The sequence below is a fragment of the Pyrus communis genome, chromosome 5 (genome assembly GCF_963583255.1).
Source record: "Pyrus communis chromosome 5, drPyrComm1.1, whole genome shotgun sequence".
Lineage (NCBI taxonomy): Eukaryota > Viridiplantae > Streptophyta > Magnoliopsida > Rosales > Rosaceae > Pyrus > Pyrus communis.
The window spans coordinates 20,355,265-20,424,432 of record NC_084807.1 but is presented as its reverse complement, the minus strand read 5'-3'; the positions used below and the strand labels follow the sequence as shown (position 1 = coordinate 20,424,432).

At 37.5% G+C, this 69,168-nt stretch overlaps 8 protein-coding genes, 1 non-coding gene and 1 pseudogene across 13 annotated transcripts; 8 read left to right on the top strand and 2 right to left on the bottom strand.

Moving 5' to 3' along the window:
* The first annotated feature begins 2,687 nt into the window (after window positions 1–2,687).
* On the top strand, window positions 2,688–5,960 carry LOC137734726 (uncharacterized). The gene is made up of 11 exons (XM_068473995.1): window positions 2,688–3,045; window positions 3,157–3,237; window positions 3,373–3,468; window positions 3,583–3,666; window positions 3,814–3,883; window positions 4,063–4,145; window positions 4,406–4,485; window positions 4,767–4,865; window positions 4,980–5,088; window positions 5,401–5,490; window positions 5,626–5,960. The coding sequence occupies exons 1-11, from the start codon at window positions 2,824–2,826 to the stop codon at window positions 5,662–5,664; spliced, it is 1,053 nt and encodes a 350-aa protein (XP_068330096.1). The 5' UTR covers window positions 2,688–2,823; the 3' UTR covers window positions 5,665–5,960.
* On the bottom strand, window positions 5,624–6,952 carry LOC137734379 (uncharacterized). Its single transcript, XM_068473657.1, has one exon. The coding sequence runs from the start codon at window positions 6,950–6,952 to the stop codon at window positions 5,978–5,980; it is 975 nt and encodes a 324-aa protein (XP_068329758.1). The 3' UTR covers window positions 5,624–5,977.
* Window positions 6,953–15,435: 8,483 nt separating this feature from the next.
* LOC137733434 (uncharacterized calcium-binding protein At1g02270-like) lies at window positions 15,436–19,099 on the top strand. 2 transcript variants are annotated; one of them, XM_068472584.1, is made up of 11 exons: window positions 15,436–15,629; window positions 15,758–15,952; window positions 16,168–16,272; window positions 16,423–16,528; window positions 17,044–17,264; window positions 17,375–17,451; window positions 17,700–17,808; window positions 17,925–18,050; window positions 18,306–18,410; window positions 18,486–18,593; window positions 18,722–19,099. In XM_068472584.1, exons 1-11 carry the CDS (start codon window positions 15,627–15,629, stop codon window positions 18,947–18,949), a joined length of 1,383 nt encoding a protein of 460 aa, XP_068328685.1. In that variant the 5' UTR covers window positions 15,436–15,626; the 3' UTR covers window positions 18,950–19,099. The 2 variants fall into 2 exon arrangements, with proteins under 2 accessions (XP_068328685.1, XP_068328684.1); XM_068472583.1 differs by having other exon boundaries at window positions 15,437–15,629; window positions 18,300–18,410.
* Window positions 19,100–24,813: 5,714 nt separating this feature from the next.
* On the top strand, window positions 24,814–33,865 carry LOC137733437 (uncharacterized; annotated as a pseudogene).
* Window positions 32,704–34,050, top strand: LOC137734378 (uncharacterized calcium-binding protein At1g02270-like). Its single transcript, XM_068473655.1, has 6 exons — window positions 32,704–32,723; window positions 32,972–33,080; window positions 33,197–33,322; window positions 33,572–33,682; window positions 33,758–33,865; window positions 33,997–34,050. Exons 1-6 carry the CDS (start codon window positions 32,704–32,706, stop codon window positions 34,048–34,050), a joined length of 528 nt encoding a protein of 175 aa, XP_068329756.1.
* Window positions 34,051–36,396: 2,346 nt separating this feature from the next.
* On the top strand, window positions 36,397–44,073 carry LOC137733436 (NAC domain-containing protein 5-like). The gene is made up of 6 exons (XM_068472586.1): window positions 36,397–36,676; window positions 37,175–37,446; window positions 42,469–42,631; window positions 42,754–43,073; window positions 43,166–43,390; window positions 43,485–44,073. Exons 1-6 carry the CDS (start codon window positions 36,481–36,483, stop codon window positions 43,773–43,775), a joined length of 1,467 nt encoding a protein of 488 aa, XP_068328687.1. The 5' UTR covers window positions 36,397–36,480; the 3' UTR covers window positions 43,776–44,073.
* Window positions 44,074–47,362: 3,289 nt separating this feature from the next.
* LOC137733435 (NAC domain-containing protein 71-like) lies at window positions 47,363–50,600 on the top strand. 3 transcript variants are annotated; one of them, XR_011068478.1, is made up of 9 exons: window positions 47,363–47,589; window positions 47,876–48,150; window positions 48,336–48,464; window positions 48,559–48,789; window positions 48,889–49,059; window positions 49,149–49,278; window positions 49,916–50,000; window positions 50,249–50,357; window positions 50,475–50,600. XR_011068478.1 is itself a non-coding variant. In XM_068472585.1 (6 exons), the coding sequence occupies exons 1-6, from the start codon at window positions 47,397–47,399 to the stop codon at window positions 49,218–49,220; spliced, it is 1,071 nt and encodes a 356-aa protein (XP_068328686.1). In that variant the 5' UTR covers window positions 47,363–47,396; the 3' UTR covers window positions 49,221–49,769. The 3 variants fall into 3 exon arrangements, 1 of the variants encoding a protein (XP_068328686.1); XR_011068477.1 differs by lacking the exons at window positions 49,916–50,000; window positions 50,249–50,357; window positions 50,475–50,600 and adding an exon at window positions 49,406–49,769; XM_068472585.1 differs by lacking the exons at window positions 49,916–50,000; window positions 50,249–50,357; window positions 50,475–50,600 and having other exon boundaries at window positions 49,149–49,769.
* A 331-nt stretch (window positions 50,601–50,931) lies between these two features.
* Window positions 50,932–58,936, top strand: LOC137734377 (uncharacterized). Its single transcript, XM_068473654.1, has 11 exons — window positions 50,932–51,247; window positions 51,577–51,845; window positions 52,161–52,307; window positions 52,412–52,696; window positions 52,849–53,247; window positions 53,342–53,622; window positions 56,389–56,633; window positions 56,922–57,196; window positions 57,382–57,510; window positions 57,605–57,835; window positions 57,935–58,936. Exons 1-11 carry the CDS (start codon window positions 51,049–51,051, stop codon window positions 58,139–58,141), a joined length of 2,667 nt encoding a protein of 888 aa, XP_068329755.1. The 5' UTR covers window positions 50,932–51,048; the 3' UTR covers window positions 58,142–58,936.
* On the bottom strand, window positions 54,060–54,145 carry TRNAM-CAU (transfer RNA methionine (anticodon CAU)). Its single transcript is given in 2 exon segments — window positions 54,060–54,095; window positions 54,108–54,145. It is a non-coding gene; the product is annotated as a tRNA-Met (tRNA).
* On the top strand, window positions 58,193–65,747 carry LOC137733433 (NAC domain-containing protein 53-like). 2 transcript variants are annotated; one of them, XM_068472581.1, is made up of 7 exons: window positions 58,193–58,306; window positions 59,037–61,943; window positions 62,377–62,984; window positions 63,281–63,610; window positions 63,721–63,930; window positions 64,022–64,926; window positions 65,072–65,747. In XM_068472581.1, the coding sequence occupies exons 2-6, from the start codon at window positions 61,745–61,747 to the stop codon at window positions 64,211–64,213; spliced, it is 1,539 nt and encodes a 512-aa protein (XP_068328682.1). In that variant the 5' UTR covers window positions 58,193–58,306; window positions 59,037–61,744; the 3' UTR covers window positions 64,214–64,926; window positions 65,072–65,747. The 2 variants fall into 2 exon arrangements, with proteins under 2 accessions (XP_068328682.1, XP_068328683.1); XM_068472582.1 differs by lacking the exon at window positions 58,193–58,306 and having other exon boundaries at window positions 61,803–61,983.
* Window positions 65,748–69,168: the final 3,421 nt, after the last annotated feature.

Sequence of the window (69,168 nt, the reverse complement as noted above, 5' to 3'; positions counted from 1 at the left end):
GTCATTGGCATCAATGCCAACACCTGCTAGTAGTTGACCTGTAACCATGTTGTATATTTCTTAAATAAATTGAAATCATGCTTTCAAATTTTAATCATTCAAGGTTGAGAAAAAGAAAAAAATGTATTTACCTTTAAAAGCTCCTTTAAGATGGCAGTCATCAACTCCAATCATTGGCCTGCACCCAGCTTTAAATCCCTTTTTGCAAGCATCAAGGCAAACATAAAGTCTCTGAAAGAATGGAGGATTTGCATGCACTTTCATTGTACTTCGAACATTGGTTTGTATAACTTCTTCACAATATTCCCAAACCTTACCATATTGCTCTGCAATTGACTCTCTTATCATTTCTAAGGCTTCGTGTCTTGGCTTGAAACACTGATCTAAGGATACCTCCAATTCCATCTCCCTCTTAATTACGGTTTGCAAAATTTTTGCATTTATTCGTGGATCATCTCTAAACCTATCGATGTATCTTTCAACCATGAGTTTGAAAGTGAAATGTTTATTTCTCCATACTCGACTACATGTATGCTTGTCAACAAGTACTTTGATTTGCCAAGTGGTGTCATTTTGCATCTGACTAGCATGCAATCTCCAAAGGTAAGGTTTTGCACACAAAGTTGTAGCTCTTCTTCGATCATTCTTTTTTAAACCAATGTCATAACCACCAAGAATTGAGTATCACTTCACTGTTTTTTTTTAAATTTCACGATTTGCAAACCTCATTCTAATCTTCAAACTAGGGGTTTTCATATCTGTGCTTGCATTAAACTCAAGATCCCTCTCACTAGATTGTTCTTCATCATCTGAATTTACAGGGCTATGTAATTCCTCTGTTGGCAGCTCTTTTTCTATTGGGAAATTCTCAGTAGCTACGCTTTTTGGCAAAATTGTTTCGTCTACACGATCCCTCGTAATAGTTCCTGATAATGGCAAGTCCACCTATTTATCAAATAACAAATTATCATCTTCTATAGTAGCATCATTCTCACTGTCATAGAGCTCGTAATCAAAATCATCACTATCGATTCCATGCTCGTAATGAAAACCATTAGTGCACTCCCCACTCTCTTGTACAAAAGTTTCATATGGACCATGACCTTCCTCACCAACAATTACATTATCATTCACACCAATCCACTCCTCATTGTTCACTTCATCAGGTTGTGAATAAGTTACTTGAGAGAATAATTCTACTGGTACTTGAGAGAACACATCATCTGGTATCTCATCGAATACATTGGAATAATTTGATGTTTGATTTTGAGGCGGTTCTGTAGCTATATGTGGTGTATCAACATCATGCTCTACATAAATTCCTTGATCTAGGTATAAGCTTCACCATGTCCGTTATGTCAACGTCAGAAACTAGTGGATGCAAGCCATGTTCGGGCTCCTCTCCAAGTTTAGTATAATGATATTTCTTCACATTTGTATATCCAACCTCTTCCATCATGTACTTCAGTTCAATCGTTGACAACAAATCGGGATCCACATTGTCAAAGTACACTGTCTTACTACCAAAATATGTATGCTTGGGCAACATCATCAATTGCCCTCCACATATAAACTTCAGAGTTAACCTATCAGTACCTATAATTAAAATAAAATTGCATACTTTATCAATAAAATGGCAGTGCAATATATGACAATAAAGTTGCATACTTTAATCAATCAAATGCAAATTTCAAAGGTAACTGACAAGCGATGGAATGTGAAATCCAAAAAAGCAATAAGATTTGTTCTACTACTATTAAACAACTAATTGGCTTTTTGCCTTCTAGTTTGCTCTGTTTGTTTCCTTTTTGTTGCCTTCTTCCCTTTCAAAACCTACACATAAACCCCTATATATACCACTAAGAAGGAAACCGACTGGAAAAAGAAAAAATCTTCAAGCATAATAAGGAGGAGACAAACTGGAAAAAGAAGCAGAAACCGACTGAAAAAAAAAAAAAAAAAAGGAAAAGCCTTTGAAGCATAATAAGGAGGAGACCGACTGGAAAAAAAGAAAAAACTTTCATGGTGGATACGATTAATAACAAACCATTTTCAAAATAGAACAATCGCCTAAAGTTATCAAGATTGTAGCAATACCTGAGTATGTTGGTGCGACGTCTCTCTCAATTCTTCGTTTAGCCATCAATGTGGCTTTTCAAACACAAACCAAACCTCTGATTTCAATAAAAAAAAGTTTTGTTCATGCTTTAGAATTGGGAATGTCGTGAAGGTTTTAGCTAATAAGCTAGTGGCATGCTACTAACTATGAAATGACCATCTTATCCTCACATGTGAGACTCACGTGCATACTACTAACAGAGGAATAACAGAAGTTTTAATTTTGGGTATAAATCCTAACAGACTTAGACTGCAGGGGTTTAAATCTGAATTTTTTTACTATAGGGACTATCTTCTGAATACCTTATGACCACGGGGACCATTTATCTGATTAGGCTTTTTTTTTTTAAGAAAACTAATGAAAAGAACTTGAAAATTTTGAGTTCTAATGATAATGACAAAATAAAGGTTAAAGTAAATAGTACCATGATTAATTTTTAAGTGTAAAAAAATGATTTTTCGTTAAAGTGAACAGTATCATAAGTTTTTCGTTAAAACTCTCATTATTTTTTTTTTTTTTTTTTTTTTTTTTTTTTTGTTAAAAGGTTAAAAACAGAAGAGCGAAATACGGTGCGGATAGGAGCACGCTGTAACTGGATAAACCCTAGTGGCTATCGTAGTGGCCGAACAAAAACCCTAGCGCGAGATTGAAGAAGGTAACCTGACATCTGAGCTACCAGCGGTATCGATTCGGCAACTGCGAAAATGGGAGGCGATAACAATAAAAGGAAGCGAAGCGAAAGCGAAGGAGGAGGAGAAGAACCGCCGCCGGAGAAGAAGATGGAGATTCTGCCGTCGATGATAAAGAACAAGGAGAAAAGGTCGGCGGTGCACGCCAAGCTCAAGCAGCAGAAGAAGCTCGAAAAGCGCAAGAAGGCCAAAGCCCGCGACGCCGCCGAGAAGCGCGCTCTCGAGCTCGGCGAGGAGGTAATTTTAAGAATTTATGAATTATGAATTGAGAAATTGGGATTTTTATTGTTGATTGATGTTTAATTTTGGATTAAATAGCTAATTGGTGTTGTTCATTGCACTCTGTAGCCGCCGGCGAAGAAGATTCCCAAGACGATTGAGAACACCAGGGAAGTCGATGAGACTATTTGTAAGCCTGACGACGAAGAGGTTCGTTTTTGCACCTTTCGATTGTGTTTTATTGGCTTACAATGTAGCAAATGTGAATGAGTTTTGTTTTTTATGCGTGGGAAATCGAATGATGGTTTGCTTGCTTTCGGCTTTGTTTTATGTGTTCAATTGCAGCTGTTTGCTGGAAATGATGCCGATGAATTCAGTTCGATTTTAAAGCGCGAAATGAATCCAAAGATATTAATCACCACTTGCCGTTTCCATTCTTCTGTACCTATTTTTCCATAGTCCCCGCTTTTTACAGCATTCCGAATTTGATGCGGTTAGGGAATTCTTTGTTTTGGTTATTGTTGATTTACGGTTTTTTGTGTTTTGGGTCTGCAGAGGGGGCCTGAGTTTATAAAGGAACTACTTTCAGTGATCCCGAATGCAACCTACTACAAAAGAGGAACATATGACTTGAAAAAGGTGCTTTCTTTTAGAATCCCTCCCTTCCCCCCCCCCCCCCCCCAAAAAAAAAAAAAAAACTTTTTCCTTCCCCCCCTTCCATTTTTAATATGTTGATCATTAAATTCAAACAATTTATATATGTATGTTTTTTAACTTTGGTTGCAGATTGTAGAGTACGCAAATAAGAAGGACTTCACTTCTCTAATTGTTGTTCACACCAATCGCAGAGAACCAGGTTGGTTCTGTTTCTATTTGAAGGGTTCTCTAGAATTGTTGTGTTACTAGTGCTCCCTCTGGCTTTGTTTCTGATGACAAAAACTTTTAGATTGTTAGTAAAGTCTCTGAAGTGTTATCTTCCACTTCGTGTCCTTTTGTTAATATATCTAACTGTCAGCTACTGTTATAATCTTGTAGATGCTCTCCTAATAATTGGCTTACCTGCCGGGCCTACTGCCCATTTTAAGCTCTCAAAGCTTGTTTTACGCAAGGATATCAAGGTAAGTCGCATTCTGTTTTTCACATCAAGACAACACTAGCCTTTGGTTCTAGTCTTGCTTTACACATACTGCACTGAAGGGTTTTTAACTTTTCTTTTCTTAAAGTTGAGTGCAACGATAAATCCTACAATTTAGGCTTCTTAGATTTCTTTAACTACATATTAGATGGTTGATTTATGGAAGAGTTTTGTTTTTTGTGTGTGTGCATGACTGCACGTGTATATTATTTTTCTTATTGTGTTTATTTGATATACCTGCAGAATCATGGAAATCCAACCAGTCATGAGCCCGAGCTTGTGCTGAACAACTTTACAACACGCCTTGGTCATCGAATTGGAAGGTTGTGTTCTTTACCTTGTTTAAATGTTCTCCAAACAAAACTATTTTATTTTTATTGTTGTTTGAAAAGGAACAATGTTCTTCAAAATTATTTGTGATGCATTTTGTACTTTTGGATTTGGGCACACATCCTTGTACCTGGTACCAAAATGAGTGGACCCTAGTTTTTGTATTCTTCCGCCTGTACAATTTGCTTTAATAGCCTTTTGATATCTTTACAAGTTTGATATGAATCAACCTCTCAGTTTCTAATGGTTTTCATTGTCAACCTGCTTTCTTCAGATTAATTCAGTCACTTTTCCCACAAGAACCAAACTTTCGTGGTCGGCGAGTTGTAACTTTTCACAACCAGCGAGATTTTATATTCTTCCGGCATCATCGGTGTGCTTCTTTGGCATTTTTAAGTTGTAGCAATATGAAAATCTTTTACTTATTTTTTTTCTTTCTTGTAAAGCTTCCATTACTAATGAATACATTTCATTTCCATGTTTTCAGGTATATCTTTGAAGAAAAAGAGACTAAACAGATCGAGTCCAAAGGTAAAAAGACCAAGGATGCAAATGGTGAGAGCGGACCGAAAGGGAAAGTAATTGCTCGCCTACAGGTCGGTGTCTCTCAGTTCAACTTTTCTTCTTTCATATTCTTTTTATACATTATGCTTTGTTTGGCTTAGGCCTTACTTCACTACTTGAAGTATGTTTCATGCTTTGTTGTGGTCCATTACTGTGACCAGTGTGGTTCACAAAGAAATAAAAAGAATTAGTGACGCATGGCCCTCCATACAATGCAATCCATTAGGATAAAATTATGGGTTTTAATAAGGTCCCATCTTTATATACTCAGAAGCAATTGAATACGTATCTTGTCAAGAACATTTGTAGTTAATCATAACACTGTTTCCATCTTAAACTCACAGGAGTGTGGCCCTCGTTTCACCCTTAAACTAATTAGTCTGCAGCATGGGACCTTCGATACTAAAGGCGGGGAATATGAGTGGGTTCACAAGGTACTCAATTTGACATTTACTAATCAATTCATTTTGTATATTGGCGTCATCTCTTTTTGTTCTTAATAAAATATTCCGTCATGTTTCGTACTCACTGTTTGCTGCATTTTTTCTTCTTACCCATTTGTTTTATAGCCGGAAATGGACACAAGCAGAAGGAGATTTTTCTTGTGATTTGCTTTGGAATATTGCTCAAGTTTATCATTGCTGGAACACAACCGTTACAGTTGAAGAGTCGCTACTGCACGGCAAGAAGTACAGCAGCCCAGACATTGTTCTAGTTTTTTATCATTGCTGGAAGACAAGCGTTTACAGTTCAAGAGTCGCTACTGCACGGCAAGAAGTACATCGGTCCGGACCGTTGTTTTAGCTTTAAGACCAATTTTGTGATGTTCGATTCCGATGACTTGTGAATTCTGTATTGAATTTTGGAAAAAAGATTATCATGCTTTGTGCATGTTTCCTGAAAATATGTGTTTACATCCCATCATTTTCGCATTTCTACTTTGCTTGCGTTGCAAACAACTGCTGTCTTACTTTTATACACAGAATGTAGCTGTGTGATATGAATGCATGCTTCTCTAATTACATAAAGGCAAATCAAAACAAAGATGCCTCCGAAAGCAGCAACTCGCAACTCCAATCGCTCCGGCGGGGAGTTTGCGGTTAGATAAACACAATCTACGAATATCAAGATCCAGCTCGAACTCTCGAGTATTGAAGTAATCCATATGGACCTTCCGGTTTTCGCTCCTGCAACCCGGCATATAATCCTCGAACATAGGGTTCCCACGACCGAAAAAGTGGTCAGCGACCATCCCCGGTAGGATATCAACGTTCCTCCGACAATCAAAACCTCTTTACGACACACACATGATGAACACTCGCCTGAAAAAGTTGATGACACTAGAGCGTCAAGACCAGTATAGTAGGGTAAGATGACTGAATCCAAGTACATGCTGGCATGCAAAATTCCGGAGATTGTTGATGTCTCAAAAAACACGTACTTGAAGTCTGACTGGGCTCCATTGTCGAAGGTCAGCGCAGATATCAGAACGAGAATGAGGATTGCCGGGCCGGTGCATGAGACAGGAAAGGCGGAGTTGATCCGGTGGCCGTAGGCTAGGGCCAAGATGATCACTGGAAGGGCAACCGGACCGGACGGGAGCAAATATCTTTTTGACTGAATACTTTTTTGGCCCTTTCCTGATACGTGCATTACCATAAAGACTAGGGTTGCCAAGTATGAAGCTGCTGCAAAGAACAGAAGCAGAAAATCCACAGCCAGCGAATAGTTTCCGGCATAAGAACTGGTACAGTAGTAGTGGTAAGGGCAGTTGATTGGATCCAACGTTTCTTCCACCTGCCATTTTGTGCATTTGAAGAATGTTGATCGGATTTCTTCCTCAGTCCATTCGGGTTGCCATGTTGCATACTCGGGACGCAAGAGGTTCCAATTCATTGTGTTGTTAACCTTTTGAACCGTGATTCTTCCTGCAGGTCATAAAACATGTTTTATATATATCGAGGACATGAAATGTTGGTGTTTGCTCTAAGAAATGAAACCTTTGGCTTATTAGTTAGTTCAAATGTTTCTGCAGAAGGTGAAATGGATTAAGAAAGATCAACCAACTATTCTTGTATTTCCTCATCCACAAATAACTATTGGGTTTATTATGAATTTCATGGGAACCACATTTTATTAAGAAAAAGGGATATATTTGCTATTAGTTTGACAACTTGTAAAGCTTTCTCTTACGCCCTTTTGCTTGAGGAATTTGAACCCCAACTGCTTACTATTGTAAGTATGTTTTTGTGTACATTTTGAGGTGATTTGAACTAATAATCCGCCTTAATCCTAACATTTTCCCGCACCATCTTCGTGTTGAAGAATGTAAAATCTCACGTCAAAACCTTGACAAAATAGTATACAAAATATAAGTGTGTACTTCCACTAATAATAATGTGTTTGGGCAGTTTGGTGAATCAAATACTGCGGTCTAATTATGAACCGTTTTGAGTAGCTGACAATTTTTTGAAAGATTCTTGTGGATGTCTCATTAACTCCATAATTTATGTGGAGTAGACTTTGTTCTAGTAAGAATTATTAATTGATGAGGTGTGGGGAGAAGATATTTTTCTGTGTGTCGGGAACACGATTCTCCATTCCAATCCAATCATGTGTACCAAACGAGCTCATAGACACTAAAACAATTACTGGATTCAAAGCTTGTGTTAAAATAAATCGAAGCATTTTGTGATAAAACCTCACACCTGCGTACGGGGTCCTTAAAGGCAAGTGTGGGATTTAGAGGTAAATTTTTTATTTAGAACTAGAGTCGAGTAAGAAGGAACTGTCATGAGGAGTGAATTGAGTTACAAGGTGAGGTGGGAGTGTGACTGGATGAGGGAACTTGATTTCAAAGGGATGGCTATTTGAGTTTGGTAGGTGATTGCTAGTTTGCAACTGATGGAATGGCGATGGATTTTTGAGCAAAAAGAAAAAGTATTAAGTGAGTATTATTTTTGTTCTTTAATTTTGTTCTAAGCAAAGAGGTGTTTAAAAACATGAAGGTGGAATTTGAATCCCAGCCGAGTCTATAAAATAAGATAGAGAAAACGAGGGTGAGTAATGGTTAAGATGCTGACGAATGCGGCTCTGAAATAGTTGAAGAAGCTATGGTATTATATGAGCGATGAAATGTTGCAAATTTTGGATTATACTTATAGAGTCTCATTCTAAATACCATTTGATCTTAATTCAACGATATAGGAAAAAATACAAAAAATAAAAGTTAAATGATCACCTACCTTAGATTAAGATGGAACGATGCTACGATAAGTAGGGCTGGAAAAAAATCCCAAAAATCCCAAACCAAACCGAAAAAATTCCGATCCCAAACCAAAAAAATCCCAAACCAAAATTCCCGAAAATTTCGGTATGTCATCCCAAACCAAACCGAAATTTTCGGTATGGGATTCGGGATTACATCTCCATTTTTTCGGTATTCCCATACCGAATAGAAATAAATATTATATATATATATTATTTTTTAATTATAAGAGAATTATTTTTTAATTAATGGTATTGGTAGCCACTAGTGTGATTAATCTTTGTCTCAACTAAATAACTAATGTTTGTTTGTTCAATTTGTTTGTTTCTATATTCCAGTTGTCTCAACTAATGTGATTAATCTTTGGATATTAGTTTCCTGCATACCTAGCCACTAGTGTGATTAATCTTTGGATATTAGTTTCCTGCATACCTAGCCACTAGTGTGATTAATATGTGGATATTAGTTTCCTGCATACCTAGGCAAATCAAGGAAACAAAGGAGCAAAGACCATTATGCATGCATGAACATATCAGTATACATATATTGTATATATATACACGGACAAGGTGGGTACAGGGCATGCAATTAGTTGAGCTCAAATTTTTTTCTTTTGTTTTCGAGTACACAATATAGTTGTTCTTTCAGACATGGGCGCCGCCAAAATTTTCATTTAATTACAACTATGTGGAGGAGGAATCAAAGTTGGAATGTGGGGTGAGATGGCATTAGCCCAAAAACTTTGTGCACAAATGGGTAGTGGGTAGATTGAAACTTAATTTTAGCCCAAAAAAATAATATGTCAAATTTTAGCCCAAAAACATAATATGTCAAATTTTAGCCCAAAAACATAATATGTCAAATTTTAGTCCAAAAGCCCAAAAACATTTCGGGATTCCCGATTTGTCCCGAAATCCCGAAATTATTTCGGGATTCCCGAAAATTGGGATTCCCGAAAATTTGGTTTGGGATTGGTATTGAATTTGGGATTCCCAAAAATTTCGGTTTGGGAATCGGGACAAGGGTTTCGGTATGGGATCCCATACCGAACCACCCCTAACGATAAGTGACCACAGTTTCTCAGACAAAGGCCACCGGCCACAATAAATTATTGATGACATTTGAATTATTCTTTTTTATTCCATTTTTTTTTTTTTTTTGTTGGATTTTTAGTCTTTGTTAAAAGTAAACGTATTTCCTTATATTGGATTTTGTTTTTCAACACAATAAATAAGGTATTCCTTAGAGCAACTTTACCCCTACTAAATTGCTCAAGCGATTACTGCTAAGGCTATTGAGCAAGGTAATTATTGTGTTTAGCGAACCGTAACTGTTCAAGTGCATCTCCACCCTTAAACTGAATAGTCTCCTATTGGTTTAGAATATTTTTTTTATAAAATAATAAAAGATTATTGTATTCCTAAATTTCAGATAGGATTTTTTAACGATTTTCTTAATTTTAATAACATACAAAATTGGATAAATACCGAATTACAACCCAAAGTGAATAGAAAATAATGGGCTCCGATTTTACAACAAATTCCCTACAAATCACCTAATGAATTTGTGGTGCTAGAGACCATCTCCACTTCGTCCCTCTTCTCTTGCACACCTCATCCGCATTACATCTGTTTTTTCCAATCTCCAAAAATATTTGGAATTTGAAGATATTTGTTCTATAGGTTTGTTCATAATTTCACGATCTTTCTCCCCTCCTTTCTTCTCTAAGCATCTCTCTTTCTTGCCCAAGTAGCTCTTTTGTCTCTCAGTAGCGACAGCTTTTGCCTCAATTATGGCCACATACCATGCCAAGTTCACTTCACCTTGCTGAGCTTAAGTTCTTCCATATATTTTGTATAATCACAATCTCCCTTTTTTCCTTGCAGCCTTCTTACCTTGAGGCCTAAGCCAATGACGGGTCGGTTCTGGCACTTCTTTACTGGACGATTCCTACACTTCAAATGTGTCACCTTCCTGAATAGGCGAGTCTTCTCCTGGTGTAAAGTGTGGAGGGGTGTCGTTCTTAACAACTTTTGGACCGATTGACATACTTTTGTATTTGAGACAATCTTTGACAACATTCCTACATTCTTAGTGGTTGAATGATTTGTTCTTGCTAGGGATGGCAATGGTTCGGTTTGGGGAACGAAAATCATATATCCATCCCCATAATCACGAAAATTAACCACATCCATAATCACAAATTAACCATCAATGGTTATCCATAACCATACCCACCAAGTATCGGATCCCCATAGGTTAACAGTTATATCCATCTTCGTCAATACAAAAAATATATTCGTTTAATTGACGCATTATAATTTAGTAGATATTAAACATTTGATATAGAAAATGATTCAATGAATGGATCTTGTGGAGTATAAAAATTAAAAGATTGAATTTAAAATATTGATGATGTTGGTTAATCTTTGATATCTCTCATAAGCACCATTGAATTCTCATTGATTTTAATTCAAAACTTTTGAACTTTTCTACAAAATCAACTCACACAATACAACTTTTGTATTCTCAAGGTAACAGGTTCAATGAATAATGAACACGCACACACGCACATATATACAATATTATACTACTATATTATATATTATTCGGGTTGAATTCGGGTACTGATATGGATTGGTACCTCTATAACCACCCAAACCAAATAATATTCACGGTTTTTCTCCATATCCAAAATATACTCGAACTTTCCCCATATCTCCCCGTTATCGGGTTCAACTGTTAGAATTGACATCCCTAGTTCTTGTTGGCCATATTGTACCAAGCTTGTGCTTGAAGTGCCTATAAAAATGGGAGAAAATAAGTTGTATTCAAACTAATTAATGTCAATTTGGGTGTAATACAAATAAATAAATAAAACATTGTCAACTAATCCGTTGAATTTTTGCCACTTTGAAGATTATAACTAGCTTTAACAAGGGTGTTTCTTCAACTAGTAAACGATTGGTTGAGTATTTTCCACCAACTTTGAAGAGCTTGATTTGTTTTTCTAGCGCCAAACTTCTCAGAAAACAAGGTACGAACAATCTTCCAAAGTGCTCGCAACTTCTGCTCATGCCGCATAATCGGGTCATGTGTAGCTCAAACTCAACATTCACACAACATAACATATTCAATGATCGACCAATTCAAACTTGCATCATTAGTCATTTTTTTTTTGCAAACAAAAGCATATGAAAACTTTGAGAGAAAGACTAGTTGAAAGTATTTGAAAATATCGAAATATGGTGTAAGGATGAATAGAATGTTTAGGTATTTATAGGAAACAAGTGTAAATTTTTTTTAATATATATTTTTAATAATTTAATTAGTATGGACAGTTGGATTACAAAAAAATTGTAATCCAACAGCCTAGATTGTGACATGTATGCCAATAGTAACAACTGAAAATTTTCAGAATTTTTTAGGCCAAAAAATCTGGACCATTGATCGGAAAATCCAACAATCCAAAAGTTTACACATCATCTAGACGTTGGGGTTGTGTCACATCCCGGGCCGGGCCCCCACCACATCCTGGGCTCGACTTCATCGTAGCACTATATTGTCCGCTTTGGGCCCCTACCACACCCTCACGGTTTTATTTCTAGGAACTCACACGAGAACTTCCCAGTGGGTCACCCATCCTGGGATTGCTCTCGCGTGAACTCGCTTAACTTCAGAGTTCCGATGGAACTCGAAGCCAATTAGCTCTCAAAAGGCCTCGTGCTAGGTAGAGATGGGAATATACATATAAGGCTTACATGATCCACTACCTTGGGCGATGTAGGATGTCACAATCCACCCCCCTTAGGGGGCCCGACGTCCTCGTCGGCACATTTCCGACCAGGGATTGGCTCTAATACCAAATTGTCACAAATTGTCACATCCCGGCCCAGGCCCCCACCACATCCCGGGCTCGAATCCACCATAGCACGATATTGTCCACTTTAGGCCTCGACCACGCCCTCACGGTTTTGTTTCTGAGAACTCACACGAGAACTTCCCAATGGGTCACCCATCCTGGAATGCTCTCGCGTGCTACTCGCTTAATTTCGTAGTTCCGATGGAACTAGAAGCCAGTGAGCTCCCAAAAGGCCTCATGCTAGGTAGAGATGGGAATATACATATAAGGCTTGCATGATCCACTCCCCTAGGCAATGTGGGATGTCACAGGTTGGATTTCAAATTTTTTTACCATTGGAAATCCAATGTCCTAAAAATATAGCTGTTGGAAATCCAACGGCTCAAGAAGAGCCACGTCGCTTCAAAATGGCTAAGTGTGCCTACCCGGGGGCCCTAGCCCTTATTTCTTGTCGAATGGCTGAGTGCGCCTACCCGCAGGCCCCAACCTTTATTTTTTGGGGTGGAGGTGCTCTTAGAGCATCTCTAATGCGAAAAATTCTAAGATCAGAATACCAGACCACCTCATTTCTACAAAAGACACAGAAAAAATCTTCTCCTTACCCCATCTCCCTGCATTTTTTAAAATAATTTTCTTGTTGGAATTTTCACATGAAATTGATATTTGTGAGTACAAATAAAGTATAAAGAAAGATCTTCGATGGATTTTTAACTTATTGATGATAAGCTTTAACCAATGAATGACATTATTAGGAAAATTAGTAAACTATATAAAAGTTTGATCATAACTCTTATAAAAAAAAGAAGTATGATCATAACCATATCATAAAGCAGCAAGTCCGTGTGCGGTGTGCAATCATATTTACTTACTGTAAATATGATGAAAGTGATATATAGACGTTGTCTTGAAGAATTGAACCTGACTTTATAGTTGAAAATATCGATTTACTCGAACCGCCCATTGAAATTTGAAATTATTGTTTTAAAGCCAAAATATCGGCCTACAAAAGTATTGAAGTTCCTCTAGAGAAGTAGTAAGCAAGGTTGCCTAAACTTTAAAAACCAGTTAGTTGGGAGCTTGACAGAGGTCTAGTGCCTAGACGTCTAGAAGGATTTAGGTGATTTTTTTTAGTTTCAGTTAAATTTATTATATAACATAAATAAATGTCTACTTAAATTTTAACAAATACATAATTGTATGGAATTCATAAATTGTAAAATAGAGTGATATATAGATATAAAGTATTAAACATATAAAACATAGAGAATAAGCATATAATGAGTGTTCATCTAAGTATTCAAAAAGTCACTTACAATTTTTCGAAAATATAAAATATAAAATAAAAATTATCTATTTTCTGTAATCACGACCTAAGCAGTCTAAGTATTTTTTTATAATTGACGAACTGTTACCTTTCCCACATCCATCGCAGCTTTATTATATTGTTTTCGCAATACTATTTTCTCACGAAATTGTTCCATATAATACTGTTATCTTGTGGATAAATTAGTTTACAATAACATTATTGTAAATACAGAAATAGTCAAACATACCACTATTTATTAGTTTTGACCCTATATTTCAAAATAATATTTTTTGTAATGTAATGCACTTTGGGACACCTGGCTTAGGGTTACGGAGTGTATAAAGCATAATAATCCAAGTGGTTTAACAAAACCCTAAAATATAAAACGTCCCCTCCCAGGAAAAATGAAAAATAAAAGAAAAATAAAAATAAAAGGGTTATCAATGACGGACCGACAAATGGACGGACGTCACCGACACGGTTTCTTGTCATGTTCTTGCGCGTGTAGGTACCCATGAGTCATGTTTAAGGTGCAACTAGAAGTGGTCAGTACAGATAAGGATTCTCACCTGAGCTATGGGTAAAGATTCTTTGAGCAAGTATATTGGACCGTTGAAATTTTATTCAAGGTTATAATTATTATAATTTTAAAAGAGTTCTTCATTTGTAATCGTTGGATAAAATTTTAATGGTCTGATGAACTTGCTCAAGAGAATCTTTGAGGATCCTGATCCGTCCAGTACGTACACATGCCTCGGCTTTCGGTACAAGATTTTTGTGACAAATCATTATTTCTCTTTTTCCTTTCGGCCCCATGTTTGGGTTCATTTCATGTGACATAGTACTATTTTGGTTTTATTTAATAAATTCTTACTCATCAAGGTTGAAAGAAAGTTGAAATTAAATTGTGCGGTTAATAGCAGATTTAGGAAATTTTATTTTAAAGGTAAGATATGCCACTTGACTCCTTGTTTTTGTTTTTAAGGTATTAATGTCTTGCTTTCATGACAATCATGTTTAAAGTGAGCATAAAAAAAACATTTGACAGGGTGAGCCATATTGATACACAGGGCATAACGTGGATAAATTAGGGCCTAACGTGAATTCGCTAGTGTGTCAAAGAGTAGTGCTGGGGCTTTTTTTTGTTTTTGTTTTTTACCAAAAGGATACATGGTAGCTTCGTAACGGCAGTTTACTGTTTCAGGATTCGAAAATACTCACAGGGGCATTTCAACCTTCTCTTGATCACCATCGTGTGATTCACCAGCGATAGGAATCAAACTCAAGACATACCGTATGAAATACAGGCCTGGAATTCGTCACCAACTATTGGACTACTCAGTGGTGGTTGCAGTGCTAGGTTTCAAGCCACAAAATTGGGATGCTAATTTTAGTTGGTGATGCAAGTGAAACATATAATGTATAGGGGGTTGAAGTCAAATTGCACTGAGACGATTAACTCTAATACTCAAATCATTACAAGATGATATAAACTAAAAAAAAATTAATTTCCGCACACCCCTTAAAATATCTAACAGAAAAATACAATTATTCATACATAAAAAAGAACATGAATATGTGCAAAAATCATTTTCTAAGTCAAATTGCTATCGAATTTGGTTTTCACGGTCACAGTTGCATCTAAAATTCTGACAATCTGTGCCACTTTATGCTAGTTGGAGTAGGAGTAGGACACTTGCAAATTGCAATTGGCAAATGGTAGATTTGATTGTTTAAAGTGACAAGATTGAGGAAGGCATTCATAATTATAAGATTGCAATTCCAGCACGAAGTCTAGCTGGAAAGCCTCAATATTCTTAGTTAAGATAGAAGCAGAACCTTCGGTGTGGCCCCCACCACACAAGCATCCAATTCCTTTCACTTCTATCTTCCAACGCGGACGACAAAATTGAAGTTCCAACCTTTATTTTTCACCCCCACATTTTGCTATAAGTAGCGCAGTTCATCAAAAAATCCAACTACATTGCTCTTCAATCTCCACAACTTTTAATAACTTGAAAGTTATTGCAAAATTGGAAGCAAACCCATCACTCGTTTCATCTTGTTAATCAGAACCACTCCAAATTTAGCAACTTTTGTACCAGAAACAGTTACAGTGGCAAGGATTTTTAACATGGTATCTCTCTTCTATTTCTCTCTCTAGATTCCTTCTGTTTTTCTTCCGTGGATTTGGTTTCTGAGAAAATGGGTACTCAGCAAATCGTTTATTGGATAATGGATACTGAAAATTTTGAGACGTTGCAGGGTTTAGGTGCGGGTTCTAATGTGGCAAACATTAATCGCAGAGAAAGTGAGAGCCTTTCAAGGAGCTACAGCGGCAGCTGCATTTCGTTGCCGTCGATAGCAGAGCCAAAGCCAGAGACTTTGGCAGAGCCTTGCTTAGTCTCGTGCACGACTTTCAATATTTTGGCTCCAATCTACAAAAGACTCGATCAACAGGTCCTATTCTATCCCATTTGCGTTTGTCTGTGATTTGATAATTATTTCGTTTTTGAAGTCACTTTGTTTGATAACTATTTCGTTTTTAGAGTCACTCTGTTTGATAACTATTTCGTTTTTAGAGCCGTTTGTACCCTCAAAACGAAGTGGTAATCAAACGGACTTAGTTTATCTGAGTTTGTTTTCTCAGTTTCTTTGTGGTGTGTGTGAAACAGAATCAAAGCCTTAGAGAGAGCGACTACAGGGCGTTTTGGGTGGCCAGGAACCAGAGGATTTTGGATTGGTTGCTCTGTGAATCATCTGCCATTATTTGTCTGCAGGTGATATTTGATTACACTTTTTCTTTTTTGGACCTCAAACGAAATACCCCTTGTTGCATATGAGAACAAAGTGCACTTGTATGAGGTTTTAAGGATCATAGCCCTTTCCAACTATATGTGCTGACACTAACCCATTTTTTGCAATATTAGGAGTTCTGGGTTGGAAATGAAGAATTTGTGAATATGTACCTGGACTGGCTTGGTGATGCAGGCTATACTACCTTTAAGCTCGCCCGAACCAACAACCGGGGAGATGGTATGTTGCTATCTTGAATCTATTCCTTAATGTTGATTTTAATACATTAGACTTATCTGGCATCATTCGAGTTTAGTTAAATCTCATTATTGCATTGCTCCATGGGTAAAATGCGCGGTTTTTTTAACTCACATTCATATGTTAATTCCAAGTTCGCAACTGCAATATAGGTCAGATGCTGAACAACTTGAAAGTTCTGACAAAAAATGTACATTATTCTGCACACATTGGTTCATGTTTCCTGCATTGGAGTGCTTTGTCACAACACTTTGCGGTTGAATTGGCCTTTCTTTGTTATCTTTTCCCAGTACAATTTAGCAGTCTAAGTTATTGGAGAGTTCTTCCACTGGTTCTTCATATATCAGCTAGCATTTCCAAAGGAGTTGTGTCTTAGAATGGTCCTCAAGTTTGAAATCAACTCATTTCTTGTTTTGAGAGTGTTGTCATGATTAAAATGACCTTTTTAAGTCTATTCCATGCTCTATGGCTTGACTTATTGTATTTTCTCTTTACAGGTTTGCTGACTGCTGTGAGGAGGGACTGCTTTAGTGTGCGAAACTACCGAGAGTTGCATTTTAATGATTTTGGAGACCGTGTTGCTCAGCTATTACATGTTCAGTTAGCTGCCCCGTTTTCACAAAACCAGAGAGGAAACGTTCAACAAGAAATGCTAATTGTGAATACTCATTTGTTGTTTCCTCATGATTCCAGTCTCTCTATAGTACGATTGCATCAGGTATTCAAAGTTTCCAAACAAGTTATCAACTTATGGCATATAATTGTCAACTTAGTTTAACAAGCTGCACTAGCAATCACTCTAACCCGTTTCTTGAAAATTTTTAATAGGTTTACAAAATTTTGCAATTTGTGGAGTCATATCAGAATGAAAAGAAGCTAAACCCGATGCCTATCGTACTCTGTGGGTGAGTCTCCTGCCTTGTCTTTCTTAGTTAATGTTCCATGTCAAAGTATCTCATTTCTAATACTCTGAAGAAAATCTTTAAAATATACATCCTTTTGAAGGTGCTAGCTATCCTAACTGGTAAATCCTTTTGAAGGCCTCCTTCACAAACAATGGAAATTTAATAAATTATAGGCTTTCTCTGGTTGTATTCTTTTGTGTAGGATGGTAGTTCTTATATTTGTATTTTTTTGGTTATTCTCGATGCAGTGACTGGAATGGAAGTAAACAAGGCCATGTGTACAAATTCCTTAGATCACAGGGTTTTGAATCAACATATGACACTGCTCATCAATATACCGATGCGGATGCTCACAAGGTTGGTGTTTTCTGGATTTAAATTCAGAAATCGGCGATTTACTGGCTGCCACAGGGCCCATCTAGACAATGCTCATCATCTGTTTTAACGGAATATTTGTATTTTATATCCGACAGTGGGTTAGCCACCGCAATCATAGGGGAAACATCTGCGGTGTTGACTTCATTTGGCTTCGTAATCCCAATAAGTCACGAAAACCACTAAAGACTAGTTGGTGCGAAGCTGTTTTTGGAATATTACGGGTAAGCAATTGAGTTTCCATATTCTATATTACTGTCATTAATACTCATCCGTTCACATTTTCTCTACGTACTATCTAATTCCTTGCCAGAGAGGGCAAGAATCGTAGTTCATCAGATTTATTGTGCACAGAAAGCTTTGTTCAAAACTTTTGAAAAGATGCTTCGATCCTTTATATTATAGGGCATGCAAGCTCTAGACAGTTTCTACATGCAATCCTAGTAACTTCCTTTTTCCTTTTGGGTTTTCAGCGCCAGCTTCAAAAAGCTTCGATGGCTGAAAATGATGCATTTGCCTTTCTGAAGGGTGATGGTCATGGTGATTTTATTACGTCCTCAGCTTTCTGTGAAGCACTACAACAGGTTGGTTCTATTAGCTATTAAGCTGTATAAAGTTCAAATGGAAAGATCAGACTTGCTCATATAGGTATTTTGCAGGTTAATTTAATTGGTCATCCTACGGGACTAGGTTTCCAGGAGACAAGGGATCTCTGGATCCAGGCAGATGCCGATGCAAATGGTGTTCTTGATTATGAAGAATTTAAGGTACATTACATCCATAATAATTTCGTTTATTTTCCTTTTGAAATTACATTAGCATTGCCGTCATGTAATAGTCCTTCCAAAGTACCTACAAGATTAAAATCCCGAGTCTAAAACCCTTGGCATTGCAGAATAGAATTTGGAGTTCGACAGCATCAGAGGATAAAGAAAGTCTCAACGGTAGTAGAGAGGAGTCAAAACGAGGCACGCAGGACGCCCTTGGATTCAACGTGAAGAATGCAGTTCTATACCCCCATGAGGCGGAGAAGGGAATATGGCCCGAAGATTATACTCTCTCTGATCATGCTCCACTCTCGGTTGTACTTTCACCAGAAAGGATGTCGTGTTGTAAGTCATAAACCTCACTTAACAACGCACGCGGAAAGGATATGCAGAATCTGTAGGAAATGTGTATAGCCAACAGAGGAAAGGTCCCTTCTGTGGTAGGAGTGTTTGAGAAAAAGAAAGAAAAGAGCAATATAAGGTTGGAGAGTTTTTTCTGGTTGAAATTCTTCATTCTTTTAAAGGAAACTAATGAAAATGACTTAAAAACTTTGAGTTTTAATGATAAAAGATAAAATAAAGGGTAAAGTGAATAGTACCAGGATTGATTTTTTAATATAAAAATATGGTTTTTTTTTAAAGTGAACAGTACCATGAAATTTTCGTTAAGACTCCCTTTTAACTGTTTCTCACTAGCCTTGACCAAATTAATCTTTATCTTTTGGGGAAGGAGGGAGGAGGATCATGTGTGTGGGTCTCCAGCAGCTGTAATGTGGAATTCTTTTTACTACACATGCTAAATTAGTAATTTGGGATGCTTTCTGCACATCCGTTTGTATCTCGTCCCTTTGTTTTTTGTGAAGAAACCAGACGAGAATCAAGGACCAAAATTAATGGGCGTGCAAAAAGTCAAAACGGGTTTGCAGAAATAAATTTCTCATGAAATCTAGGTACTGAATTGACAAGCAAGACATAGCAAATCTTAGCTGCCATGAGATACTATAGACAAAGCCCTCATAATAGCTCATACGCTCGTACCAATGTGTAGCTTTATGCATTGCTCATACACAAAGCTATTTGCATGATTTCCAGGTGTGTGTTGAGCACAACGCTCGTCCAAGAGTAATTGAAAATCACTTTATCTGAGCGTTAAGCCTGACAACATGTATGTCTCTTTATATATTTCTTTTCCCATCTGTGGCCAGAGCAAGGTTTAAAGTTGATGTTTGGACATACCTTTCCTAAAGCTTCGTGCTAGAAAATTGTCAAGCCTGCCAACTGGCTTGATAGGTCAGAATGTGCTTTAAGTTATGCGCTCCTCTCTTCTTGTCGGTAGATAAGGCTAGGAGTGGTTGTTGAAGGTAGTCGTCTTTCATTCTCGTGGTTGTACTCTATCATCTAAATTTTTTAAGCTGGCTTTAGGGCAGGTTTGATATTGTTGTACTTTGAAAAAAAATTTCTTCTGTTGTGCTGTGACAATAAACTTATTTTTGTTGCTTCACGTTTTCAGCTTTTTTTTTCACCCAAAATTATGAAAATAAGCTGTTTTTAAGTGTTTACCAAACACCTTTTTGAGCTGAACTTTTTTTTATACCCACTTTTTATAAAATCAACTCAGTACCAAACTAGTCCTTAAGGCCCTATGTCTTGATTTTCTCATCCTTTGGTGGGCTTATCCAAATCTTATATGTTAAGCTCAAAACAACTTATATATTATTTTAATGAGTTTGAAAAATCTATACGTTAACAATGGTCTGCTCATTTAGAGATTTTATTGAACAAAATTTTGATCATGTGATTTATCAATCAATATTTACCTAGTTGTAAGTTGTAGCATTGGAAATGAGAGATGAAGTCACAAAGTAATCATGAGCTACAGCCCCACAGCTACAAGGTTTATGCTTTTATAGATTCGTTCTGCCACTTAATGGAACATTGTTCGAACAAGTACTTGATCAAGGTGAAACTGAAGTAATCAGAATCTCTACCCAAGAAGTGGAAACATTTGCTCCAAGTTCAAACAAGTACTTGATCAACAAGGAAACCTTTACTACAAGGGACAAGTGATGAGAGGAAACGGTGGACCCACACAATCACATCAAAGGGTAGCCTCGTCACTCGTGATTATTTTCATTAAGGAGTGATTCATTTTATGTCTTTAGATTAGACAAAATTGATTTCAAGTATTTCTCTAATAGTATAATAACATGTGATATTCTGTTACGTATTTTGCATAGGCCTAACATTTGTGTTGTATTTTTCGTTATCATGTCGTTTTTTTGTCATACTCAATATCTTAACGGGTCGTATCGTGTAATACTTGTTAAGATAAATGGGTAATATGATCCGACCCGATATCGACCCGTTAATATTATCAGGTAATATGACCCGACTCGCTATCGTTAAAGGAAATATGTTTTAAATCCATAAATAATAATAAAAAAACATAATTTGATCCAAAAAAAAATAGAAAAAGATAAACATAATACTACATTAGTATATGCATACCACATTATCACATAAATATTACTTCAAAGCATTAAAAAAATAAAAAAAATTTAACTTTCAAGTATTAGATACCCCAAAATAAGAGCCAAATGAAAAAACATTAGTACATTACTACAAAATACCAAATGTTCAAGGATATGCAAAATGAAGGGAGTTGCATTTCATGAGGTTTATATGGTTTTAAAAATCCGAACGACGATTTACCCTTCCCAAAGCATAGACGATGTGATAACGAGCGTTTGCATATTTCTTCACACTTTTTACACTTGTAAATTAATTATTATAATTTTTTAATATGTTTGGTACTTTTAAATTACTTCATTTTTTTTATTTTAATGTATTTTTTTTATTTTTTAAATCTCACTCTATGCCTATAGTATACTCTAAAAATATATAAATAAATAATTAAAATTTAATTTTTTTTTAAATTTATATAGAATAAACATATTTAATATACAATATATGCATATACACTATGGCTATTATATTTTATAGCAAGTTTATTTAGTAGTTTAAAAAATTAAAATCATCAAAATATCTATTTTTTTAACATGTCAAAACGGGTTACATGCGTGTCACTCCCGTGTAAACCTGTTAAGGACCCGCTATTAACAGGTTCTTATAGTGTAACCCTCTAATGACCTAATTAGTTATCGTGTTAATCCGAAACCCTATACTTTCGTATCATTTACGTATCGTGTTAATGAGTCATGTAAGAAATTAGCAGATCTAATTTTGAACACATTGAAAATTCTCTCATTTACTACGGTCCTGAAATAACTTCTTGAGACTTGCAATTTGTTTTGGGATCTATAAACTGAATCAAGCTAAACTATTAGAAAGATTATTTTTAGTAAGAGTAACCACGCTAAAGTGAATTAAGTAATTAGTGAGATAAATATATTGAGATGAATCTCATGTTACAACCAAAGAATTTCCAACAAATTGTACCTAAAAAAATATTCTCTAAAGTTTGCCAACTGGCTTGAGAAGTCAAAATGTGCTTTAAGTTATGCGCTCCTCTCTTCTTGTCGGTAGATACGACTAGGAGCGGTTGTTGAAGGCAGTCGTCTTTCATTCTCGTGGTTGTACTCTATCATCTGAATTTTTTAAGCTGGCTTTAGGGCTGGGTTAATATTGTTGTGCTTTGGAAAAAAAACTTTTTCTGCTGTGCTATGAGAATAAGCTCATTTTTGTTGCTTCACGTTTTCAGCTTTATTTTTCACCCAAAACTATGAAAATAAGATGTTTTTAAGTGTTTACCAAACACCTTTTTGAGCTCAGCTTTTTTTTATACCCACTTTTTATAAAATCAACTCAGTACCAAACCAATACTTAAGACCCTATGTCTTGATTTTCTTGTCATTTGGTGGGCTTATCCAAATCTTATATGTTAAGCTCAAAACAACTTATATATTATTTTAATAAATTTGAAAAATCTATACGTTAACAATGGTCTGCTCATTTAGAGATTGTGTTGAATAAAATTTTGATCATGTGATTTATCAATCAATATTTACCTAGTTGTAAGTTGTAGTATTGGAAATGAGAGATAAAGTCACAAAGTAATCATGAGCTACAGCCCCATAGCTACAAGATCTATGCTTTTATAGATTTGTTCTGCCACTTGATGGAACATTGCTCGAACAAGTACTTGATCAAGATGAAACTAAAGTAATCAGAATCTCTACCCAAGAAGTGGAAACATTTGCTCCAAATTCAAACAAGTACTTGATCAACAAGGAAACCTTTATTACAAGGGACAAGTGATGAGAGGAAACGGTGGACCCACACAATCACATCGAAGGGTAGCCTCGTCCCTCGTGATTATTTTCATTAAGGAGTGATTCATTTTATGTCTTTAGATTAGATAAAATTCATTTTAAGTATTTCTCTAATAATATAATAACATGTGATATTCTGTTATGTATTTTGCATGGGCCTAACATTTGTGTTGTATTTTTCATTATCATGTCGTTTTTTTTTGACATACTCAATATCTTAAAGGATCGTGTCGTGTAACACCCGTTAGGGTAAATAGGTAATATGATCCGACCTGATATTGATCCATTAATATTATCAGGTAATATGACCCAACTCGCTACCCATTAAAGGAAATATGTTTTAAATCCATAAATAATAATAAAAAACATAATTTGATCCAAAAAAAAAAAAAAAAAACATAATACTACATTAGTATATGCATACTGCATTGTCACATAAATATTACTTCAAAACATTTAAAGAAAAAAATTTACCTTTCAAGTATTAGATACCCCAAAATAAGAGCTAAATGAAAAAACATTAGTACATTACTACAAAATACCAAATGTTCAAGGATATGCAAAATGAAGGGAGTTGCATTTCATGAGGTTTGTATGGTTTTAAAAATCCGAACGACGATGTACCCATCTCAAAGCATAGACGATGTGATAACGAGCGTTTGCATATTTCTTCACACTTTTTGCACTTGTAAATTAATTATTATAATTTTTTAATGTGTTTGGTACTTTTAAATTGCTTCATATTTTTATTTTTAATGTATTTTTTAATTTTTTAAATCTCACTCTATGCCTATAGTATACTCTAAAATATAAATAAATAAATAATTAAAACTTAATTTTTTTTTTTAAATTTATATAGAATAATAACTACTATAATACATATTTAATATACAATATATGCATATACACTATGACTATTATATGTTATAGTAAGTTTATTTAGTAGTTTAAAAAATTAAAATCATCAAAATATCTTCTTTTTTTAACGTGTCAAAACGGGTTACATGCGTGTCACTCCCGTGTAAACCTGTTAAAGACCTGTTATTAACAAGTTCTTATAGTGTAACCCTCTAATGACCTAATTAGTTATCGTGTTGATCCGAAACCCTATACTTTCGTATCATTTACATATCGTATTAATGAGTCATGTAAGAAATTAGCAGATCTAATTTTGAACACATTGAAAATTCTCTCATTTACTATGGTCCTGGAATAACTTCTTGAGACTTGCAATTTGTTTTGGGATCTATAAACTAAATCAAGCTAAACTATTAGAAAGATTATTTTTAGTAAGAGTAACCACGCTAAAGTGAATTAAGTAATTAGTGAGATGAATATATTGAGATGAATCTCATGTTACAACCAAAGAATTTCCAACAAATTGTACCTAAAAAAATATTCTCTAAAGTGATCTATCTAATATTTATTTATCAGACGGGCACAAAATATTTATAAATAAATCTGAGAGGTGAATATATGGAGACATATTTTGATTTAAATTCCATGAGAATGCTATCGATTTTTTCAGTTAGATTTTCTCGATCTACCTTATCGACTGTTTATCCTACACGATGACGAAATTCGTCTACTTCTTATATGCCCTTTGTATTCAAAACTGCAAAATAAGCAATTGAATCAGAAATTTCAGTCTCACAACCTTCCCTCATTTAATCTTCTATTTGAAAAAAAAGGGATACAAAATCTTCTCATGATCCCTGGAGCTTCTCTGCCCTTTCCGAGGAAGCACCCCCACCAAGCCATACAGCAAACAGTTCCACAGGTAGGATTGCCCGGGGTCCCACCAAAAGTCACGACAACAAAAATTCCAGACCCCACCATGTAAAACCGGAAGCAGAAGTTTAATAGCTTCTTCCATAAGCAAAAAACGTCCCCTGAAAGCCCAAGACTTTGATCGACCTCAAGTCAATTACTGTTTTTCTTAATCCTACAATAACCCACCCAGCATTCCATTTCTCCTACATGAAAGAGGATGGCTTCCAATGGAATCCCCTTCACCAGAGCAGCGGCAGGTGGCATATCACTGCGAGTGGGATTCCGATTCCACCCCACAGAAGAAGAGCTGATCAGCCATTACTTGCAATTGAAGCTCCGGGGAATGGATTCCCTCGTCAGCGACGTCATCCGTGAAATCAACATGTGCAACCACGCGCCCTGGGACTTGCCTGGTAATTATTTGCAAAACCCCACGTGTTAAATTTTCATTATTTTTCTTAGTTCAATGAGTCTGATAATCTGTATAATCTGTATTTGCCATTTGGTATTTGGGTTTAATCCATATGTAACGTATTACCAAACCCAGTTCTTAAAAAGTTCAATCTTTTTATTTTATTTTTGGTGACAACTTTAGTAATGTGTAACTTATTCTAAAGTTTGAATCTCTGTTTAGGCAATTGGGTTTGATCCAAACGTAACTTATTACCAATCCCGGTTCTTAAAGTTACTATTTTTTTTTTTTTTTCTTTAGTGACAATTTTACGAAGGTCAGAGATTTTAACACGTAACACTCTTCTGTGAGTTTGAAAAATTGTAAAATGTTCATTTTTTAAAGTGCAAATAGCTGTAGATGGAGTGCGACAATCACTACCTTTTTACTGATACTTTTTAGTTTGCATTTGAATGAGTCTAAAAGTATGTGTTGGTTTGATCCAAATGTTGTTTTTTTATGCAGAGATGTCACTGATAAAGTCGGATGATGAGGAATGGTACTTCTACAACCGACCAATTTACAAAAAAAACAGCAGAAACGACACCGAAAGGGCGACGAGTGAAGGCTTCTGGAAGATCACTGGCCCGGTGAAAGAAGTTAGGGCTCGAGATAACAAAACTATCGGTAAAAAGAGGATTCTGACATTCTACCGAGGTCGCGGTCGTAATGCCCAAATTACCCCCTGGGTCATGCATGAGTTTTACATCCCTCAAATCAGTCCTAATGCTAATCAGGTCGTCGTTCTCTTTCTGTTTTCGGGTTTTTGTTAATAATGTTATGGATATATGATGTACAATTTGCAGCATTGTATGAGGCAAGTTCTAAACCGGAGGCTTGAAGGGTTATGGTTGTGAAACTCAAGTCTATTTGGTTTGGTTCGAAGGGGTTTTGGTTTTGAAATCATTGAATGGATCAAAATCGAAACCCCTTCAAGCCAATTGGCTTGTTCTGTAAATGTGCAAAGTTTAGTGACTTTTGGTTGGAACCTTGTGTTGGGAAAAAAAAAACTTAGAGTACACAACTCTAACACAAGTGTTGGAGAGACAATACAAGTAAACAAATTACTTGTATTACACAAACAAAATATTACAACACAAACTATCAAAGACACTCTTGAGAAGCTATGACACTCACTCACTTTCTAGAGACAAACTCTAGAGCACTCACACTCTTACAAGACTATTCTTTCTTCTCACTCTCACTTGCTTGCTTTCTTACAAGCTTGCTTGGTTGGTTACTTGTTGATTTGTTGATACAAATGGTGTGGATGCCTTCTCCTTTTATAGGCATGGATGGGACCTTGGAGAAGCATGGACACACCATGCTAGATATATCTAGATAATTCCACTAACTTCCTAAGCTAGAATTATCTACACTAATCTTGCATGTTGGTGGAAACCTCACCATTCTTCTAGACTCTTCCACCAACTTAAGAAACAACATTCTAGTCATTTCCACAAAGTACTACTTTAACTTGGATAATTTAGCTAACCAACCTTAGTGAATGTTCTAAAATTCTTTATTCTAGATTTGTGTAGGTCCTTTAATGAGATGGGGTTGATTTCTTTAACACTCCCCCTCAACACCATCTCATTCTTCTCTTCATGCCGAGTTGACGACGAAGCTTTTTCTTGCATGCCCATTTGCATGATATGGATTTCACATCTCTTCGCTTTGGCACTGGATTCCAAGCTTGATTTAGCTTTGCTGCAGTGACCTCTTCTCCCAACTTTGAAGCACTCAGGTTCAACTGTTTCTTTTTCTATGGCTGCGTTGGCGTATTTAGGATTTTGCTTCCTGATTCTTGTTGACCTCCTTAGTTGTGATTGTGGAGTTAATACTTCCACTTCACTAGGTCTATCTTCTTCTGGTTGTTGATATATGTCAGCTTGCCAAGGGTTTTGGGGCACTGCTTGCTCAACATCATCACCATTAAGCAAATCCTCAGACTCATCTGGTTTCGACTGGATTCGAACAATTTGCTCCCTCATCTTTTGCTGCAACTTATCTTCTATCTCTCTTGAATCAGGCAACGCCTCTTTTTCTGAGGACCACCAAGAAGATGTTTCATCAAACACCACATCTCGTGACGTGTAACACCTTCCATTCGTAGGATCACAACATTTCCACCCTTTTCTTTGGCTGTCGTATCCCACAAAGATACATTGGACTGCCTTCTTGTCAAACTTGCTACGTAAATGACTTGGAACAAATACGTAGCACACACAGCCAAAGACTCGAAAGTAACTAACTGTCGGTTTCATATCCCACAGTTTCTCAAAGGGTGAGACAAATTCTAACCTGGGTTGAGGAAGCCTGTTGATCACATAAGCTGCAGTTCTCATTGCTTCGGCCCAAAACCTTCCTGGTACATTCTTGGCATGGAGCATACTTCGACATATTTCTGCAAGATGCCGGTTCTTTCTTTCCGCTACGCCATTCTGTTGTGGCGTATTGGCATAGGTGAACTGGTGACGTATTCTACATTCTTGTAGATACTGGGAAAACTCATTCGAGGTATATTCTCCTCCATTATCTGTGCATATGCAACGGATCTTCTTTCCTACTTCTCCTTCAATTGTCTCCTTAAACTCTTTAAATTTTGAAAATGTTTCAGATTTTTCTTTCATAAAGAAAACCCACACATACCTCGAGAAGTCATCAATGAACGTCACCATGTATCGCATCCCACTTATCGATGGTTGCTTGACAGGCCCGAACACATCGGAATGAACCAACTCCAACGGCTCTTTCGCTTTAAACTTCGACTCTTCGTATGGTAGTTGATGTGCTTTACCATACTGGCATCCTGCACAGACCGTGTCTGTTCTCACGTCAAGCTGAGGTAACCCCTTAAGCATTGACTTCTTCATCATCACATTTAGCTTGTGATAGCTAACGTGACCCAATCTCATATGCCATAAATCTGTTGTCTCGTTCTTCCTTGTCTTGTCTATGTATGCAGTTTCTGCTGACATTACATAGACTGACTGCAGTCGCCATCCCTCCATTGTTGGCGTCCCTAAGATCTTGAGGTGTCGATACACCTTCACATCTCGTGGACCAAACAAGACATAATTTCCCAACGACGTCAGTTGCGGCACTGAAAGCAGATTTTTCTTCATACCTGGAACATGGTAGACATCTTGAAGCGGCACATGATTAGTGTTGTATCGGGGCTCAATTATTGTCTTACCGATGTGAGCAATCGGTAGCCTCGAGTCGTTAGCCATCATCACTAAGCGGCCTCCTTTGTACTCAGTCAGACCTTGTAACTTTTTCTCATCACCTGTCATATGGTTTGAGCAGCCTGAATCCACGATCCAATCATTCTGGTAGTCAATTGACTCCAAACTTGTTGCTGTGAGAGCTGACTCTTTCTTCTCTGTAGCAATAGATGCTTCACCGTCCCATTCTTCCTCCAGGGCTAGAGACGAAATGACGTCCCAATCATCTTCACTTTTCTTCTCTAAGTTGTCAACATTACTTTCTACAGGCTTTTTGAACCAGCAATCATTCGCCATATGGCCCTTCTTTCCACAATTGTAACATTTGCCCTCAAATCTTTTATTATTCTGGGACTGTCCACGGTTGCCGTGATACTTCGGAGCTCCCCCTGGCCGAGAACTCCCTCCTCCTTGATGACATTTTTCCTTGTCACCATTTCTTTTAGATCCACCACCAGCACGCTGCTTAAAGTTGCCTTTACTTTTGGTGTAGAGCGCTTCCTCCTCACCTTTTAACGAGACCCCTCCTATTTGATTTGCCAAAGCTTCTTGATCAGCAAGCAAATTCTCGAACTCAACAAGTGATGGTTGGGTCGGCCATCCTTGTACAGCGGCAACGAAGCCTCGATATTCGTGTCTCAATCCATGGATAATTATTCTTTTTATCCTGGATTCTACAATGGCAGCACTAGGATCTAATTCAGAAATTTCACGGCAAATAGACTTTACCTTGTGGAAATACTGTGCAATCATCATGTCCCTTTGGGCCACTGATAACAAATCGTTCTCGAGAAGCTGCAATCTTGTATCGTTCCTCTTTGAAAAGAGTGTGGCGACGGTGTCCCATGCTTCTTTTGGTGTCTTGGCCTTCCGTATGTGCTCTAACATGTCATCTTCAACTGTGGTTTTTAAGGCAAACATGGCCTTACCTGCCTTGATCTTCCACTTCCTCAAAGCGACGCTGGTGTCTTCTTCTGGCTGCGTAACTTCATTACCACCAACGACATCCCAAAGATCTTGGCCTTATAGGTAAGACTCCATAGACGTCGCCCACGTGTTGTAATTTTTGTTGTTCAACTTCTTGATTCCTCCAACAACTTGAAGGTCTCCCATCGTGTCGGCAGAGCTTCGATAAGCCGAACAAGATTAACGAATAATCTTGCGAAGTACTAAACTTCTCACGATTCTCAAAAGCTTTAATAGAGACGGTCCCTGATCGTACCGCTCTAATACCAATTGTTGGGGAAAAAAAACTTAGAGTACACAACTCTAACACAAGTGTTGGAGAGACAATACAAGTAAACAAATTACTTGTATTACACAAACAAAATATTACAACACAAACTATCAAAGACACTCTTGAGAAGCTATGACACTCACTCACTTTCTAGAGACAAACTCTAGAGCACTCACACTCTTACAAGACTATTCTTTCTTCTCACTCTCACTTGCTTGCTTGCTTACAAGCTTGCTTAGTTGGTTTGTTGATTTGTTGATGTTGATACAAATGGTGTGGATGCCTTCTCCTTTTATAGGCATGGATGGAATCTTGGAGAAGCATGGACACACCATGCTAGATATATCTAGATAATTCCACTAACTTCCTAAGCTAGAATTATCTACACTAATCTTGCATGTTGGTGGAAACCTCACCATTCTTCTAGACTCTTCCACCAACTTAAGAAACAACATTCTAGTCATTTCTACAAAGTACTACTTTAACTTGGATAATCTAGCTAACCAACCTTAGTGAATGTTCTAGAATTCTTTATTCTAGATTTGTGTAGGTCCTTTAATGAGATGGGGTTGATTTCTTTAACACCTTGTTTAATTTTCTGTTGGTGATAGTTCATTACATAATTGGTTTTCCAACTTATTTGCAGAGGGATTTCGTTCTCTGTCACGTAAAGAAGAACTGTCACGTGAAGAAGAAATCAGGTAAGAATACAGACGTTGCAACCTGTGATGAAGGTGAATCTAGTAACCACAACAGTGCACCTGACTTTGAAAATCAACCACAACCACCACATAATATGGGTGTTGAAGAGGTGAGAATGTCAAGCACGAATGGTGATTAAAACTTCTTCATATATATATATATATACACACACTCCGAGCAAAAGAAACAGATCCAAAACCTTTGCTTGTTTGTTGTTCATTATGCAGGAACATAATCAGCCACCACAAAATCTGGACATTTTTCAGTGGCATATGGGCAGTATGCTTGCAAATGCGCATGATAATAATGATTACCATGGAATGCAATCTGCACTTGCAGCTAATGAACGGGATGAAAATTCAGACGGGGAGTTCGCAAATACACTTATTGTTGACCCGTATCAGGATTCCAGTGAAGAAATGACTCACACTAACATCCTTAATGCCACTGAAGAAATGATTCGGCGGTCCAAAGCTGTCATTGGTAAGAAGAGGACCTTGACGTTCTACCGGCGTTGTGAGCCTAAACCGAAAAAAACCAACCGGGTCATGCACGAGCACTATCTCATAGATAGTGAAGCCAATCCTAAACTGCCTCAGGTCGCTCTCTTTTCCAGTTGCAGAGTTTGCTATTTTGTTCTTAGTTAATTATCTTTGGATTATGCGACATCAAATTTGTGTCGGATTGATGTTTCCGTGTTTAACATACATGAAGTAATAGTTTTGAAGTGTGGCAATTGGATTGGATCTATAGCTCATAATATTGTTGTCCAACTTATGCAGAAGGATTTCGTTATCTGTTGCATGAATAAAAAATCCGATGAGGAGGTTACCTCAATCGGTGAAGTTGAACTTGGCAGCTGTAGTGTGTCTAATGTTGAAGATCATGCTGCAGCTGTTGTGACTCCAGGGGTGAGAATGAGAATCATCTTACCTTTTAACATTTATCTCATGGATCATGAGAAATTTATCGAAACTTAATGCATCACTCTTTGATTCTCTTCAGTTACAGGATAACGGTTCCTCTACACTCCTATCATCAGGATACATAGAGCTGGAAGATGTTCTGCAAGCCAATGGCACTAATGATGATTATAATGTAATACAATCACCATTTGGAGATAATAATTGTTCTTATACCAATAAGAATAATATTACAACCTGTGATGAAGGTGAACCTCACAGTTTCACTGTATCTGATTTCGAAAATGAAAATCCACATGATATGGGTCAGGAGGTGAGAATAAAAATGCTTATTTGAATATTTCTAATATGAACTTTATTAGCACAAAAGTGTATCAAAATTTAACCTGCTTGTTTGTGATTTTTAGTCCAGTTATATGCTCAGTCACAAAAAGACATGGATTCACTCCGGTTACATGTGGCACAAGAGTCACCAACATATGTTATATCCAAGAATAATGTTTCTACCAATGATGACGATGAACAATTTAGGAACACCGTTTCTAATTCTGAAAATCAAGCCACGAATAAAAGGATTTCAGAGGTGAGAATGAGCCTCTTTAAACATTTTGTTATATGAACTTCTTATGGATATATTCTAACTTAGCTCGTTGTTCATGATTCTTAATCTAGGTATGTCCTCCACCAGAAGAAGATCTGGAAATTTTCTTTTATCCACCTCAACTAGAGGACTACACACTGTAGCCGCCAATGAAAACAACAGTGGGAGATGTTTTGCATGACAATAACTATATTGCATGCAGTGAGTTTCAATCCTGAATCTGAAGCTAATGACTTTTTTTCCACGAAGTTCTTGAATAAGGTTATAGTTAACTATGGTTATTAGTCCTATGAAGAAGTAACATAAACTTATTTTGAATGATTACAAGCTACCGAAGTGCAGTAAGGAGTGGTACGAACACCGAAGTAGTGCCATGGATGTGTAAAATGCCTTTATGCATTAGCTTAAGGAGACTAGTAAAGAGGCCTTTTGAATTAGGCATGGAAGAGGTAGCTGGAAGCAACTGAAAGTGTTCTTTCAAGTTCCCTGAAATATCTCCCTGAAGTCGTTAATCAAGTCCCCCATGGAATAATGTTTCGACCAAGCCATAATGCTAGCCTTATTGGCAATGCTTTTGTTTGTTCTGCAGCTGTTGTCGCGTGGCTGCTGTAGTATCTATCAGTTTGCATATTAGTGTTACTTGAGATGTATTTTTGTTATATTTGGAATGATTATCAAAACATATGGTTGTAGTTTAAGGTCTTGAACCTTTTTGTAATTATCCTTTTGTATTGTTTATCAGAACCTCTTGACTTTGAATGGTCTTTTGCATATTCTTTTCTCTTTCTATATATGCAATGTCAATTGTTACATGTTGTCTATGTTACACCCAACTAAGGAGAAAAGATATCCAAAGGATACACGGCTGCAATTAGGCTGCGACAAGGATACTTAGAGTACGATGCCCATCGTACTCTGTGGGTGAGTCTCCTGCCTCGTCTTTCTTAGTTAATGTTCCATGTCAAAGAATCTCATTTATAATACTCTGAAGAAAATCTTTAAAATATACATCCTTTTGAAGGTGCTAGCTATCCTAACTGGGAAATCCTTTTGAAGGCCTCCTTCACAAACAATGGAAATTTAATAAATTATAGGCTTTCTCTGGTTGTATTCTTTTGTGTAGGATGGTAGTTCTTATATTTGTATTTTTTTTATTATTCTCGATGCAGTGACTGGAATGGAAGTAAACGAGGCCATGTGTACAAATTCCTTAGATCACAGGGTTTTGAATCAACATATGACACTGCTCATCAATATACCGATGCGGATGCTCACAAGGTTGGTGTTTTCTGGATTTAAATTCAGAAATCGGTGATTTACTGGCTGCCACAGGGCCCATCTATACAATGTTCATCATCTGTTTTAACGGAATATTTGTATTTTATATCCGACAGTGGGTTAGCCACCGCAATCATAGGGGAAACATCTGCGGTGTTGACTTCATTTGGCTTTGTAATCCCAATAAGTCACGAAAACCACTAAAGACTAGTTGGTGCGAAGCTGTTTTTGGAATATTACGGGTAAGCAATTGAGTTTCCATATTCTATAATACTGTCATTAATACTCATCCGTTCACATTTTCTCTACGTACTATCTAATTCCTTGCCACAGAGGGCAAGAATCGTAGTTCATCAGATTTATTGTGCACAGAAAGCTTTGTTCAAAACTTTTGAAAAGATGCTTCGATCCTTTATATTATAGGGCATGCAAGCTCTAGACAGTTTCTACATGCAATCCTAGTAACTTCCTTTTTCCTTTTGGGTTTTCAGCGCCAGCTTCAAAAAGCTTCGATGGCTGAAAATGATGCATTTGCCTTTCTGAAGGGTGATGGTCATGGTGATTTTATTACGTCCTCAGCTTTCTGTGAAGCACTACAACAGGTTGGTTCTATTAGCTATTAAGCTGTATAAAGTTCAAATGGAAAGATCAGACTTGCTCATATAGGTATTTTGCAGGTTAATTTAATTGGTCATCCTACGGGACTAGGTTTCCAGGAGACAAGGGATCTCTGGATCCAGGCAGATGCGGATGCAAATGGTGTTCTTGATTACGAAGAATTTAAGGTACATTACATCCATAATAATTTCGTTTATTTTCCTTTTGAAATTACATTAGCATTGCCGTCATGTAATAGTCCTTCCAATGTGTAGCTTTATGCATTGCTCATACACAAAGCTATTTGCATGATTTCCAGGTGTGTGTTGAGCACAACACTCGTTCAAGAGCAATTGAAAATCACTTTATCTGAGCGTTAAGCCTGACAACATGTATGTCTCTTTATATATTTCTTTTTCCATCTGTGTCCAGAGCGTGGTTCAAAGTTGATGTTTGGACATATCTTTCCTCAAGCTTCGTGCTAGAAAATTGTCAAGCCTGCCAACTGGCTTGATAGGTCAGAATGTGCTTTAAGTTATGTGCTCCTCTCTTTTTGTCGGTAGATAAGGCTAGGAGCGGTTGTTGAAGGTAGTCGTCTTTCATTCTCGTGGTTGTACTCTATCATCTAAATTTTTTAAGCTGTCTTTAGGGCAGGTTTGATATTGTTGTACTTTGAAAAAAAATTCTTCTGCTGTGCTGTGAGAATAAACTTATTTTTGTTGCTTCACGTTTTCAACTTTTTTTTCATCCAAAATTATGAAAATAAGTTGTTTTTAAGTGTTTACCAAACACCTTTTTGAGCTGAACTTTTTTTTATACCTACTTTTTATAAAATCAACTCAGTACCAAACTAGTACTTAAGGCCCTATGTCTTGATTTTCTCATCCTTTGGTGGGCTTATCCAAATCTTATATGTTAAGCTCAAAACAACTTATATATTATTTTAATGAGTTTGAAAAATCTATACGTTAACAATGGTCTGCTCATTTAGAGATTTTGTTGAACAAAATTTTGATCATGTGATTTATCAATCAATGTTTACCTAGTTGTAAGTTGTAGCATTGGAAATGAGAGATGAAGTCACAAAGTAATCATGAGCTACAGCCCCACAGCTACAAGGTCTATGCTTTTATAGATTCGTTCTGCCACTTAATGGAACATTGTTCGAACAAGTACTTGATCAAGGTGAAACTGAAGTAATCAGAATCTCTACCCAAGAAGTGGAAACATTTGCTCCAAGTTCAAACAAGTACTTGATCAACAAGGAAACCTTTACTACAAGGGACAAGTGATGAGAGGAAACGGTGGACCCACACAATCACATCAAAGGGTAGCCTTGTCACTCGTGATTATTTTCATTAAGGAGTGATTCATTTTATGTCTTTAGATTAGACAAAACTCATTTCAAGTATTTCTCTAATAATATAATAACATGTGATATTCTGTTACGTATTTTGCATAGGCCTAACATTTGTGTTGTATTTTTTGTTATCATGTCGTTTTTCGACACACTCAATATCTTAATGGGTCGTGTCATGTAACATCCGTTAAGGTAAATGGGTAATATGATCCGACCCGATATCGACCCGTTAATATTATCAGGTAATATGATCCGACTCGCTACCAGTTAAAGGAAATATGTTATAAATCCATAAATAATAATAAAAAACATAATTTGATCCAAAAAAAAAAAAAAACATAATACTACATTAGTATATGCGTACCGCACTGTCACATAAATATTACTTCAAAACATTAAAAAAAATAAATAAATAATCTTTCAAGTATTAGGTGCCCCAAAATAAGAGCCAAATGAAAAAACATTAGTACATTACTACAAAATACCAAATGTTTAAGGATATGCAAAATGAAGGGAGTTGCATTTCATGAGGTTTGTATGGTTTTAAAAATCCGAACGACGATGTGCCCATCCCAAAGCATAGACATCGATAACGAGCGTTTGCATATTTCTTCACACTTTTTGCACTTGTAAATTAATTATTATAATTTTTTAATGTGTTTGGTACTTTTAAATTACTTCATATTTTTATTTTTAATGTATTTTTTTTTAATTTTTTTAAATCTCACTCTATGCCTATAGTATACTCTAAAATATAAATAATTAAAACTTAATTTTTTTTTTAAAATTTATATAGAATAATAACTACTATAATACATATTTAATATACAATATATGCATATACACTATGACTATTATATGTTATAGTAAGTTTATTTAGTAGTTTAAAAAATTAAAATCATTAAAATATCTTCTTTTTTTTAACGTGTCAAAACGGGTTACATGCGTGTCATTTCCGTTTAAACCTGTTAAAGACCTGTTATTAACAGGTTCTTATAGTGTAACCCTCTGTTTATCCTACACGACGACGAAATTCGTCTACTTCTTATATGCCCTTTGTATTCAAAACTGCAAAATAAGCAATTGAATCAGAAATTTCAGTCTCACAACCTTCCCTCATTTAATCTTCTATTTGAAAAAAAAGGGATACAAAATCTTCTCATGATCCCTGGAGCTTCTCTGCCCTTTCCGAGGAAGCACCCCCACCAAGCCATACAGCAAACAGTTCCACAGGTAGGATTGCCCGGGGTCCCACCAAAAGTCACGACAACAAAAATTCCAGACCCCACCATGTAAAACCGGAAGCAGAAGTTTAATAGCTTCTTCCATAAGCAAAAAACGTCCCCTGAAAGCCCAAGACTTTGATCGACCTCAAGTCAATTACTGTTTTTCTTAATCCTACAATAACCCACCCAGCATTCCATTTCTCCTACATGAAAGAGGATGGCTTCCAATGGAATCCCCTTCACCAGAGCAGCGGCAGGTGGCATATCACTGCGAGTGGGATTCCGATTCCGCCCCACAGAAGAAGAGCTGATCGGCCATTACTTGCAGTTGAAGCTCCGGGGAATGGATTCCCTCGTCAGCGACGTCATCCGTGAAATCAACATGTGCAACCACGAGCCCTGGGACTTGCCTGGTAATTATTTGCAAAACCCCAGGTGTTAAATTTTCATTATTTTTCTTAGTTCAATGAGTCTGATAATCTGTATAATCTGTATTTGCCATTTGGTATTTGGGTTTAATCCATATGTAACTTATTACCAAACCCAGTTCTTAAAAAGTTCAATCTTTTTATTTTATTTTTGGTGACAACTTTAGTAATGTGTAACTTATTCTAAAGTTTGAATCTCTGTTTAGGCAATTGGGTTTGATCCAAACGTAACTTATTACCAATCCCAGTTCTTAAAGTTACTATTTTTTTTTTCTTTAGTGACAATTTTACGAAGGTCAGAGATTTTGGCACGTAACACTCTTCTGTGAGTTTGAAAAATTGTAAAATGTTCATTTTTTAAAGTGCAAATAGCTGTAGATGGAGTGCGACAATCACAACCGTTTTACTGATACTTTTTAGTTTGCATTTGAATGAGTCTAAAAATATGTGTTGGTTTGATCCAAATGTTGTGTTTTTATGCAGAGATGTCACTGATAAAGTCGGATGATGAGGAATGGTACTTCTACAACCGACCAATTTACAAAAAAAACAGCAGAAACGACACCGAAAGGGCGACGAGTGAAGGCTTCTGGAAGATCACTGGCCCGGTGAAAGACGTCAGGGCTCGAGACAACAAAACTATCGGTAAAAAGAGGATTCTGACATTCTACCGAGGTCGCGGTCGTAATGCCCAAATTACCCCCTGGGTCATGCATGAGTTTTACATCCCTCAAATCAGTCCTAATGCTAATCAGGTCATCGTTCTCTTTCTGTTTTCGGGTTTTTGTTAATAATGTTATGGATATATGATGTACAATTTGCAGCATTGTATGAGGCAAGTTCTAAACCGGAGGCTTGAAGGGTTTTGGTTGTGAAACTCAAGTCTATTTGGTTTGGTTCTGTTAAAACCCAAAGAACCACAAGAAACCTGAGCAAGGAGAAAAACTGATGCACACTATTTTCAGGAAGAATTTTCTAATTAATTCAAAGATGATAATGGCCTTTTAAAAGGCTTTACAAGATAAAGGAATGTAAATGCAACAGCCCACGATTTTACAGCTCCTAGAATCGTGGTATTTGACTAAGCTTGAAACTGAAAGTGCAACAAACCTGTTCCTAAGAATCAGGCATTTATTAACAGCTACAAAAACAACTACGTGAGTAGCCCTAGAAACAAGGAAACCTAAGCCAACAACTTTAACATCCTCCCTTAAACTGAATACCAAGTTATTCAGTTTACTGTTGGATACGAACCAACACCCATCAAACTTCGCAATTTCACGAACACATCAAACTTCAAGGGCTTTGTAAGAATATCTGCAACTTGCTCCTGGGTTGAACACTGAACCAATTCCACAGTTCCCTCCTTCGTAAGATCACGAAGAAAATGAAAGCGAACATCAATGTGTTTGCTACGACCATGCAAGATTGGATTTCTTGAGAGTTTGATGGTTGATACGTTGTCACAGAATAACACCGTAGCCTTGCTTTGATCATAACCTAGTTCCCTTAGAACTCTTCTTAGCCAGATAGCTTGACAAGCACCGGACGCTGCAGCAATGAACTCAGCCTCAGTGGTGGAAAGAGTGACCACTGGCTGTTTCTTCGAGGACCAGGATACAGCACCTGAGCTCATTAAAAACACATACCCCGAAGTGCTCTTCCTGTCATCTTGATCACCTGCATAATCACTATCCATGTATCCCAGAAGCTCTTCATTTCCTCCCTTCTTATAGAACACCCCGAAACCAATAGTCCCCTTCACATATCTCAATACTCTTTTTGCTGCCTGTAAATGCATTTCAGTAGGCCTCTCCATGTACCTACTGATCAAACTCACTACATATGTCATATCCGGACGTGTAGCAGTCAGATACATAAGACTTCCAACAATTTGTTTGTAAAAAGTGCTGTCTACCCTAACTCCACCTTCGTCCTTCACCAGCTTGAATCCAGGAACTACTGGATTATTCACTGGATTGCATTGATCCATTCTGAACCTGTCGAGCACCTCCTGCGCATATTTTCGTTGCCCAATGAAGATACCATCAGATCTCTGCGATACCTCAATGCCAAGAAAGTACTTCATCTTTCCAAGATCCGTCATATCAAATTCTATCATCATAGACTGTTTGAAATCTTTGAACATAACTTCATCATTTCCAGTAAATATGAGATCATCAACATATAGACAAATAATCAAAACTTTACCTCCCTCTGCTGTTTTGATGAACAAAGTATGTTCATATGGACACTTCTTGAAACCTTCATTAATAAAGTAAGTCTCTATACGGCTGTACCAAGCTCGTGGAGCTTGTTTAAGACCGTACAAGGCTTTCTTAAGCTTGTACACTTTGTGTTCTTGTCCCGTTTTTTCATAGCCAGGAGGCTGAGCAACAAAGACTTCCTTATTTATCTCTCCATGCAAAAATGCAGACTTGACGTCTAGTTGATAGATCTCCCATCCCTTTTGAGCAGCCATCGAAATCACAACTCGAATCGTGTCTCGTCTCGCTACAGGTGCAAATACCTCATCATAATCTATCCCATACTTTTGGCTGTACCCTTTTGCAACGAGTCGCGCCTTGTATTTGTCGACTTCTCCATTCTCATTGAGTTTCGTCTTGTAGACCCACTTCACCCCGATAACTTTACTGCCAGTTGGTAACTCTGTAAGTTCCCACGTATCGTTTCTTTCTATTGCCTCGATCTCCACGTTCATGGCTGCCCTCCATTTCTCATTTTTTACTGCATCTTCATAAAACATGGGATCACTGTCAATGAACAAAGCCAAGTTGACAAAGTCTTCTTCCTCAGAGAGGCCTTGCCCACTCTCATAATCATTCATCCTTGTTGGCGGTCTTCGTGTCCGTGCCTCATGAGGTGAATCTTCTTGAGCACCATGATCCACCTCTTCGACATTTTCACTGTCTTCAGTTTCACCACTGTCCTCATATTCTTCAGTGCTACTGATTTCTGACTCCTCATTTGCATCAACTTCTGTCTCTACTTCTTCATCTGTTTCCCACTCAAGGTTAGCAACAATGGCTTCCTTGTAGCAAGCCTCCCAATCCCAGCTTTGATCTTCTTCGAAAACAACGTCTCGGCTTACAATTATTTTCTGAGAGATTGGATCAAATAATCTGTAAGCTTTTGACTCGTCACTTACCCCAAGAAATATGCATTTCTGACTCTTATTGTCAAGCTTTATCCTTCTATTGTCAGGCACATGAACGTGCGAGATACATCCAAAGATTCTGAAATAGTTCACTGATGGTTTGACTCCACTCCATGCTTCTTCTGGTGTCTTGCTTCTCACGGCAAATGTGGGACTTTTGTTGAGAATATGCACTGTCCAATTAACAGCTTCAGGCCAAAATGTTTTTGGGATATGCTTTCCAGAAAGCATACTGCGAACCATGTTCATAATCGTCCGATTCTTCCTCTCGGCAACTCCGTTTTGCTGGGGAGTATATGCAGCTGTCAGTTGTCTTCGAATTCCATTCACATCACAAAACGTTGTGAATTCTTGTGATGTGAACTCCCCCCCACGATCAGTGCGAAGAGTCCTTATGTATGCTCCTGTTTCCTTTTCAACTCTAGCTTTGTAATTCTTAAAGACAGCAAAAGCTTCAGATTTTTCAACCAAAAAATATACCCAAGTCTTTCGACTAAAGTCATCGATGAAAGTAATAAGATACCGTTTTTTACTGTTTGATGTTGGATTTATAGGCCCGCAAATATTAGCATGTACTAGCTGAAGGATTCCAGAAGCCCTCCATGCTCTTTTCTTTGGAAATGCGTCCCTTCGTTGTTTCCCCACCAAGCAATCTTCACAGACTTTAAAAGGAGTTTTGAATTCTGGCATACCCTCCACCATTTTCTTTTGTTGAAGAACTTTAAGACCACTCCAGCTTAAGTGCCCATATCGACAGTGCCATAGTTGGGATTGGTCTGTGATAAGAGAGACAAGACACCTTTGTTCCTTTATCTGACACCGAGCAATGATAATGAACATCCTGTTGTGTGACATTGACGTTTGAATAATTAAACCCCTCTCAGGATGAAAAATCTTGCAGGTTCCATGTTGCATGAGAACCGCAAGACCCTTCTCTTGGAGTTGCCCAATGCTCAGTAGGTTGTTCCTCAATTCTGGTACGTAAAACACCTCGGTGATCACGTGCATGATGCCATCAATCTCCATTCGAATGCTCCCCTTTCCTTGTACTTCCATGCGTGCATCATTTCCCAGTTTAACTGAGTCCTGGAGGTTTTTATTAAGATCACAGAAAAACTCTTCCCTCCCACACATATGATTACTACACCCTAAGTCCAAGAACCAAAAACAGTCACTTCTAGCCTTGTTGTCATTCACATATGCCATGAGTAGCATTTCTTCACTTGTCTCAGCAATGTTTGCCTGTTTTTCCTTTTTAGGGCACTCCCATTGAAAATGACCAAGCCCATGACAGTAGTAGCATTCAATCGTGGATTTGTCATACCCAGACCGGCCACGTCCTCTTCCTCTTCCTCGATAAGAACCACAACCCCCACTCCGTCCTCCTGGCTGAAATTCATTTGTGACTTGCAATGCTTGTTCATCCATGGTATGCCTACTCATTCGTTGTTCATGGACGAGTAAACTACTTTGAAGTTCGTCAATGGACAGAATGTCAATATCATTGGACTCCTCTATGGAGCACACAACATAATCAAATTTAGGCGTCATGGACCGTAAGATCTTCTCAATGACCACCACATCACCCATCTGTTCTCCATGAAATCTCATCTTGTTGGCAATGGTGAGTGTTCTTGCAAAATAGTCATTCACTGACTCTCCTGTCTTCATGTGAAGTACCTCAAACTCTTTACGAAGAGCTTGCAGTTGTGCACGTTTTACACGAGCCGTGCCTTGATATTTTTGCTTCAAGGAGTCCCAAATGTCCTTCGCTGTGTCCTTCTTCAAGATTGTCTCCAATATCGATCGATCGATAGCTTGAAACAGATAATTCTTCGCCTTTAGATCTTTAAGCCTGTGCTCCTCGATCGCCTTCTTCTGTGTCTCTGTAGGATCCACTCCTTCTGCTGCTGCAGGAATCCCAACTTCCACCAGACCCCAGTACTCTTTGGATCGCAGAAAATTCTCCATGAGCATGCTCCAATGATCATAGTGCCCATCAAACTTAGGAATGGCTGGCTGCACGAAACTGCTTTCACCAGCCATATTGTTACTCCTTCTCACTGAACTCGTGTTTGATTTAAGACTTTGATCAGGCCCCGTGGTGGGGCTCTGATACCAGATGTTAAAACCCAAAGAACCACAAGAAACCTGAGCAAGGAGAAAAACTGATGCACACTATTTTCAGGAAGAATTTTCTAATTAATTCAAAGATGATAATGGCCTTTTAAAAGGCTTTACAAGATAAAGGAATGTAAATGCAACAGCCCACGATTTTACAGCTCCTAGAATCGTGGTATTTGACTAAGCTTGAAACTGAAAGTGCAACAAACCTGTTCCTAAGAATCAGGCATTTATTAACAGCTACAAAAACAACTACGTGAGTAGCCCTAGAAACAAGGAAACCTAAGCCAACAACTTTAACAGGTTCGAAGGGGTTTTGGTTTTGAAATCATTGAATGGATCAAAATCGAAACCCCTTCAAGCCAATTGGCTTGTTCTGTAAATGTGCAAAGTTTAGTGACTTTTGGTTGGAACCTTGTTTAATTTTCTGTTGGTGATACTTCATTACATAATTGGTTTTCCAACTTATTTGCAGAGGGATTTCGTTCTCTGTCACGTAAAGAAGAACTGTCACGTAAAGAAGAAATCAAGTAAGAATACGGACGTTGCAACCTGTGATGAAGGTGAATCTAGTAATCACAACAATGCACCTGACTTTGAAAATCAACCACAACCACCACATAATATGGGTGCTGAAGAGATGAGAATGTCAAGCACGAATGGTGATTAAAACTTCTTCATATATATATATATATATATATATATACTCAGAGCAAAAGAAACAGATCCAAAACCTTTGCTTGTTTGTTGTTCATTATGCAGGAACATAATCAGCCACCACAAAATCTGGACATTTTTCAGTGGCATATGGGCAGTATGCCTGCAAATGCGCATGATAATAATGAGTACCATGGAATGCAATCTGCACTTGCAGCTGATGAACGGGATGAAAATTCAGACGAGGAGTTCGCAAATACACTTATTGTTGACCCGTATCAGGATTCCAGTGAAGAAATGACTCACACTAACGTCTTTAATGACTCCACTCTGCCAGAGTCACCTAGGAAGGTGTATTTAGAGGATTGTGGAGTAAGCAGTGACTCAGACACAGAAGTACCACATGCACGTGGAGTTGCACAGGTAAAAAAGCGTTCTGCCAAAACTTCGCTTAACTTTTTGGTACTGGAAGCTTTGGAAACTTGCTCATGTTTCTGATTATTATTATTTTTTAGTGCATGAGTTCACAAATTCTTAGTGTGCCACAAGCTGGTTCGAGCCTCTCCGGAAGAGAGAAAGCCGTTATGCTTCGTAACCAGATCTTCAGACAGGCTGCTTCCTCTATCGATGTATTACCTAAACCTGAGACTGATCGTCTTCAATCAGGGCCGGCCGACCTTCTAACAAGTGCCCTCGTAGCGCTAGGCAAAGTTAATGAATTAAAACAGCAGCAAAGCAAGGTGAGTGAGAGAACCCAAGCTGCAGCACGGAGAACATGAATAATGATTCTTTGGAGAGCCTATTTCCACGACTTAATCTGGTTTATTTTTGCAGGCCAAAGAAGCTGCAGAGCGTCGAGCTGCTGTTGATTTTCCCACGAAGAGGAACTTTATAACAGAATCTAACAAAGACGCAGAGGCGGTTCAAGGCAATAATACAGAAAAGGGTTTGAAGCGGACGCACAATGCAACCACCGCCGGCAATTGGATGAGCTGTTCTTTGATTTCCTGGGAAACTTCCCCCCCATTAACAAGTCCCCCATCAGTATACCTTTTCAACACGGTTCTAGGTGCAATATTGTTCTTTGTTTTTGCTCGGGAATTAGTTTTATACGGGCAGTGGTGATAGATGAGCGTCTCACAATGAATAATATGCCAGACTTAGTGGTTTCTTATTGCTGCTATAAAATGTGGGAGTACCAGCCATGTTTTGCAGTGATGAAATGTTTATATTTGGCATAGCCTATGGAGTTTGACATGTTTCTGTTTCTACGGACCAGATGTAATGATGTATGGCTGGTACTGGAATCTCAGTACAGTATATTGTTTTTTGTTTAATCATTTGGGGAGCGGGGATTGGAACTCTTGAGATATTTTTTTAAAATTGTGAAAGAGAAATACTATTAGACTATGATGGTGTTAGAAATTGAAAATGTTAAAGAAATCATATGAAAATTCTAACTATGAGGATATCATTTAAAACTGTAAAAGATAAATATTACTAGACCACGCTTGTGTTGTTTGAAGTTGAGCGTTCAAATGTTTTCGTTTCCTATAATTGCAAAAGATAAAAATGAACAGGGTGATAGAGGCTCGAACTCTCGACCTCAAGACCAGTCAGAAGCTATGAAACCTACGCGCTAGCCAACTGCTCCACCACCCCAACCTCAAAAATTTTGCTTGGTCAAAAATGGTTTGAAGGAGACCTGCGTTACCATTCAGAATTAATAGTTAAAAAGATTACGCCACAATTTGTGGGCCAAGATATTTCTAAGCATTTGAATATTTACATTGTTGTCACATTAAATATGATTCACAAGCCCCCCAACGTACTGCATCGGTGGGCTATGTATTTTTCTTGCCGACGAAAAATTTCAGCTTTTAACAAATAGTAATAGATGCACTTTTTCAATTTCAATTATGTTTGTTGTGTGAGTTTATTATGTTTTACACATGCATACGCAATAAAATTAGAGAATTTATAAAAAGTTCAGCACTTATTGTTTTATAAAAGTTACAGCTGGAGAATGACCTTGAGACCGTAAAATTAGACGGGCTAGTTACGAAAAAGTCTGTCGACAAATATGGTAAGATTGAGTGGTAATTATGTAACTTGAGATAAAGATAGGTCATTATTTTGGAGGAGAAGAAGTGGTACTTGAGACTACATGGTGAGGAAGTAGTTGAGACTTGTGAGGGAAGTCTTAAAGCCCTATTGGATATCTCCATTCTCCAATTACAAAATTGTGAATATATATATTTTTTGTAAAGAGGGAGGAACCAAAGGGATTCCTCCACCCACATCAATTATGACATCGTATCATATGCCTCTCACAAATAACTGATTTTAAAGAGATCAAATTTTTATATTATCTTTTATAAATTATATAATGTGGTAATTGATGGTTGGATTTCTTTAACGTTTTAAAATAAGAGCTCAATCATAACATCATGCAGTCAATAAACAATGGTCTAAAAGTTTAGTTTCCTTCGTATTTTCCCTCACAAAATTTGTGATATCGTGATCTTATTCGATTTGACATTGAGATGTCTTAGAGTAGAGCAGTCCTTTCCAAAGTTTCTAAGTGATGATAGATGGATCAAAGATGAAAATCACCCAACCTGGCAATGCCAATTGCAAATGGAATCTGGAAACGTGAGAAAATTGAAAGGGCTATTCCACAGCCAAAGTACGTGGTTTTATACTTTCACATGTGTTGCTCTTAAACTTCTTGTCTCAATTGCAGCTTTAAAAATAGAGTACGTTGCCAACTTGGTCATCAATTATTATCCGAGTGAAAATTAAGTTTTTTTAAATTCATTAAAAATTGCAAATTTCATCCCTGCTATAAGATTCAAGACTATTTTATTCAAATTCTATCAATTTAAGTCACGTGACTAGCATATGATATACTTTAGGAGATAATACCGTTATGTATCAAGAATGAGTATTTTGGCTCGTTTTTGCATGTTTAGAAGAGTCGATAAATGTAAAGGTTTTGGGCCTTTTTGAGTGAACTATTTGTTTTAGTGAAGCCTAGAGTTAATAATTTGGTTAGGGGACTAGGAGTATACACATGAATGCAGTTTTGTAGATTTGAAAACCATGGATGATCAACTTGAGCTTAATCTTCCTTAGTACTCTCTTCAAACTTTGAATATTATGCGATCTCTTTCTCCTTTAGAATATAAGATGATGATCATGGTTGACTTTAACAAATTAAAATAAAATAAAATATCAAAGTTAAGAGTGCAAAATATGAAAATGAAGCATAAATATCACTCTATTAGAAAAGCCTAGTATTGTTACGAGTTAACTTTAACACATCATTGTTTTGTTTTTTTTTTTTTTTTTTTGGGGAAAATGGGAATACAATACCCAGGCTAAGAAGCCAAACATACAAAGAAAGCCTACCGCAAGGCAAGCAAACAACACAGCAGAGGGAGATAAAAGGAAGACACCATAGCCACTCTACTCCGTCACTCCCTCCACTGTCCATAACCATCAAGGAGGACAGGGTAAGCCATCATTATGAAGTACAAAAGCTAACGAAGATGAGGGTCTATTGACCCAAGAAACCTCACACATCTCCGCACAACACTGCGACGTCAAGAAGTTCACCGTAATGTTAGCTGGTCTTGAAATCCAAGACCAACAACAGTTCTGAAAAGACTCCCTTAACCGTCTAGCATGCAGTAAAGCAAGGTAAACCTCCCAGCTGCCATTCTCAATCGAATTCGACAGAGAAGTAATAGATTACTACATATGCCCAACTAATACTTGTTGTCGTTACATTGAAAGAGTGAAAAGAAAACAGATAAAAACAAATACAGGGTGCAAATTAAAAAGAATGAGTGTATAAATATCATTTTCTATCGAATGCTTTTGGTCAAAATCCTCTCTTTAGCAAAGGATGAGGATCACTCTGACCAAGCTTATTCAACAATTATTATAACTTTTAAAGAGGTCTTTTATTTGTAATCATTAGTTAAAATTTTAACGGTCTGATAAACTTGATCAGGAGTATCCTTATCCTTTGCTCTGGAGAGAATCATGATCCCTTGGAATTCAATGTAGGAAAAGGACGTGTAACTTAATCTGACAGATGTTATGAATTGGGAAGATTCCAAGTGTTAAAATATTCCTAAAGCTAAACTTCCAAGAGGGGTTGTCTACCAAAAAAATCAAAGGAAAAAAATGTAAACTTCCGAGAGGGGTTGATCAAAAGGACAAAAATATATATAAATAAAAAAGAAAAGCGTGGCATGTCAGCAAGCTCGTTCGGGAAGTCCGAGACTTGATTAGCTGGATCAAATAGTACTGAGTATTGTGAAGAAAGATTTTTCAATGTTACCGGTACACGAGATACTACATCATGTATCATTATATAAATGGTGGAATATGTATACTAAAAAGTTAATAATTTAAAAAATAAAATTTATCAGTACTTCTATTAAAACGTGATGTACCACTTATGTTTCCGTTATAATAAAAAATTTCTTGTATTCTGAAGTGACTTTATAAAATGAAGTGTGCTATTCACATCTTATTTTACTTCTCACACATCTTTGATAATTTTTGTTATTTGATCTTCTTCATTTTATCCGATCTGACGATCAAAAATTAAAAAAATACGTGAGAAATAAAATGTGATAGGTTGATATCACAGTATAAAATACTTGCAGCTGCACCTTCTTCTCAGTCCACACAAACACACGCGCGCACACACACAGAGAAAAGAAACTCATGGAAACAGTGGGAAGTAAGAGAAAAACAAGGGGAGGAGGTGGTTCTTCAGGGCAGGTCGGGTTCAGATTCCACCCCACTGGGGAGGAACTGGTGGACCATTACTTGAAGCTCAAGAAGCAGGACCAGGATTTCAAAGCTGAAAACATCCCTGAAATCGATGTCTGCGACTTCGACCCTGGGGATTTGGCTGGTAATTATTCAGTCTCTCTCTCTTTCTTCACTGTTTATTTCTCATTATTCATAAAAATAGTATGTTGTTTTGTATTTAGTATGTGGTTTTTGAAGAACTGAATTGGGTTGGCATCAATTTCGTGTTTTGATTTTATTTGGTGCTGTTGGTGTACTTGGTTTTTTCTCGCTAACAATTATGTATGAGCTTCCAAAGGGAAAAATTTGCTCTGTTTTTAGCACTTGGTTTTTCAGGACTTGAATTTGGTTGGCCTCACTTTCTTGGTTGGAATTGTTGCAATTTTCAGCTCTCATGCCATCCGACGATATGGAGTGGTACTTCTTCGGCCGAAAGGATTATAAGTACAAGAACAGCAAGCGGTCCAACAGAACCACACCAGGAGGCAACTGGAAAATCACAGGCAAGGAGCGTGTGATCAAGGCTCGGCGGTCCAAAGCTGTCATTGGTAAGAAGAGGACCTTGACTTTCTACCGGCGTTGTGAGCCTAAACCGAAAAAAACCAACTGGGTCATGCACGAGCACTATCTCATAGATAGTGAAGCCAATCCTAAACTGCCTCAGGTCGCTCTCTTTTCCAGTTGCAGAGTTTGCTATTTTGTTCTTTGTTTATTATCTTTGGATTATGCGACATCAAATTTGTGTGTCGGATTGATGTTTCCGTGTTTAACATACATGAAGTAATAGTTTTGAAGAGTGGCAATTGGATTGGATCTATAGCTCATAATATTGTTGTCCAACTTATGCAGAAGGATTTCGTTATCTGTCGCATGAAGAAAAAATATGATGAGGAGGATACCTCAATCTGTGAAGTTGAACTTGGCAGCTGTAGTGTGTCTAATGTTGAAGATCATGCTGCAGCTGTCGTGACTCCAGGGGTGAGAATGAGAATCATCTTGTCTTTTAACATTTATCTCATGGATCATGAGAAATTTATCGAAACTTAATGCATCACTCTTTGATTCTCTTCAGTCACAGGATAACAGTTCCTCTACACTCCTATCATCAGGATACATAGAGCTGGAAGATGTTCTGCAAGCCAATGGCACTAATGATGATTGTAATGTAATACAATCACCATTTGGAGATAATAATTGTTCTTATACCAATAAGAATGATATTTCAACCTGTGATGAAGGTGAACCTCATAGTTTCACCATATCTGATTTCGAAAATGAAACTCCACATGATATGTGTCAGGAGGTGAGAATAAAAATGCTTATTTGAATATTTCTAATATGAACTTTATTAACACAAAAGTGTATCAAAATTTAACCTGCTTGTTTGTGATTTTTAATCCAGTTATGTGCTCAGTCACAAAAAGACATGGATTTACTCTGGTTACATGTCGCACAAGAGTCACCAACATATGTTATATCCAAGAATAATGTTTCTACCAGTAATGACGATGAAAAATTTAGGAACACCGTTTCTAATTCTGAAAATCAAGCTATGAATAAAAGGATTTCAGAGGTGAGAATGAGCCTCTTTAAACATTTTGTTATATGAACTTCTTGTGGATATATTCTAACTTAGCTCCTTGTTCATGATTCTTAATCTAGGTATGTCCTCCACCAGAAGAAGATCTGGAAATTTTCTTTTATCCACCTCAACTAGAGGACTACACATTGTAGCCGCCAATGAAAACAACAGTGGGAGATGTTTTGCATGACAATAACTATATTGCATGCAGTGAGTTTCAATCCTGAATCTGAAGCTAATGACTTTTTTCCCACGAAGTTCTTGAATAAGGTTATAGTTAACTATGGTTATTAGTCCTATGTAGAAGTAACATAAACTTATTTTGAATGATTACAAGCTACCGAAGTGCAGTAAGGAGTGGTACAAACACCGAAGTAGTGCCATGGATGTGTAAAATGCCTTTATGCATTAGCTAAAGGAGACTAGTAAAGAGGCCCTTTGAATTAGGCATGGAAGAGGTAGCTAGAAGTAACTGAAAGCGTTCTTTCAAGTTCCCAGAAATATCTCCCTCAAGTCGTTAATCAAGTCCCCCATGGAATAATGTTTCAACCAAGCTATAATGCTAGCCTTGTTGGCAATGCTTTTGTTTGTTCTGCAGCTGTTGCCGCGTGGCTGCTGTAGTATCTATCAGTTTGCATATTAGCGTTACTTGAGATGTATTTTTGTTATATTTGGAATGATTATCAAAACATATGGTTGTAGTTTAAGGTCTTGAACCTTTTTGTAAGTATCCTTGTGTATTGTTTATCAGAACCTCTTAACTTTGAATGGTCTTTTGCATATTCTTTTCTCTTTCTATATATGCAACGTCAATTGTTACATATTGTCTATGTTACACCCAACCAAGGAGAAAAGATATCCAAAAGGATACACGGCTGCAATTAGGCTGCCACAAGGATACTTAAGAGTACGATGCCCATCGTACTCTCTGGGTGAGTCTCCTGCCTTGTCTTTCTTAGTTAATGTTCCATGTCAAAGAATCTCATTTATAATACTCTGAAGAAAATCTTTAAAATATACATCCTTTTGAAGGTGCTAGCTATCCTAACTGGGAAATCCTTTTGAAGGCCTCCTTCACAAACAATGGAAATTTAATAAATTATAGGCTTTCTCTGGTTGTATTCTTTTGTGTAGGATGGTAGTTCTTACATTTGTATTTTTTTGGTTATTCTCGATGCAGTGACTGGAATGGAAGTAAACAAGGCCATGTGTTCAAATTCCTTAGATCACAGGGTTTTGAATCAACATATGATACTGCTCATCAATATACAGATGCGGATGCTCACAAGGTTGGTGTTTTCTGGATTTAAATTCTGAAATCGGTGATTTACATGGCTGCCACAGGGCCCATCTATACAGTGCTCATCATCTGTTTTAACGGAATATTTGTATTTTATATCCGACAGTGGGTTAGCCACCGTAATCATAGGGGAAACATCTGCGGTGTTGACTTCATTTGGCTTTGTAATCCCAATAAGTCACGAAAACCACTAAAGACTAGTTGGTGCGAAGCTGTTTTTGGAATATTACGGGTAAGCAATTTGGTTTCCATATTCTATATTACCGATTTTCTCAATTAAACTTTCTCGTTCTAGCTTATCGACTCTTTATCCTACACGATGTCGCAACCTACCCTCATTTAATCTTCTATTGAGAAAAAGCGATACAAAATTTTCTCATGATCCCTGTAGCTTTTCAGTCCTCCGAGGAAGCACGCCCACCCAACCGTACGGCAAACAGTTACACACGTAGGATTCCCCGGGGTCCCACCAAAAGTCACGACCAAAAAAATTCCACAGCCCAGCCCACCATGTAAAAGCAGAAGCAGAAGCAGAAGCTTAATGGTTTCTTCCGTAAGCAAAAAGCGTCCGCTGAAAACCACAAAGACTTGATCAACACCAAGTCAATTTCCGTGCTGTTTCTCTTGTTTTCTTAATCCTACAAAAACCCAGCCAGCACTCCCCTGCTCCTTCATGAAAGATGATGGCTTCCAATGGAATCCGCTTCACCAGAGTAGAAGTAGGAGACCTGTTACTGCCAGTGGGATTCCGATTCCACCCCACAGAAGAAGAGCTGATAAGCCATTACTTGAAGTTGAAGCTCCGGGGAATGGATTCCCTCGTCGGCGACGCCATCCGTGAAATCAATATCTGCAACTACGAGCCCTGGGACTTGCCTGGTAATTTTTTGCAAAACCCCAGGTCTTAAATTTTCATTATTTTTCTTAGTCCGATGAGTCTGATAATCTGCATTTGCCATTGGGTATTTGGGTTTAATCCAAACGTAACTTACTACTAATCCCAGTTCATAAAGTTACTATTTTTTTTTCTCGAGTGACAATTTTACGAAGGTCAGAGATTTCAGCACTCAACACTCCTCTGTGAGTTGGAAAAATTGTAAAATGGAGTGCGAAAATCTCTACACTTTTACTGATACATTTTAGTTTGCATTTGAATGAGTCTAAAAATGTGTATGCAATTGGTTGAATCCAAATGTCGTTTTATGCAGCGATTTCATGGATAAAGTCGGATGATGAATGGTACTTCTACAACCGACCAATTTACAAAAAAAACGGCAGAAACGAAATTGAAAGGGCGACGGACACAGGCTTCTGGAAGATCACTGGGCAGGATAAAATAGTCAAGGCTCGAGACAACAAAACTATCGGTAAAAAGAGGATTCTGACATTTCGCCAAGGTCGCGGTCGTAATGCCCCAGTTACCAACTGGGTCATGCATGAGTTTTACATCCCTCAAATCAATCCTAATGCTAATCAGGTCATCATTCTCTGTCTGTTTTCAGGTTTTTGTTAATATTGTGATCGATATATTATGTACAATTTGCAGCATTGTATGAGGCAAGTTCTAAACCGGAGGCTGGACGGGTTTTGGTTGTGAAACTCAAGTCTATTTGGCTTGGTTCCAAGGGGTTTTGGTTTTGAAATCATTGAATGGATCAAAATCGAAACCCCTTCTAGCCAAATTGGCTTCTTCTGTAAATCTGCAAAGTTTAGCGGCTTTTGGTTTGGAACCTTGTTTAATTTTCTGTTGGTGATACTTCATTACATAATTGGTTTTCCAACTTATTTGCAGAGGGATTTCGTTCTCTGTCACGTAAAGAAGAAATCAGGTAAGAATACGGATGGTGCAACCTGTGATGAAGGTGAATCTAGTAATTACAACAATGCACCTGACTTTGAAAATCAACTGCAACCAGCACATAATATGCACGTTGAAGAGGTGAGAATGTCGAGCACGAATGGTAATTAAAACTTCTTCATATATATAGACGGAGCAAAAGAAACAGATCCAAAACCTTTGCTTGTTTGTTGTTCATTATGCAGGAACATAATCAGCCACCACAAAATGTGGACATTTTTCAGAGGCACATGGGTAGTTTGCTTGCAGATGCGCATGGTAATAATGATTACCATGGAATGGAGGAAAATTCGGAAGAGTTTGTAAATGGATTTTTTGCGGATGACCCGTATCAGGATTACAGTGAAGAAATAACTCGCGATAACGTCTTTAACGACTCCACTATGCCACAGTCACCTAGGAAGGTGTATTTAAAGGATTGTGGAGTAAGCAGTGACTCAGACACCGAAGTACAACATCGAGCTGCAGAGGTAAAAATGCTTTCTTCCATGGAATCTTAAAATCAAATTTTGTCATTGTGTTGATAGTTTTCACAGGTCAAATGCTAGAGCTTCGCTTAACTTTTTGGTATTGGAGGCTTTGGAAACTTGCTCATATTTTCTGATTATTATTAATTTTTTAGGGCTCGAGTTTACAAATGCTTAGTGTGCCACAAGCTAGTTCGAGCCACTCCAGAAGAGAGGAAGGTGTTATGCTTCGTAACCAGACCTTAAGACAGGCTGCTTCCTCTATCAATGTGTTACCTAAACCTCAGACTGATCGTCTTCAATCAGTCAGTGATGAAGATTCTGGTACAAATCAAATAACAAGCAGGCTGCAAAGTGCATCAAGACCCATTAATGCCTTAAAATTAAAGAGTGCTTCCTCTGTGGATGTAGATGCAGTTAGCCTTCAGATTAACTCTATTCAGTTAGCCTGCAACGAACACTATAACAATGAGAGAACACGCAGAAGAACATATCCAACAAGTGCCCTCGTAGCACTAGGCAAACCTAATGAATTAGAACAGCAGCAAAGCAAGGTGAGTGAGAGAACCCAAACTGCAGCACGGAGAACATGAATAATGATTCTTTGGAGAGGCTATTTCCACAACTTAATCTGGTTTATTTTTGCAGGCCAAAGAAGCTGCAGAGCGTCGAGCTGCTGTTGATTTTCCCCCGAAGAGGAACTTTATATCAGAATCTAACAAAGACATAGAGGAAAGCAATAATACAGAAAAGGGTTTGAAGCAGACGCACAATGCAACCACCGCCGGCAATTGGATGAGCTGTTCTTTGATTTCCTGGGAAACGTCCCCCCCATTAACAAGTCCCCCATCAGTATACCTTTTCAACACGGTTCTAGGTGCAATATTGTTCTTTGTTTTTGCTCGGGAATTAGTTTTATACGGGCAGTGGTGATAGATGAGCGTCTCACAATGAATAATATGCCAGACTTAGTGGTTTCTTATTGCTGCTATAAAACGTGGGAGTACCAGCCATGTTTTGCAGTGATGAAATGTTTATATTTGGCATAGCCTATGGAGTTTGACATGTTTCTGTTTCTACGAACCAGATGTAATGATGTATGGCTGGTACTGGAATCTCAGTACGGTATATTGTTTTTTGTTTAATCATTTGGCTTGGGATATTTTCTTAAAATTGTGAAAGATAAATACTATTAAACCATGATGGTGTTAGAAGCTGAAACGTTAAAGAAATCATATGGAAATTCCAACTGTTAGAATATCATTTAAAACTGTGAAAGATAAATATTACTAGACTACGTTGGTGTTGTTAGAAGTTGGAAGTTCAAATGTTTACGTTTCCTATAATTACAAAAGATAAAAATGAATGGGGTGAGAGAGGCTCGAACTCTCGACCTCAGGATCACTCAGAATGCTATGAGACCTACGCGCTAGCCAACTGCGCCACCACCCCAATGTTGTTCAAAAGTTGTGTTACGTATAATTTAAAAACAAATAAAATGTATGGGTCAAAGGTTGTATTACGTAACTTTAAAGCCCACAACCAACCTCAAAAATTATGCTTGTCAAAAATGATTTGAAGGAGACCTGCATTACCATTCAAAATTGATACTTAAAAAGATTACGCCACAATTTGTGGGCCAAGATATTTATAAGCATATGAATATTTACATTGTTGTCACATTAAATATGACTCACAAGCCCCCCAACGTAAGTGCCATAATGAGTCCCCAGCCACCGCATCAATGGGGTATATATCTTTCTGGCGACGAAAATTTTGAATTTTTAACAAATAGTGATAGATGCACTTTTTCAATTTCAATTATGTTTGTCGTGTGAGTTTATTATGTATTGAACATGCATGCACAATAAAATTAGAGAATTTATAAAAAGTTCGACACTTATTCTTTTATAAAAGTTACTGCTAGAGAATGATCTTAGAGACCGTAAAATTAGATGGGCTAGTTATGAAAAAGTTTATCGGTCCAAAAATATGGTAAGATTGAGTGATCATTATGTAACTTGAGATAAAGATAGGTCATGATTTTGGAGGGGAAGAGGTACTTGAGACTACATGGTGAGGAAGTAGTTGAGACTTGTGGGTGAGGTATTAAAGCCCTATTGGATATCGCCATTCTCCAATCACAAAATTCTGAAATATATATTTTTTTATAAAGAGGGAGGAAACAAGGGGATTCCTCCACCCACATCAATTATGACATCGCGTTATATGTCTTTCATAAATGAGTGACGTTAAAGAGATCAATTTTTTAGATTAGTTTTTGTAAATTATATAATGTGGTAATTGATGGTTGGACTTTTTTAACTCATTAAAATAAAATCTTAATCCTTAATCATTAATCATTACATCACGCAGTCTATCAAAAATGGTCTAAAAATTTAGTTTCTTTCGCAGTTTCCTCACAAAATATGTGATATCGTGATCTTATTCGATTTGACGTTGAGATGTCTTTAGAGTAGAGCAGTCGTTTCCAAAGTTTCTATGTGATGACAGTGGATCAGAGATAAAAATCACCCAACCTGGCAATGCCAATTGCAAATGGAATCTGGAAACGTGAGAAAATTGAAAGGACTATTCCACAGCCAAGGTACGTGGTTTTATATTTTCACATGTGTTGCTCTTAAACATCTTGTCTCAATTGCAACTTTAAAAATAGAGTACGGTGCAATTTGGTTATCAATTATTATCCAAGTAAAAATTAAGTCTCTTTAAATTCATTAAAAATTGTCAATTTCATCCCTACTAGAAGATTCAAAGTTATTTTATTTAAATTCTATCAATTTAAGTCACGTGACTAGTATATGATATACTTTAAGAGATCATACCGTTATGTATCGAGGATGAGTATTTTGACTTATTTTTACGTGTTTAGAAGAGTCGATAAATGTAAAGGTTTTGGCCCTTTTTGATTGAACTATTTGTTTTAGTGAAGCTTAGAGTTAATAATTTGGTTAGGGGACTAGGAGTATACACATGAATGCAGTTTTGTAGAATTGAAAACCATGGATGATCAACTTGAGTTTAATCTTCCTTAGTACTCTCTTCAAACTTCGAATATTACGCGATCTCTTCCTCCCTTAAAATATACGATGATGATTACGGTTGATTTGAACAAATTAAAATAAAATAAAATATCGAAATTAAGAGTGCAAAAGGTGAAAATGATGCGTAAAAATCACTCTCTATTACAAAAGCCTAGTATCATTACGAGTTACTTTAACACATCATTTTTTCACTACATGCACGATTCATACTTATTTGTTACCGTTATGCTGAAAAAGTTAAAGAAAATTAACGAATAAAAACAAATACAAGGTGTAAATTATAAAAACGAGAGTATAAAAATCAATTCTTATCGAGTGCTTTGGGACTTGTAATTTAATGTAGGAAAAGGACGTGTAACTTCCCCTGAGATTTTATGAGTTGGGAAAGATTCCAAGTGTTAAAAGTATTCTAAAAGCTAAACTTGCAAGGGGGGTTGTCTACCAAAAAAAATTAAAGGAAAAAGTAAACTTCCGAGAGGGGTTGGAATAAAAGGACAAAAATATATAAATAAAAAATAAAAGCGTGGCATGTCAGCAAACTTGTTTGGGAAGTCCGACACTTGATTGGCTGGATCAAATAGTACTGAGTATTCTGAAGTGACTTTATAAAATACTTGCAAACTTCTCATTTCACGCAAACACGCGCACGCACACACGCACACTTACGCTGAGAGAAAAGAAACACATGGAAACACTGGGAAGTAAGAGAAAAACAAGAGGAGGAGGGGGTTCAGGGCAGGTCGGGTTCAGATTCCACCCCACCGGGGAGGAACTGGTGGACCATTACTTGAAGCTCAAGAAACAGAACCAGGATTTCAAAGCTGAAAACATCCCTGAAGTCGATGTCTGCAACTTCGACCCTGGGGATTTGGCTGGTAATTATTCAGTCTCTCTCACTCTTTCTTCATTGTTTATTTCTCATTATTCATAAAAATAGTATGTTGTTTTGTATTTAGTATGTGGTTTTTGAAGAACTGAATTGGGTTGGCATCAATTTCGTGTTTTGATTTTATTTGGTGCTGTTGGTGTACTTGGTTTTTTCTCGCTAACAATTATGTATGAGCTCCCAAAGGGAAAAATTTGCTCTGTTTTTAGAAATTGGTTTTTCAGGACTTGAATTTGGTTGGCCTCAATTTCTTGGTTGGAATTGTTGCAATTTTCAGCTCGCATGCCATCCGACGATATGGAGTGGTACTTCTTCGGCCGAAAGGATTATAAGTACAAGAACAGCAAGCGGTCCAACAGAACCACACCAGGAGGCTACTGGAAAATCACAGGCAAGGAGCGTGTGATCAAGGCTCGGCGGTCCAAAGCTGTCATTGGTAAGAAGAGGACCTTGACTTTCTACCGGCGTTGTGAGCCTAAACCGAAAAAAACCAACTGGGTCATGCACGAGCACTATCTCATAGATAGTGAAGCCAATCCTAAACTGCCTCAGGTCGCTCTCTTTTCCAGTTGCAGAGTTTGCTATTTTGTTCTTAGTTTATTATCTTTGGATTATGCGACATCAAATTTGTGTGTCGGATTGATGTTTCCGTGTTTAACATACATGAAGTAATAGTTTTGAAGTGTGGCAATTGGATTGGATCTATAGCTCATAATATTGTTGTCCAACTTATGCAGAAGGATTTCGTTATCTGTCGCATGAAGAAAAAATCCGATGAGGAGGATACCTCAATCGGTGAAGTTGAACTTGGCAGCTGTAGTGTGTCTAATGTTGAAGATCATGCTGCAGCTGTTGTGACTCCAGGGGTGAGAATGAGAATCGTCTGGTCTTTTAACATTTATCTCATGGATCACTATAAATTTATCGAAACTTAATGCATCACTCTTTGATTCTCTTCAGTCACAGGATAACAGTTCCTCTACACTCCTATCATCAGGATACATAGAGCTGGAAGATGTTCTGCAAGCCAATGGCATTAATGATGATTGTAATGAAATACAATCACCATTTGGAGATAATAATTATTCTTATACCAATAAGAATGATATTTCAACCTGTGATGAAGGTGAACCTCATAGTTTCACCGTGTCTGTTTTCGAAAGTGAAGCTCCACATAATATTTCTCAAGAGGTGAGAATAAAAATGCTTATTTGAATATTTCTACTATGAACTTTAATAAAACAAAAGTGTCTCAAAACTTAACCTGCTTGTTTGTGATTTTCACTCCAGTTATGTGCTCAGTCCCAAAAAGACATGGATTCACTCCGGTTACATGTCGTTCAAGAGTCACTAACATGTGTTGTATCCAAGAATAATGTTTCTACCAATGATAACGATGAACAATTTAAGAACATCGTTCCTAATTTTGAAAATCAAGTTATGAATAAAAAGATTTCAAAGGTGAGAATAAGCCTCTTTAAACATTTTGTTATATAAACTTCTTATGGATATAGTCAAACTTAGCTTCTTGTTCATGATTCTTAATCTAGGTATGTCCTCCACCAGAAGAAGATCTGGAATTTTTCTTTTATCTACCTCAACTAGAGGACTACACATTGTAGCCGCCAATGAAAACAACAATGGGAGATGTTTTGCATGACAGTGAGTTTCAATCCCGAATCTGAAGCTAATGACTTTTTTCCCACCAAGTTCTTGAATAAGGTTATAGTTAACTATGATTATTAGTCCTATGAAGAAATAACATAAACTTATTTTGAATGACTACAAACTTTTGAAGTGCAGGAGTGGTACGAACACTGAAGTAGTGCCATGGATGTGTAAAATTCTATTATGCATTAGCTAAACGAGAATAGTAAAGAGGGCGTTTGAATTAGGCATGGATGAGGTAGCTGGCAGCAACTGAAAGCCTTCTTTCAAGTTTGCAGAAATATCTTCCTGAAGTCGTTAATCAAGTCCTCCACGGAATAATGTTTCGACCAAGCCGTAAAGCTAGCCTTATTGGCAATGCTTTTGTTTGTTCTGCAGCTGTTGCCGCGTGGCGGCTGTAGCATTACTTGAGATAGTATTTTTGTTATATTTGGGATGACTATCAAAACATATGGTTGTAGTTTAAGGTGTTAAACCTTTGTGTAAGTATCCTTTTGTAATGTTTATCAGGGAAAAGGATCCTCGTCGGATCTTTTCCTGTGATCGTGATCGTTCATCGTATATCGTACGGTCAATTTTCGTTAAGTACTATTTATATTTAATCGTAGGATGCTTTTCCATTTATCAGAACCGCTTAACGTTGAATGGGCTTTTGCATATACTTCTCTCTTTCTATATATGCAATGTCAATTGTTACATGTTGTCTTATGTTACACCCAACTAGGGAGAAAAGAGATCGAAAGGATACACGGCTGCAAACAATTTGGCAAGCAAAATGTGCCCCATGAACATGGCAGTGCTGCAATTTGGCAAGCAAAACGTGCCCCATGAACATGACAGTGCTATAACACATTGAGGTGAGGATGAGATCGACACTGAATTGAGCGAACTAATTGAAGATGAAAAAAAGATTGAAAACTCAAAGTTGGAGGCCGGTGGTGGGCATTTGGGAAAGTCGGGCTGATCGGGTGTCTTCATTTAAGCGGTGATACAGAAGAAGAACAAAACGAAGTGAGAGGTCGGGGTTAGGGAAAACTGTCGAGTCTCAAGCTCGACGACCGGGAGAAGCAAAACGAAATTAGGATTTGGCCAAAAAAGAAGCAACGCTATGGATACCAAAAAATCAGCGGTTCCTAATGGAATAGGTAACAAAGCAACTTTGGAGGACCTTCTGCTTGGGCCGACTAGCCAAACCACCTCCGCCAACCGGTTACTCTCTGCCGAAATTCAAGCGTTTGAAGCAAGTTCAACTCCACCGGAAATTCCCAAGTGCTATGTCTTTGAATCCATTGATCCTAGAGCGCTAGATTCATTTATTCTACATGCTTCCAAAGATCCACTTCTAATCCACCTGCCGAATTATGGAAGAGAGCTTGGAATCGAACCAAAAATCAAAGATGTCTAGTTAATTAAATTCCACTCCAATGGCCAAGATATGGTGGAAGAGACAACCGAAAAAAGTGAAGAAAAACGAGTCTCAAGCTTTGAAATTTAAGAGAACACAAAAATATGCATTGCCTCGTTGTCTTGCATCTACACCAAATTTTAAGGCTACACGGTGGAAGAAAGGAACAGGAAGAAGAAACATGGAGTGGTTTCTCATTTCAATGATCCACCATCTATGACTTAATCTTGGCATGGTCAGGTTAAGGACTTTAAATTAAGCGCTTGTTAGGAGGCAACCCAATCAGGTTCTTGCGTTCCTTATTTTTCGTTATTTTTTCGTATTTTCTTCATTCTTTACCTGGACTGGTCATTGCATGCTTTTGTTATGGTTTTACATTGCAGACAATGTTTAGTTTAGGTTTGTGGGGAGAGAGTACAATTTTTGTTACTATTTTATGTTGAGTCGTTTGAATTTTTGTTTTTAAGGTAAAAAAAAAGTTAAGGTATTTATGTTCCAAGTTGATAAATATTGATTTCTTCATACATAGAATGTTTCGAGCATGTTTAGTTTGTCATTGCAGATGTGTTTGGGGTGGTTTTATGGTTAAAAGCAAGATTCTAAAAAACGTTAGGCACTAGTCGGGCGGTAGGCTGGCGCCTAGGCAGCCTAGGCAAATTTAGGTAAATTTTTTGTATATCTTGTAAATAAGTGCATATTGACACTTACAAAAAATTATACTTGTATGAAATCCATGGATAAGATAATAGAAGAATGATAAAATGCAAAAAGAGTATCCAACAAGTCCAAATTTTAAAAACATATTAAGCATATATGCCATATAACCATAGTGAGGAATATTGTAGGACGACACATGTACAACAAATTCACAATTTAAAACAACATAAAATGGAAAAAAGGAGGTAAATAAGGAACTTTAGTAATATAAGATACTTATCTTTAGCATCCCGGAATTTAAGTTGATACACAACACTCCTATTCTATAAAATTAACAAAATTTCAAGGTATAATTAGAACTTAGACTTTAAACAAATTTAAAAAAAAAATAAAAAATAAAAAATAAATTAAAAAGCTGCCTAGCACCACCTAGAGCCAAACCGATTTTTCCGGCTATTTTGCACAAAATTGCCCAGTTACAAGGCATCTAGTGCCTAGGCGGCCGCCTAGGACGTTTTTTAGAACAGTGGTTAAAAGGCCAAAGAAAGGAGAAGAATGCATGTAAAGTTCATATTTTGGTCTTAATTGATTTAACTGCCCAAATTATATTTAGATGTTTACAAGTTAATTTGATGATGTCAACATGTTTAGAATATTGAATATGATGTTTTGGAATATGTTTGGGGATAAATTCGCTTATATTGTGAATTGATGGGTTTAAAAGCTCTAAAAGTGATAAATAATCAAGGAAAGTTGCTGCAGAAAATTTCCAAATTTTTTCTCATTAAATAACTTTTTGTGACGACCTTCATACAAATATTTTTTCTTTCATAAATTGTCATTTTTCATTACTGCTCATATGTGGTAATATTTCGATTCCCTTTATATAAATTCATCACATACGCTTGTTAAGTGTGAAAGCTTAGGTTATGTGAGAAAATAAAGAGCGAAACTCTTAATTTGAGCCATTAGATCAAATTCAAAAGGGAAATATACATCCATCAGTGCTCAAGCAAAATGAAGGATCAACGTCAGTTGAAGAAAAGAATAGTACAAGCTTGAAGTTTGGCTTTTCAATCTCCAATTACATGAAGGATGAGATTCCTTTAAGAATAAAAACAAAGACAAAGTAAAGGCACGACAGGAAGTGAGTGGGATCCACACTCAAAGCCATTTCCACACTATCAACAAAACTTGGTTTGGCGGCATCATCCCAAGACTTGCAAGTCAAAGAGCAGTGGCACTCACTTGATTGGGTGACTTGTTTTATATATACAAACTTCACTTGCTATGCTTCTTCTTCTTTGTTCTCCCAAGGCAAAAGCATCTGATAATCTTGCTTCCAAATTTCCAAAACATTTGAAGGAGGGATGGGAAACATCAGCAGCACCACCACCACATCAACAACCGCACAATCGGTGCCGGACATGGTGCCTGCGATCAGATTCCATCCAACTGAAGAGGAAATGGCAGACTTCTTGTGGAAGAAAATGAAAAGTCACAACTCCCAAGCCTGCCATTCCCTCCCTGTCATCGATGTCTGCAAGTTCGAGCCTTGGGATTTGCCTGGTAACCCGTTATTCTACCTCACTTTTTCTTTAAAACCAAGGTATTTTTTGTTCACTGTATGATTTTTATGCATGCATAATCTTGTTTGATTTGTTCAAGACTAGGACCTCGTTTGGCGCTAGGATTAGATTGGATTAGATGAGTTACTAGGTTGATGGATGTATGTTGAATGAAGATATAGATATCAACTTCTAAGTTTGTCCAAATTGGAGGTAGAAGATGAATTCGCCACAGTGGAAAGTAAGAACTGGGTTTTGAAGAAAAAGTAGTCCATCTTAGACCTTCAATATAGTGAATTCCCCAATTCAATCCAATTCTAGGCACCGAATGACCCTGAATCTAACAAGTTATCAAATCCAACCAATCCTAGACACTAAACAAGGATATTAAGTAGGTTAATTTCAAATTTTAAACATCTTTCTTTGTGTTGCAGAGCGCATGTTCCCTGACACTCCATATCAAGCTAAGGCATGGTACTCATTCAGCCAGCCTGATTACAAATACATCAATAGTCCTCGCTGCAACAGGATCACTGAGAAAGGCTTCTGGAAAATCACAGGCAAGCCACGAGATATCAGCTCCACACATGTCACTTGCAAAAAGAGAACCTTGACCTTCTACAAAGGTCGTGTGTCTAAATCCGAGAGGACTGGCTGGGTGATGCACGAGTACTATTTCACTAAACCTAAACAGGGTTCTAATACCAGTCAGGAGAGGGATCCGCTGAGGGACTTTGTTCTTTACCGCTTAAAGAAGAAGCCAAATTCTATGTCTGATAACAAGAAGCTTCAGGATAATTTGATCAGTGATGATTTAACTGATCCGGGTAATGGTAGTTGCATTGCATCTAGTTCCGGAAATGATCAAGCAGCTACTGCTGCTGCAATGAATCATGATATGACTCCAGCTGCAGAAGAACTTCTTGCATACAAAGAGCTAGTAGATGATCTGTTTGACAGTGGAAATCATGATCGTGGTGAACCTAGTGGCGGCATCTCATCTGATTCTACTGATCAAGTTATACGTGACATGATTCAACAGGTTTGGTTTTATGTCCCCCTCGTATGTATATCTTTATTTAATTATTTTGTTTTCATAAACACGGGATTGGAGGGAGGTTTCTGGATGTGTTGGTTCTCTCTCCTTCATGACAGAGACTAGCACTTAGTGCCTTTGACGGACATGAGCTAATCTCGCCCAGTCCTCTGTTTTATTAAGAAGAAGAAAGAAAGAAAAAAACCACCTTTTTGAACATTTTCTGATGTAAACTTGATAATATGGAGCACAAAGTATATCAAACTTAGCACTTGCTTATTTTGTGAATCTTAATCTTGCAGTGGAAGTCGTGTGCTCCGGTAGGTGAATATCTGAATTCACTCTTGACTCTTCCTGAGCCACCTCAGCCACCTCAGCCACCTCAGCTTGGAAATGCTCCTGATGTCTGCAGTGATGAATTAGTTGATCCTAGTACTGGTGGCTGCATCACCGGTAATACTGATAACCAAGATGCTGCAATGAATCATATGATTTCCTCTGAAGAAGAAATTCTGGCATACAAACAGCTAGAACGTGCTCTGCTTGGCAATGGCGATCATGATGATGGTGAACCTGGTAGCGGCATTTCATCTGATTTTAATGATCTAGCTGTAGATGATATGATTCTGGAGGTGAGGATGAGTACTCGTTTTAAACATTCTGATGCGAACTTGGTAATACGAAACACAAGAAGTTATTCAAAATTTAACCTTGGCTTTTTTTGTGCATCCTAATATGGCAGCTTTCTGCGGAGCTACATAAAGATTCGGATTCACCCTTTCCTCCTCCTGAGCCACCTCAGACAAATCAGCCACTCCAGCTGGGAGATGCTCCAGACGTCCATAGTGGCGAATTCAGTAACTGTCCATCTCCAACCAATTATGACAACGAATCAGTTATCAACATCGTTTATAATTCTCAAAATCGTGCTACAAGTGAAAGGATTTCCCAGGTGATGATGAATTTTTTATTATATGAACTTAATACGGTGCACTAGAAGTACATCAAAACTTAACACTTGCTTGTCATGATTCTTCATCCAGGCTTATTCTCAGCCAGAAGAAAATCGGGGATCACCCTTTCAACCGCTTGATCAACTACAGAATTATCCATTGCAGTCACCAATATTTTCCTCAGAACTGGGAGAGCTTATGCTTGCCAATACCTATATTGGACGCAACGAGTCGCAATCTTTAAATATAGAGCCTGCGACTCTTTTCCCGCAAAGTTCTTGAATAACAGAGGCATCGTGCACTCTTTCCAATGGCTCCAACCTATGAGAGTCATTGTGATGGGTGTATGATGGGGATAGTGGAGTAACCTGTGATACTGACGCCGAGTTACTCCACAGACGTGCAAAAGATTATACTGCATTAGCTATTGGAGAAACACTCCAATATTGTTAATGAACAACGATACTCTTATCTGTAGGAGAATATTAAGAGGGCCTTGTAAGAATGTGTCTTCAACTCGCATTATTACACCGTGATATTCTCCTACAAATAATTCAAAAACACTCACAGTTATCTACATTTCTGCAACCAAGTTAAGTAGTCTTTGAGGCACAACATTGGTTTTGAACAATTATGTCCAAATCTTTGTTGTGTGTCACAGAATCCCCAAGTTTTTTATGCTTCGACCTTGTTAGGTGAACTTTTGTTGGTACAAAGGAACACCAGGAGATGCAAATGGTTGAAATGCTATTTGGAACTCTACCCTTCTCAGAACGCGACGAGTCCAGATAAAGTAATAATGTCTTTTCTCACAAGCATTATTTGAAGACGATGCTTCCTCTATCAACACAGATACATGTATTCCTCAGACGAGTAGCTCTCTATCCTGCAGTCAAACAACACACGACCGCAATGTACACCAACATCCATTCCTGTCTACCCACATGGAGATGCTCCAAGAAGAATCCGAATGCAGGGCAGTGTCACGAAACAAGGTGAGGAAATCAAGCTGAAAACATGAAGTGAATACTCTCTGGCTTTGTCCCCGTGATTAAACGAATACTTTTATGTTTATCCCTTGACTCTGATAAGCTATTTGCTATGTTCACTGAAGTACTTAATTTGATTTTGTATTTGCAGGACAGTGAAGCTGCAGCTAGCGCATTGTATTGCTTTCTGCTCAAACCGTTTGAAGCAGGCATGGAATGTGCGGCAAAATGAAGGGTTCTTTCAATTTCCAGGAAGCATCTCCATTATGCGATATCTAGTCGTCCATGGTAACAGTATTTCAATTCCAACCAAGTTCTATGATTTTCGATCAAAAGCGGATTTGCTTTGTTCCGCGTTCACTATACAGGAGCTGCTGCTACATGGCTACTGGAGACTCAACTGATACATTAACATAACCAGACACTAATGTGATGTCATGGTTATGAAAAGTGAGGCTTTGAGTTCCATCCTTGATGGAGTACTAGTTACAATTATTATTTTTTTTTAAATGTATGGTTAAAATTGAAGGTCTTAAACTTATCAATGACCTATCTTAACTGTGAAACACCAAAACTTGTATCTTTGTTAATATTGCTTTTATTATCATGTCCTTGAGAATGTTGTATCAAAAGAAAAACATTCTTGTGAATGCGGTTTATTTTGAACATTTGAATGTTGAATGGAGTGTTTTGTATTGCTTTTTTCTTTTTGCTTTTGAACTGTGGCATATGTTTTCTCCTATTTTTGCCACTTGAATACTGGTTTCGGGCATTTTACTGTCATGGCTACTAATGTTATAGACCAAATGGAGCAATGAAGCAACGAATGAGGCAGGGAATTTGAATCTGAGATTTAATTTGAGGAAGAGAAGAATGATGAGACCAAGAGTTAGTTGTCATGTAAAGCACTTACTTTGACGTATTTTTATTCTCTTAAACCATTTAAGCTACAAACTCCTTGATAATTGTCAACGTAAAAGTTTTATGGTAGTCCAATCGATATAAAATCTAGACCACTCTCAAATTGTTGGACGGGTTCAAAGTTATCTTCTAAAAAAGGAAACATATTGTAGCATTGTAAGTGTCTCAGGCTCTCAATCACGAAGGGAACTTGTGTTCCCCATAAAACTCCGTTTGCAATATGAGTCGTAGGCTCACTCCTTAGAGGATCTCTAGTGTGAGATGCAAAAGGCATTAAAACAGTCATTTTATATTTTTGAGTGGCCGAAAGCTCTCCAATAGGCGGGATGTAAAATACATGCCTTGGTCGGAAAAGGAAAATTTGCATATTCTTTTCTTTCACATCTAAATGGCTCTCCGCTAGTCAAATTTCATGGAGAAAATTATATTCTCTTACTTGGACAAAAACATGTCTTTGATTCACATCTTAGAGTCTAGGATGTCTCTTGCTTGGCTATCAAGAGTAATAAGGAACTATTTTTCTAAATAAATAATATCCCTTGCTTCATATGCATGGTGTATAGTAAAGCAATGGGAAGAGGAGCATACGAGCAAGGAATTTGAACATGGGTTAGATAGTATTCTTTTTCTTCTTTCTCTTTTTTTTCAATAGATTGTATTTTTTTTTTTTACTATTGATCTTCAAACATATTTTGTAAATAATTTCCGTGCGCTTTTTTTTTTTTTTTTTTTTTTGTTTTTGTTTTTCATACATGTATTTGACGCACTTCGACCTCGAATGTCCACCTGGACTCCGAATTGAGCTGTGCTAGCTGATACCAGGAAGGTGATGAAACCATAAAGTGTAGTGAGATGGAAAATGTGAATAAATTTAAACCTAACCTAAAAGTGCCTAAATACAAGAGTGCGCATGTGAGCGAGAATTAACCCAATTCACACGTGATGCCAGAGCATAAGCAAAGTACAGTAAAGGTAGGATAAGAATTATACCATTGAAGGTAATCACCTATACCGAGATTTGCCAAGAATCCTCGTTAACATGAAAACTCAGCTACTAAAACCTGGGGGGGCAAAAAATGAGGGTGAGTGGGCCTAAAAATAAAGCTTTGTAAAAACCTTTTCGAAAACATATAACCCCTCGCCATAAAACAAGTATAGTTTCCAAATATAACATACTACGTATTATATGAAAATACTTACCGTAACCAGCAATATCTCAAAAATGCAATACTTCACAAAAATTTGTAAATAAGCATATAACTTCCAGTAATTACTATATCTCGCAGAAATAAACATTCACATCGAGTGCTTTAGACACATGCTGACACATGAGTTCATGTAGAGGTATTCTGACATGAACAAGACTGAGTGTAATAATGATTTATGCTCTAGTACTACAATCACATGAAGACTGGTGCTATGCATAACACATACGAGTCCTAATTGCCTATAGCAATCTGGGATAGGACTGGTACCTACAATGGATCCAAAGTGAGCGTACGGTGCGATGTGAACATACACGTGAAGATTGGTCATGGCTTGGGCGAGTACTGACACCAGTGTAGCACACAATGAACAGTTAACATAATATAGTCATGCCACAGTGATTCGATAATTCTAATCGACATAATACTATTCATAGCCGTAAATCTAATTAAGACATCCCATAGGATTTATAATGATTTCCTAATTTTCATCATTACGTCATTTCCTATAAACGTTAATTTAATTACGGCATCACATAGAAAATTCTTTGTTAGATGTATATATGGAAACTAAACAAATATATATACTATATAAAAGAAAATACCCACTTACAAATCATGTAGTCAAGTCAAACCCGTCTCGTGGACATCAAGGGTCCTTGCGATGCGCTTCACCTAGAAATAAAACCATTTATGTAAATATATAATGTACTAACGTATAAACTCGTTTTTTGTACAAGGTATAGCTAATAAAGAAACTATTTTAAAATGATCGAATTTCGAAGAATGGACAACGAATTTGGGTTCGGCACGTTGAGAAACCTAAGGAGGGACCTTGGGTTCGTCTACATGCCGCCACAAGGTGGCTGCATTAGCAACCATGCACTGCACGCACCAGCCACCACGTGCGCCCACGCGCCTTCTTCGCCATTCCCAAATTTTGCATGTTTTCTTCCCAACTTTCAAAGCTCATTTCGAGCTCGATGCTCAACTAAAATTGATGATTCAAAAGCCAATTTGAAGCTAGAAATGTAGGAAACAAATCCTTACCACAGTGGGGCCGAGTTAGGGTTAGTGTTGGCCGGAAAATGGCCTGGCTTGGTGGCCACGGTTTTTCCTTCACCAGTTTTCTGGAAAATCTTCCCCTAGGTTTTTTTGCACTTGAATACCATCAAAACATGCACGTAGCTTCAGAAATGGACTCAGGGCAACGAGAAGGGAATGATCGAGGAAGTCCCTAGGCTTACCTAAGCCGTGAACGGTGATATTCGCTAGAGATAAGGGTGGTCACGATGCCACTGCATAGTAAGGTGAGGGAGGAGATTTGGAAGTGTTTTCCTTTGTTCCTGGGTTCGTAGAACTCACAGAGGGGGGATGCGTGACCAAGGTGTTGTGATCGAGGAACTCGCCAGAGAAAATGGCAAATGGTGGTGGCTCGAGTTTGACGGAAATGGCGACAGCCCGCTTGTGTTTCATTTGGTCTGTGTTCAAGACGGCATGAGAAGAAAGAGATGATAATAGAGAGCCAGTGAGGAGGATGGTGGTGTCCTGGTCTCGGCGTTGGTGGTAGTAAGGGAAGGTGAGAGTTTGAATGAGAGATACAGGGAGAGATAAAGAGATAAATAATGGAAAGAATGAGATAGAGAGAAGAGTGTCCAAGAGTTATGGAAGGCATGGGAGAGGGGAAAAAAGTGGGGTGTGGGGCCCACACCCCACTGGCTCACAATACAAGGCCACAAAAAGAAGGAAAGTATATCCCGCGCAACGTGAAATTACCAAATTGCCCTACCCGTTCGTAGTTTGGTAAAATTTTGACCGTAACTTCAGTTTTGGTTTTTTGTCTCCCCTCGTATGTATTTATCTTTATTTTTTTTTGTTTTAATAAACACACATGGTTCGGAGGGAGGTTTATGGATGTGTTGGCCCCTTTCTCCTTCCTGATTCAGAGTAGCACTTTGTGCCATTGACGGACATGAGCTAATCTTGCCTAGTCCTCTGTTTTATTAAGAAGAAGAAGAAAAAACCACCTTTTGAACATTTTCTGATCTAAACTTGATAAAATGGAGCACAAAAAGTAGATCAACACTTAACACTTGCTTGTTTTGCGATTTTTAGTCTGGCA

Bases quoted from the DNA above. Each gene is read 5' to 3' on its own strand.
- LOC137734726 (XM_068473995.1), top strand. From the start codon at position 2,824: ATGGGAGGCGATAACAATAAAAGGAAGCGAAGCGAAAGCGAAGGAGGA. The intron at 3,046-3,156 runs GTAATTTTAAGA...TGCACTCTGTAG, and splicing joins CTCTCGAGCTCGGCGAGGAG to CCGCCGGCGAAGAAGATTCC. The intron at 5,491-5,625 runs GTACTCAATTTG...TTTGTTTTATAG, and splicing joins AATATGAGTGGGTTCACAAG to CCGGAAATGGACACAAGCAG.
- LOC137734379 (XM_068473657.1), bottom strand. From the start codon at position 6,952: ATGAATTGGAACCTCTTGCGTCCCGAGTATGCAACATGGCAACCCGAA.
- LOC137733434 (XM_068472583.1), top strand. The intron at 16,273-16,422 runs GTGATATTTGAT...TTGCAATATTAG, and splicing joins CTGCCATTATTTGTCTGCAG to GAGTTCTGGGTTGGAAATGA. The intron at 17,265-17,374 runs GTATTCAAAGTT...AATTTTTAATAG, and splicing joins CTATAGTACGATTGCATCAG to GTTTACAAAATTTTGCAATT.
- LOC137734378 (XM_068473655.1), top strand. From the start codon at position 32,704: ATGCCCATCGTACTCTGTGG. The intron at 33,081-33,196 runs GTTGGTGTTTTC...TATATCCGACAG, and splicing joins CCGATGCGGATGCTCACAAG to TGGGTTAGCCACCGCAATCA. The intron at 33,866-33,996 runs GTACATTACATC...CATGATTTCCAG, and splicing joins TTGATTACGAAGAATTTAAG to GTGTGTGTTGAGCACAACAC.
- LOC137733436 (XM_068472586.1), top strand. From the start codon at position 36,481: ATGGCTTCCAATGGAATCCCCTTCACCAGAGCAGCGGCAGGTGGCATA. The intron at 37,447-42,468 runs GTCATCGTTCTC...ACTTATTTGCAG, and splicing joins TCAGTCCTAATGCTAATCAG to AGGGATTTCGTTCTCTGTCA. The intron at 43,074-43,165 runs GTAAAAAAGCGT...ATTATTTTTTAG, and splicing joins ATGCACGTGGAGTTGCACAG to TGCATGAGTTCACAAATTCT.
- LOC137733435 (XM_068472585.1), top strand. From the start codon at position 47,397: ATGGAAACAGTGGGAAGTAAGAGAAAAACAAGGGGAGGAGGTGGTTCT. The intron at 48,151-48,335 runs GTCGCTCTCTTT...CAACTTATGCAG, and splicing joins CCAATCCTAAACTGCCTCAG to AAGGATTTCGTTATCTGTCG. The intron at 48,465-48,558 runs GTGAGAATGAGA...GATTCTCTTCAG, and splicing joins CAGCTGTCGTGACTCCAGGG to TCACAGGATAACAGTTCCTC.
- LOC137734377 (XM_068473654.1), top strand. From the start codon at position 51,049: ATGATGGCTTCCAATGGAATCCGCTTCACCAGAGTAGAAGTAGGAGAC. The intron at 52,308-52,411 runs GTGAGAATGTCG...TTCATTATGCAG, and splicing joins ATAATATGCACGTTGAAGAG to GAACATAATCAGCCACCACA. The intron at 53,248-53,341 runs GTGAGTGAGAGA...TTATTTTTGCAG, and splicing joins TAGAACAGCAGCAAAGCAAG to GCCAAAGAAGCTGCAGAGCG.
- LOC137733433 (XM_068472581.1), top strand. From the start codon at position 61,745: ATGGGAAACATCAGCAGCACCACCACCACATCAACAACCGCACAATCG. The intron at 63,611-63,720 runs GTGAGGATGAGT...CTAATATGGCAG, and splicing joins TAGATGATATGATTCTGGAG to CTTTCTGCGGAGCTACATAA. The intron at 63,931-64,021 runs GTGATGATGAAT...TTCTTCATCCAG, and splicing joins CAAGTGAAAGGATTTCCCAG to GCTTATTCTCAGCCAGAAGA.